The sequence below is a fragment of the Coloeus monedula genome (assembly GCF_965178545.1).
Source record: "Coloeus monedula genome assembly, chromosome: 3".
NCBI classification, from domain to species: Eukaryota; Metazoa; Chordata; class Aves; order Passeriformes; family Corvidae; genus Coloeus; species Coloeus monedula.
The window spans coordinates 118,307,018-118,377,733 of record NC_138783.1 but is presented as its reverse complement, the minus strand read 5'-3'; the positions used below and the strand labels follow the sequence as shown (position 1 = coordinate 118,377,733).

The following is a 70,716-nucleotide window of genomic DNA, read 5'->3' as shown; positions in this document are numbered from 1 at the left end:
CACAGAACCCCAGGATCCCTGAGGCTGGAAAAGCCCTCCCAGCCCAGCCAGGCCCAGCTGTGCCCCATGCCCACCTTGTCCCCAGCCCAGAGCACTGAGTGCCACCTCCAGCCCTTCCTGGGACACCTCCAGGCATGGGCACTCCAAACCTCCCTGGGCAGCCCCTGCCAAGGCCTGAGCTCCCTTTCCATGGGGAAATTCCTGCTGCTGTCCACCCTGAGCCTGCCCTGGCCCAGCCTGAGGCCGTTCCCTCTCCTCCTGTCCCTGTTCCCTGCGAGCAGAGCCTGACCCCCACCTGGCTCCACCTTGCCACACAATCCCTTTCCCATTTTTCCCAAGTAGCCCAGGAATCTGCACAGGGAATGACTCCCTTCCAACCTGCAGCGGGGTTGCAGAAGCCTCATTTCCCTCTCTCCTATCAACACCCTCAGATAAGAGCTTTTAATGACTCAACCCCGTGGTGTTTTTCCTTCAGCCCATGCTCCCTCCACATGTGGCAGTGGCCACATTCTCCCAACAGCTTTTCCATAATTTGTTTTCCCACAACCATCCAGAGTTAGCAAACATTATTTACAGCACACAATTCCAATTGCCTCCAAAGAAAGTCCTTATCTCCCGCAGTAAACGTCCTTATATCCTTAAATAGACACTTGTTCACTTCCTTACTGATTTCTCTTTGGGTGTCATTCCAAGGCTTTTCCAAGGCCTAAAAACTCCCCAGTTTCTTCAGGAGCCCAGAAATGCAGCCAGAGGTTTAAGTGGAGTTGGGAATAATGAGGCCCAGCATTGCTGGGAGTGTTTGCTTCTATTGCCCTCCATATTTGAATAAACACCTCTGAAAAGCTGCTTCTCTGGCCTTGCACAACTCCCATTCCTTTATTTTCACAACACTTCCCTCAGGGCTGGGCAGACAATATTGTTCCCTTGTTAGGAAATTGGAGCGATGAAAGTGTCTGGGCAGAGCGGTGCCCAACTGGAGAGAGGCAGGAATTGCTCTCTGTGGCACTTTATTGGCAGCAGCTCCTCCTGTGTCCCACAGGAGCCCCTGGGCCTTCAAATCCTTTGGGAAATGCCAAGGGCTGGTGCTGGACATGGATTGGGACAACCCCTGGGATCAATCCAGGTTGGGATGAGGAGATGGAGCAGCCCTGGGAGAGCTGGAGCTGCCCCATCCCAGAGCCCCCCCCCGTGCCCTGGGCTGAGCCCCAGCGTGGGCAGCAGGGAAGGGATTGGGATGGTGCCCCTGTGCCCCTGTGCCCAGGTGAGAGCCCACCTGCAGAGCTGCCCCAGCCCTGGGACCAGCACAGGGAGGACGTGGAGCTGCTGGAGAGAGGCCAGAGGAGGCAGCAGGATGAGCAGAGGGATGGAGCAGCTCTGCTGGGAGGAAAGGCTGCGAGAGCTGGGATTGTTCAGCCTGGAGAGGAGAAGCTTTGGGCTGAGCTCAGGGTGGCCTTGCAGGGCCTGAAGGAGCTGCAGGAAAGCTGGAGAGAGACAATTCCCAAGGCATGGAGGGCCAGGAGCCAGGGAATGGCTTCCCAGTGCCAGAGGGCAGGGCTGGATGGGATCTTGGGCAGGAATTGTTCCCTGGCAGGGTGGGCAGGCCCTGGCACAGGGTGCCCAGAGCAGCTGGGGCTGCCCCTGGATCCCTGGCAGTGCCCAAGGCCAGGTCAGAGCAATCTGGGATAGTGAGTGGCATCCCCACCTATGGCAGAGGGTTGGAATTAGATGCCCTTTCCAGACCCTTCCATCCCAAGCCATTCCATGACTCCATTCTACAATTCCCCCATTCTGACATTTCCCCACCACTGCAATTCCCTGGCATTTGCTCATGCCCAGCAGGGAATCTGTGCACAGCTCACCTGGATGCCAACACAGCTTTTTCTCACCTGAGCCAGCAAGTCTGGAGCACAAAGGGAGCAGAACAAGATCCCTTTGCCATCCAACTGCCCCTGGAACGAGGCCTGAACTGCACCAAATTTTGTGGCCAAATGCAGCAAAAATCAAGATTTGCACTTGAAGCACAGCTGGTCCTGGCCCGTGAAGTTCCCATGGAGTCACATTGTCACAGATTGGGCAAAACCAGATTTAATTCCAAGTTTCAACCTCCTGAGGGATTTCATAAAGGCCTCCCACCCTGATCCTTGGTTTTCCAGCTGCAGCATGACTGTGCACAAGTGTGTGGGATGAGAGGGCCACCATTCAGGTTGCAGACTAAAGGCATTTCTCTACCTCATTCCTCTCCCCCAGAAAAAGCTGCTATTTTTCTAGATTTCAATTTCTGGACACAAATGATATTAAAAAGTCATCCTGGCTGATGAGATTTAAGAGCAGGATTAGAGCAAGATTGAAAAACTCCATTCTGTTGGAGAAAATCACTCGCTCCTCACCAGATTTGTGCTTTGCTGCTGCTCAGGAGATGATAATACCCACGTTAATACCCATGTTAATACCCACATTAATATCCACGTTAATACCCATGGCCCTGCAGCCCCTGATACCACACAGGAGCCACAGGCACACCCTGGAGGAGATTCCAGCTCCATCCATTTGAGACACCTCAGCCCAGGCACACACACCAGGACCAGGAATTGCCAGGATATTTGTTCCCAGCCAAAGGGTTTTTTTTAAAAATGGAATTTCAAATTTACTGAGTCAGACAAACCCCAGAATTCCATGGAATGTCATTTTGGTGCCTTCCAGCCATAAAACTCCAGGAAATACTTCCCAAAGAAGTCCAGAACCAGCCTGGGGAATTTTCTGCCACAGGAACTCCTTGGGACAAAGAGCACAACCATATTTTGTAAAAACCAGGAGCATTTTCTGGACATTCCCGGAGATAAGGAAGAGGGAAACACAAACATTTTTTCCAGTCCTGTTGGGGCCTTCTATAAGAAGAGGCAGCTCCAGAAATCAAGCACCGAGCTCTTGGTGAATTCTAAATGCCCATCTCCGATTACCCACTTAAAAATTTCCACTGAGCCTTGCAGAGTGAGCCCAGGGCAGGATTCAGCTTCTGGAGAAGTTGGAGGTCAAGCGTGAACCAGAGAGAAAATGTTTCTGGAGTTCAGGGACTGCAAATCTCAGAAGCAGAGGAGAAGAGATCATGGAAATGCTAAATCTTGTGGGATCGTCTTTCTTAGGAACTTGGTGCCCTCTTGGGCTCCAATGGCACATGAAAAACTGCTTTAAAAGAAGATTTCTGGTGCAACCCAAAGCCCAGAGAACCAAGGCTGGTGTAGGAGCTGTTATCAGCAGTAGCATTGATAATGAGCTGATAGCAAAGAGCTCTGAGCTGATAACAGTGATGGAGGGACGAGGCTGAGGCAGCTCTGCTGCCAGGCAAGGCTGGTTCCTTCTCTGCACACACAGAAGAGAGAGGTTAAAAATGCAAAATTCCACAGAATCCCAGGATCCCTGAGGCTGGAAAAGCCCTCCCAGCCCAGCCAGTCCGACCTGTGCCCAATGCCCACCTTGTCCCCAGCCCAGAGCACTGAGTGCCACCTCCAGCCCTTCCTGGGACACCTCCAGGCATGGACACTCCAAACCTCCCTGGGCAGCCCCTGCCAAGGCCTGAGCTCCCTTTCCATGGGGAAATTGCTCTTGGTGTCCTTGGAAAAGCCCTGGGGGTGCTGGTGCCAGCGGCTGGACACGAGCCCAGGGGTGCCCAGGTGGGCAAGGAGGCCACTGGCACCTGGGCTGGATGAGGAATTGTGTGTCCAGCAGGAGCAGGGCAGGGATTGTCCCTCTGTGCTGGGCACTGAGAGGCCCCTCGAGGGCTGTGCCCAGTTCTGGCTCCTGCAGGAGAGCCCTGGAGGGGCTGGAGCGTGTCCAGGGCAGGGAAGGGAGCTGGGAAGGGGCTGGAGCCCCAGGAGCGGCTGAGGGAGCTGGGAAAGGGGCTCAGGCTGGAGCAGAGGAGGCTCAGGGGGGACCTTGTGGCTCTGCACAGTTTTCCACCATTCCCAGCCCCATCTGCACCTTCCCCCTGCCACCAGGGGAACTTTGGGATCCAGCAAATTCCCACCGTGAGGCAGCACAACCCCAATTTCAACCCCAGGAGCTCCAGATCCCCATCCCTGCCTGGAGCACTTTTCCTGCCTCATATCCCTGTGGAATTTGGCCCAGGCCACAGGGAAAAACCCAAATTCCTGAGCTAAAACCCTGCCAGTCCTTTCCAGTTCTTATCAGGCCACCTGCCTGCAAGTTCCCAGTTGCTGAGCACCAGCAAGGTGGTGGTAATAATAATAATAATAATAATAGTAATAATAATAATAATAACAACAACAACAACAACAAAACAACTCTGTAATAACTCAGTAATGACTGAGACTCAATAATAACTCAACAGTGACTCAACAATGACTCAATAATGCCTCAATAATAATAATAAAATATGATGAAAATGAAAATGATAATAATGATAATAATAATGAGAATAATAATGATAAATACTGTTCCCAGATAACCAGATAATCAAATTGTGCAGGCTGGAATGTGCAAATCCACCTCCATATCCCTCTGAAAAGGGAACTTGGTGAGGCCTGAGCTGAGGGGCAGCCAAGGACGGCAAGTTCCAAATGTCTTCCACCACCTTAAAATGGGAATAAAAGGCCCTCGGAAAAGGAGAGCCCCTGGCTGCTGGAGCACCCGGTGAGGAGAGCTCAGAAAAGGTCTTAAAACCCAAATTATGGAAGCTCAGGAAGCTCCCAGTCCTCCTCCATTCATTCCTCCGCCCTGCCCGAGCCAGAGGCAGAGAGTTCCCGGCTCATTTCCTGGGATCAGGGGGTTGAAAGCCATCCAAGCTCCACTTGCCCACTGTACCCTGGCAGTTCCCACACGGAGTCTCCTCCTCAGCAAGGAAACCTCCCCAGCTCCGTGCCAGGGAGCGAAGTTTCTGGGAAAGCTGCCACCACTTCTTCCAATCAATTGTTTTAAGATGCCACCACTTCTCCAGGGCTGGAAGTGCCACTCTTGGGGACATCTGAAAATAATTCCTTCCTTTTTAGGTCAAACGTTGCCCTCCAGCACTGCAGAGCCCACATGACAGGAGGAATTGAAGGGAGAAGAGGCCTGCTCTGGAGCTGAGATGCCCAGCACAGAGCTCCTGGTGTGGTCCCGGCTGGAATGTCATTGAATATCCCAGGCACTGAGGTTTGGAGTCGGGAGGATGAGCTGAATCCAACCCCTCCTCGGGGGTAAGGGAGGGGAGCAGCAGTTTAGGTTTCAACCTCAAGTGATACCTCATTCATTTAGGGAAAAAACCCAAGAGGGGATGTGAGGCTTGAGACTCCTCAGGAAAAGAAAAAAAGGGAAAAATCCGGCAGTACGAGGCCTAATCCATGTGCTGGGACAGCTCCTTATCGGCCCATAAAGGAGCAATGAACACAATAATTCAATTTTTCCCTCACTAAAGGCTCAGCTGGAAGGGAAACCTGAGCTTGTTACAGTTTTCCGACCAAACAACGGGAAAAATCCCGCCAAGATGGAAGATTGGGAATGCCTGGGATCAGAGGAGGAGCAGGCAGCACCTAGAGCAGCAGCACTTCCCTTTGGAACACCCAGCTGGGCAAGGAGGAAACAATCACACCTTGTCTGCTCCACCTCTGCCTGCCCAGCCTTAATTAGAGCCCAGTGTGAGAAAATTGGGATGGATTGTCTCAGACAGCATTCCCAGGAATTGGATTAAACTCACACTGGCACCTACAGAGGGCCAAGCAGGAAGAGCAGGAGCCAAAATCCCCACCTTGCCCTGCTGGGATCCCCAAATAATCCCCCAGGAGCAGGGCTCCCCTCGGCCTCAGAGCTCCCCAAATCCTTCACCCTGGAATCAGGGAAAACACAGAAAACATGCAGAAGTGGGAAAACACCTGAGGAATTGCCTCCTTCTGGAGACACCTCAGCCCAGGCACACTCACCAGGACCAGGAATTGCCAGAATATTTGTTCCCAGCCAAACGGGTTTTTTTTAAATGGAATTTCAAATTTACTGAGTCAGGCATACCCCAGAATTCCATGGAATGTCATTTTGGTGCCTTCCAGCCATAAAAACCCGGCCCACAGGTGCTCCCACCCACATCCATGAGCACAAGTAGGACTTTAGTTAAGGCACTGTTGTAGGCAGGCCTAAAATGATAAAATCCTGGAATGGTTTGGGTTGGGAGGGACCTTAAAGCCCATCCAGTGCCACCCCTGCCATGGCAGGGACACCTCCCACTGTCCCAGGCTGCTCCAAGCCCCAATGTCCAGCCTGGCCTTGGGCACTGCCAGGGATCCAGGGGCAGCCCCAGCTGCTCTGGGCACCCTGTGCCAGGGCCTGCCCACCCTCCCAGGGAACAATTCCTGCCCAATCTCCCATCCAGCCCTGCCCTCTGGCACTGGGAAGCCATTCCCTGGCTCCTGGCCCTCCATGCCTTGTCCCCAGTCCCTCTGCAGCTCTCCTGGAGCCCCTTTAGGCCCTGCAAGGGGCTCTGAGCTCTCCCTGGATCCTTCTCCTCTCCAGGTGAGCACCCCCAGCTCTCCCAGCCTGGCTCCAGAGCAGAGGGGCTCCAGCCCTGGAGCAGCTCCGTGGCCTCCCCTGGCCTCTCTCCAGCAGCTCCACATCCTTCCTGTGGGGAAAATGAGGCCATTTTGAGTTGATGCTAGAATTTGGGATTCCAAATTTATGCTGCCGCATTCTGGATTTAAGGCTGCAAAGGGTGAGCAGGAAGGTGCCAGAACTACCAGAATTTTCCAGTAAGGCATCCAGTCCTTCCCAGGACTCCCAATTGCTGAGCACCAACGAGGCCACAACTCAGGGAACTGTTCCCAGATAACCATCCATGGGATTGTGCTGTGCAAGGGCCAGGCTGGGACATGCAAATCCACCTCCAAAGGAATCTGTGCCCTCTGGAATGGGGCTGAGGGGCAGCCAGGGAGGGCAAAGCCCAAATGTCTTCTGCAACCTCAGAGTGAACATAAAAGGCACTTGGATAAGTTCTCATTTCCAGGGCCAGGTTGGATGGGGTTTGGAGCCACCTGAGACAGTGGAAGGTGTCCCTGCCCATGGCAAGGGTGGCACTGGACGATCCTTAAAATCCCTTCCAACCCAAACCATTCTGGAGTTCTGGGATTCACTCTGAGGAGACTTTTCCTGGCTGCTGAGCTGCCTTCCCTACACTGATCCTACCCTGTGAGGGTAGATAGGAACCTGAGGAAGGTTCTCCATCCAGGTGAAGTGTCCCAGCCCTGCTCCATCTCCTGGAACACTTCAGGAGCCCCTTCCACCCCCTCATTCCGGCCAGGAAGCAGCTGACAGTGATGGCTTGTCCTGCCTCGCTTGCAAGCCAAGGAGAACAGGGAGCAGGGAACAATGGAGGAGAAATGGCACACGTGGAACAAGGCTGCTGTAAAGGCTTCAGTAATCAGCTCTGACAAAGACACCCCGAAATGTCCAATTGTTCCAGGGGGAGGGAGGGAGCTGCACAGGGGCTCTGTGTCCAGACCCACAGATCAGGGAAATTAGGGAACACAAACGGCACCTGGGGCCACCCCGAGTCATCACCGACAGGAGTTCATTAATGAAAGGCCTGAGGAAAGAACAGATGGCTCCATGGGAAACTCCAGGAGATTCTTTAGGCTGGCCTAGCAGGCAGTGGCACGTTTGGAAAACTGCTCCTGATGAAGGGAATGATAAATGACTGGGAACAAGAGACAAGAGGGAGATCAGAAGAGCCAAACTGGAGCTTGAAAAATAAATAGCCTCAAGTATTCAAACAAACCAGCTCGAGGTCCGTGCAGGATTTGTCTCCATCTGTGCCTCGGTTCAGGTCAGGGTTTGGAGCAAAGCTCTTCATCTTCACTGGATGTGCTCTGCTCCTGGCTCGGAGCAACGATGGAAACGATGGAAACGATGGAAATCCTGCCCAGCTCCAATCCCTGGGTGTCCCTGGCTGCAGGGAGGGCTCAGGGCAGGGCCCGGGCTCTGCTCCGGGGCCCAGCAGCGGCACCAGAGCACCGGGCAGGGCCTGAGCCCGGCAATTGCCCTGCACAGGAGGCAGAACTGCTGCCCTGGGCAGGGCCCGGGCTGGAACAGAGCCCAGAGAGGGGCTGGAGCCTCCTCCTGGGGATATTCCAGAATATCCACACTCCTGGGCCCTGGGCTCTGGGATGATCCCAGGTGACCACAGCTGGCCCTTCCAGCCTCACCCATCCCGGGGTTCTGTGCCAGCAACTGTGGCTCAGGCTCCAGCCCAGCACTGAGTTTAAACCATGTCGCAGGTTTACCTTGCTGAGTCTGGCTGAAATTAAGTCAGGTTCTCACAGAAATAAATGAATTCATTAAACTCAGGCCCTGTTTCCACCCTGGGAGGCTGCACAGTTCTGGGTTTTTCTCAGGGAGCTGAACCAAAGTCAAACATCACCAGAGCTCATGGTTAAACCAGTTTAAAAAAAAGAACAAGATGTTGCCAGAACTTCACTCAAATGGAGTTTTTGTCCTACAAAAATCCTTCCCTGTGAGGGTGGTGAGGGGTTGGGATGGAATTCCCAGAGTAGCTGGGGCTGCCCCTGGATCCCTGGCAGTGCCCAAGGCCAGGCTGGACATTGGGGCTTGGAGCAGCCTGGGACAGTGGGAGGTGTCCCTGCCATGGCAGGGGTGGCTCTGGATGATCCCTACAATCCCTCCCAACCCAACCCATCCAGAATTCCATGGTTCTCTAATTCAGCTGCAAATGGATTTTTTCCCAGCTCGGTTGGTTCTCAGAGGATCCATCAGGCACAGCTGCAGCTGCAGCGCCGTGGATTCCACGGCATTCCAGGGGAAAGGAGAGGTCAGGGGGATGTGTGGCCTTTCCAGCAAAATCCTCTGCTTATCTGCAGGCTCAGACTTCAGCTGGAATCACAGAATCCCAGACTGGTTTGGGTCAGGAGGGACCTTAAAGCCCATCCAGTGCCACCCCTGCCATGGCAGGGACACCTCCCACTGTGCCAGGCTGCTCCAAGCCCCAATGTCCAGCCTGGCCTTGGGCACTGCCAGGGATCCAGGGGCAGCCCCAGCATTTTGGGGCATCATGAAATCATAAAACATGGATAAGAAATAGAAAATTACCTGAGATCACTTTTTGACTGAAGTTCCAACCACGAACCTTCATTTCAGAGCTGACCAAAACTCTGAACTTCTTTTCTCATCAAAGTTCTGACAGTTTGAAATTTGGGATCGATCCAAGTATTAAAGCAGAGGGAGCAGCTGGAGCTGGGCCAGGGCAGGGTTAGGTTGGATTTTAGGGAAAGGTTCTTCCCCCAGAGGCTGCTGGGCACTGCCCAGGCTCCCCAGGGAATGGGCACGGCCCCGAGGCTGCCAGAGCTCCAGGAGCGTTTGGACAGCGCTGCCAGGGATGCCCAGGCTGGGATTGCTGGGGGGGCTGGGCAGGGCCAGGGGTGGGACTGGGTGATCCCGGTGGGTCCCTTCCAGCTCTGGATATTCCAGGATTCTCTGAATCTCTAGAAACATTTCAGCAATTTCCCAAGAAATGCCCAATCTGGAAGAAAACACAAATTAAAACTGGTTTTATTTGCTGAAGTTAAACCTGGTTCCCCAGAGTCCAATATAGACCTTTTAAACTTCATTTTAAACTAAATCCTCTCTTATGGAAGTTCTTTTACTTCGTGTTTTCCTGTTATTTCATGACTAATCTATGGAATTATGCACTGACTAATCCCAGCATGTCATAATATGACACAGCATCATTTAAATCTCCTTCTCTTTTACCCAAAAATGTTATTTTTAACAGCATTAAGGGCAGTTGCTGCCTGGCACTGATCAAAACATCTTTTTTTCCCCTCATAGGATGGTTTGGTGCTTTGACACAGCAAAGAAAGGAAGATGAAATATTTCAGTCAGCTCTCAGCTGAAGTTACTCTAAATTATATTGAGAATCAAATAAAAAAGTCAAATGGAAGTGATGGGATGTTTGAACTGGGTGTCACTCTGTGTGTACAACACCACATGCAATTCCCAGAAACAGCTGAAAACTCCAAAAGGTACAAAATAAAACGGAATAAAAATAATTTTTAAATAAAACCCCCCCACTACAATGATATAAAATGAGGTTATTTCCCCAACAATCCCTAGAACCAGCTGAAAACTCTGAAAAATACAAAATAAAACAGAATAAAAAGAATATTTTAATTTAAAAAAAACCCACTACAATGATATAAAATGAGGTTATTTCCCCAACAATCCCTAGAAATAGGTGAAAACTCTGAAAAATACAAAATAAAACAGAATAAAAAGAATTTTTTAATTAAAAAACCCCCCACTACAATGATATAAAATGAGGTTATTTCCCCAACAATCCCTAGAAATAGGTGAAAACTGAAAAATACAAAATAGAAGAAAATAATAATAATTTTTAAATAAAAAAACCCCACTACAATGATATAAAATGAGGTCATTTCCCCAACAGTTCCCAGAAACAGCTGAAAACTTGGAAAGATACAAAAGAAAACAGAATAAAAAGCATTTTTAAATTAAAACCCCGCTACAATTAAAAATATAAATATACAAATAAAAGGAGGTTATTTCCCCAACAATTCCCAGAAATAGCTGAAAACGCTGCAAGATACAAAATAAAAACTGAATAATTTTTTTTTTTTTTAATAAAAAAGCCCCAGTACAATCCTGGAAAACGAGGTTCCCCAAACAAAAGGTGCAGCAGGAGCAAAAGAGCCGCGATCCGTTTGATCCTGCGGCGATTTTTGATCCCAAATGGGTGGGAAAAGCCTCTCCCTCTGAAGCTCCAGCGGCCACTGCTGGGAGAGCAGCAATAAAAAAGGAATTGGCTCGGGAATTGTGTCCCTCAAAGGGAAGGAAGTGATCAAAACCAGCCGGGATTCCAAGTTCTCCTCATTTGCGCAGCACTTCTGTGGAACGATCGCTCCTGGTCTCCGGGGTTTCCCCAATAACCTTCAGGTGACCCGGGATACTCCGGGATCATTTGAAATTCCAGGAGAACCCGATTCCATGTGCAGTCTCTCCGGGACTGCTCATTTATAGGGAAAGGTTTTCATGGAATCCCAGAATATCCTGAGTGGGAAGGGACCCCCAGGGATCACCCAGTCCCACCCCTGGCCCTGCCCAGACCCCCCAGCAATCCCAGCCTGGGCATCCCTGGCAGCGCTGTCCAAACGCTCCTGGAGCTCTTTTAATTTTAATTAGGCTTTAAAGAATTAAAGAATAAAATAAAGGTGCAGCTTTCCAGGCACTCAAAGGTCCTTTGGAATGTGAGGCCGCCATCACATTCCCAGGACACACCAGGCCTGACCAGGATTTTCCAAGCTGATGTCCTCAGCAATTAAAAGAGAAGAAAAGAGGGAAAATTAAAAAGAAATAAATCTGGGACAGTGGAAGGTGTCCCTGCCCATGGCAGGGGGTGGGAATGGGATGAGCTTTAAGGTCCTGTCCAACCCAAACCATTCCATGGTTCCCACTTTTCCCACCTGGAAGAGGAAGGGCTTTGGAAGGATAAATGGAAGGAATTCTAATGAGGAGAAGAGAAAAGAGCTCCATCCCCAGGAGCAGCTCCATGCTCCAGATTGGATTTGGAGAACCCGTTCCAGTCAGATTCCAGAGTGGGATGGGATCAGGGACAGTGCCAGCAGAGCCCCACAGCTTCTCAGGAGGGAAACAAATGCTGGAAGCTGCAGATGCCTGATTCGTGTCTTAATATTGCCCTGATTTCACTGGGAAACATTCCAACAAAACCAGTGGTTATGGGGAACTGAGAGGCACCTGATCTGCTCCATAATCTCTGCAGGGAATATCCCAGAATCCCAGAATTACTGAGGTGGGCAGAGCCCTCCAGGATCACCCAGTGCCACCCCAGCAGCACCAGCAGCACCCCAAAGCCTGTCCCCAAGGGCCACATCCAGACTCCTCCTGAGCACTCCCAGAGACAGTGACTCCAGCACTCCCTGGGCACCTCATCCCAAGGCCTCACCACTCTGGCAGGGAAAAATTGTTTCCAATCTCCAACCTGAGCCTGCCCTGGTGCCATTGGAGGCCATTTCCTCTCCTCCTTTCCCTTGGCACACGGCAGCAGAGCCCGACCCCCCTCACTGCCCCTCCTGGCAGGGACTTGTGCAGAGCCACAAGGTCCCCCCTGAGCCTCCTTTGCTCCAGCCTGAGCCCCTTTCCCAGCTCCCTCAGCCGCTCCTGGGGCTCCAGCCCCTTCCCAGCTCCCTTCCCTGCCCTGGACACGCTCCAGCCCCTCCAGGGCTCTCCTGCAGGAGCCAGAACTGGACCCTCCTGTCAGGGATTTGAGGTTTTATTTCCATGTCATTGAGTTTTCCTTGGATCTGTGGCAGAGCCTGGGTTCACTTTGCTTGCCCTGCTGATTTCACTCCAACTCAGTGACTCGCTTGACTCCATCCAGCTCCAGAAATCAGAGCTTTCTGCAGAGTTCTCCTGAAAGATTCCTAACAAACGTTCCTTGGAAGATAATGAAAAAGCAACTCTTGGCAGAGAGAAGATTTTCCAGGTGGCCAATTAACTTTAATGAGTTTTCTGCTCTTTTTTGTGTCCCTTATTTGAAAACATCTCGTGGGGGTTGGTTGGAGCCTTCTGGAGTTTCGGGAAGGCTGCTGGCTTCTCCTGGCTGGAGTGGTTTAGGGAGTCCTGGGGAGAGATGGAGACTTTCTCTGACTTCAGATAAACAGGTGCCATTTGTTTGTGACATCTCACAAAGCGCTGCCTGGGAGTGCAGACAGGGCTGAGATGGAAATGCCCGGATCCTCTTTTGTCCCTTGGCCATTTCTTTGTAGCTTTTTCTCCAGTGCTTTTTTTTTGTTTTGGTACAAAGAAGTTCAATTTTAGTTTTTCATTTGAGCCTCATTGTCAGAAACCAAACCAATCCTGGCCCTATGCCAGGAAACTGCACTTTGGAGGTATTTGCACTTAATTTGCTTTCAAACTGCATCAGGTGTCTCCTGTAATTAAATTAATTTCCACCTATTCTTCTTCACTCCTCTCATCTCTCCTTCGGTGCATTCCTGAAGCAATTGCAGCTCTTTGGAATTCTTCTCATTGAGTGTTTCTGTCACTGGCAGTGGCCAGGGAGCTGCTTGAGGAATGTTCTGTCCCTGGATTTCTGAGTATGAGCCCAGGGGTGCCCAGGTGGGCAAGAACATCGTGGCCTGGATCAGGAATTGTGTGTCCAGCAGGAGCAGGGCAGGGATTGTCCCTCTGTGCTGGGCACTGAGAGGCCCCTCGAGGGCTGTGCCCAGTTCTGGCTCCTGCAGGAGAGCCCTGGAGGGGCTGGAGCGTGTCCAGGGCAGGGAAGGGAGCTGGGAAGGGGCTGGAGCCCCAGGAGCGGCTGAGGGAGCTGGGAAAGGGGCTCAGGCTGGAGCAAAGGAGGCTCAGGGGGGACCTTGTGGCTCTGCACAAGTCCCTGACAGGAGGGGGCAGCCGGGGGGGTCGGGCTCTGCTGCCAGGGAACAGGGACAGGAGGAGAGGGAACGGCCTCAGGCTGGGCCAGGGGAGGCTCAGGGTGGACAGCAGCAGGAATTTCCCCATGGAAAGGGAGCTCAGGCCTTGGCAGGGGCTGCCCAGGGAGGTTTGGAGTGCCCATGCCTGGAGGTGTCCCAGGAAGGGCTGGAGGTGGCACTCAGTGCTCTGGGCTGGGGACAAGGTGGGCATGGGGCACAGCTGGGCCTGGCTGGGCTGGGAGGGCTTTTCCAGCCTCAGGGATCCTGGGATTCTGTGAAAACAAAGCATTGCACGTGTTTGGAGGAACGAGGCACCTTGGTGAACCCCCAGACTTGATTTCATCCTCCCAAAAATCCCTCAGCAAATACTTTTGGTCAAGCCCTGTGCCACGGGACTCCAGCTGGTCCGTGTGGTTTGGCCGCACTTCCCATTGAAAGAACCCATAACATTTCTGTGGATTCTCACATGAGGAACACCACTATTGTCCTTTCCTAAATGCCAGCGTTCAGAGACTGTGCAATTCCCACCAGAATAACCCTGGGAGGGGGCTCGTGCTCCTCACAGTGCAATTAAGGAGGTCTTTGAGACCACAGCTGTTTTTAGAGCTCCCCAAGGTCGGCAGGAATGTCCCGGGCAGTGGGGATTGGGATGCTGGGATTTACAACCCCTCTCCCAGTCACTCGGATTACTCAGAGTCAGTGGAGGCTGGGGAGCAGAAAATCCTACACGGGGAGAAATGTTGGATTCCTCAGCAGTGATTCACCCTCCCAGCACAGAGAAATCAGCACCTAAAGGGATCCAGGAGAGCTGCAGAGGGACTGGGGACAAGGCATGGAGGGCCAGGAGGCAGGGAATGGCTTCCCAGTGCCAGAGGGCAGGGCTGGATGGGAGATTGGGCAGGAATTGTTCCCTGGCAGGGTGGGCAGGCCCTGGCCCAGGGTGCCCAGAGCAGCTGGGGCTGCCCCTGGATCCCTGGCAGTGCCCAGGGCCAGGCTGGACATTGGGGCTTGGAGCAGCCTGGCACAGTGGGAGGTGTCCCTGCCATGGCAGGGGTGGCACTGGATGGGCTTTAAGGTTCCTCCTGACCCAAACCATTCTGGAATTCCATGGTTCTATAATTCCAGGTGCTGGATCCCAGCACACAGAGCTCAGGGCAGAGCTCTGGATTAGTCCCAGCACCTGGAATTTTCTGGCATCACAAACCAGGGTTACACAGTCCAGAGAAGTGAGAACCTTCACGCAGCCCTCAGAGGGGACAGACAGGGAGCAACCACAGCCAGGGAGGTGTCACCTGGAGCAGGTCTGGGAACACCACAGCTCTGAGAGCAAACAAATCCATGTTGTGACCAGAGACTACGAAACTGATGCAGAAAATGCTCTTAATAAATCTGTTTTAACCCATTCTAATCAGAGTTTTGTTGTATATCCAGTGGTGCCAGTGACAGGACAGGAGGAGCAGCGGCCATGAACTAAACCACAACAAATTCCACCCCAGCAGGAGGAAGAAGGTCTTTCCATGGAGCCCTGGAACAGCTGCCCAGGGAGGTGATGGATTCTCCCTCTCTGGAGACATCCCAACCCCACCTGGATGTGTTCCTGTGTCACCTGCTCCAGGTGACCCTGCCTAGGCAGGGGTTGGACTGGGTGATCTCCAGAAGGTCCCTCCAAGCCTGGTAATTCTGGGATTCTGGGATCTCAACCCTTGGAGCACCACACTGGGTGCCAAAAAGGACCTCGTGGTTTAACCTGGCAGCCAAAGCCCACCCAGACATGTGGGCACCCTCAGTGCCAGGGGATGGGGAGGGACCCAGAAAAAAGGGAAAACTTGTGGGCTGAGATGAAGACAGGTTAATAGGACACAAAAATAAGGGAAAGGCGCGGAATCATGGAATGGTTCGGGCTGGAAGGGACCTTAAACTCATCTTGTTCCAACCCCAGACACCTTCCACTGTCCCAGGGTGCTCCAAGCCCTGTCCAAGCTGGCCTGGGACACTGCCAGGGATGAGGAGCTGAGTGTGACCCAACACACCCAACTCCCACCTCCAGCTCTGCTCGTGTCCTGCATAACAAACAAAGCCTTGGGCTCCGGAGTTTCTTGGAAAACTCCTTTTCCAGTCCAAGATTCTGCAGCTTTGCCTTCCTGATGATCGTCCTGCTTCCCCTGGCAGCAATCCCAAACCCTTCCAATGCAGCTGAGGGGAATCTGAGCAGCACCAGGTGCACCTGGTCACTTTTGGTTTCGTTTCTCTTCCCCTTTGGGCTGGGTGCAGCTCCTCTGGAATTGTTTTCCTCACTAGAAGGGAGGGAATTATTTATAGGGGATTCCAGGGGTTATCAAAGCAAACTCTCTACTCTTTCCAGTGGCTGGGACAACTGGGAATATCCTACCCTACCCTTGGAGGATCCTTCATGCCCGTGCCAGGAGCACTCCTAAGGTCCCCTCACCCTTAGTGTCTAAGGTCTGAGAGTATTTCATTCCCAACATTCCCTGAGTAGAAGAGTGGGAATGCTGCCTGGGCATCGTTAGGATAATGAGCATCCTGCTCCTGGCTCCCTCCTGTCTCTGCCAGCTCCCTGTGTCCACAGATGGATGTCACAGACTGGGACATTGTCATCCTGCTTGCCACCCAAAACCAGGGGACAGCCAGGACACCGAGTGTGCCACCAGCCTCCTCTGCAGCTCCCAAGGGGAATTGGGGAGGGAAAATCCAATGGAAAATCCAATCCTCCCTACCTGTGACCTTCACATCAGCCCTCAGCACAAAACTGAGCTGAGCTCAGCTCGTGCCCACAGGCAGCAGCTCTGGAGAGCCCTGCAGGTGTTGGACATTCCCCAAGGAATGTTGGATGTGTCTCCACCAGACCCTGCAGAGAAGCTCCCTGTGGGTCTTCACCAGCAGAATTCCCAGCTCTGAAACCCTGCTGAGGTGGCTGAGGGATTCCCCTTGGGAGAAGCATTGTACTGTCAGGATACACGGAATTATGGAATGGTTTGGGTTGGGAGGGAATTTAAATCATCCCATCCCATCCCTGACACCTTCCACTCTCCCAGGCTGCTCCAAGCCCCAGTGTCCAACCTGGCCTTGGACACTGCCAGGGAGCAGCCACAGCTTCCCTGAGCATCCACAACTCCTCTGTTCCCACAGAACTCAGCCAGGGGCCTCTCACAGATGCAGTGGGATCTCACCACCCCACAGAACTCCCCTCAGGATTTTCCTCAGCCAGATTCCCTCCGTGCCAGCAGCACCCTCCACACACGCCTGACTCGGCAGCCCAAGCAGAACCCGACCCCAACAGGGATTCAAGCCCTCCCAGGTTCCCAGCATCCATCCCCTTGCAGTAAAACATCCTAGGAAAGTAACCTGGGATACTTCAGGAGTGGGATCTGTCAGTGCCAAGCTCCCCCTCTTCCATGAGTGGTGCCCCTTTATCCAGCATCTCCTTCGCTGGAGTTTGTGTTTTTCCAAGGGCTCTTCAGTGGGATGTTGCGGGAAAATGCTGCCAGCACCCAAGCTGGAGAGAAGGGAATCATAAAATCTCAAAGGCCAATTGAAACCCCTCATATTTCAAACAGTCCTGATGATTTTTAAGCCTGGACTTCCAGGCCATGAGTTGAAAATATCTCGGGGTGGGGGGGGTTGTGTCTTAAAATTGCAGCTTTCCAGAACCTGACAGGAGCCTGAAAGGTGGAGAGGGACCTTTAACAACAGCATGGAGTGCCAGGAAAAGGGGAAGGGATTCAAACTGATAGGGAGGAGATTTAAATGGGATTTTGGGCAGGAATTGTTCCCTGGGAGGGTGGGCAGGCCCTGGCACAGGGTGCCCAGAGCAGCTGGGGCTGCCCCTGGATCCCTGGCAGTGCCCAAGGCCAGGCTGGACATTGGGGCTTGGAGCAGCCTGGGACAGTGGGAGGTGTTCTTGCCATGGCAGGGGAATGGGATCCCTAAAATCCCTCCCAATCCAAACCATTCTGTGATTCCATGATCAACATTTCTGCTGGAGATCCTGGCAGTGCTGGACAGATCCTGGGAGACTCTTTGGGCAGAAATAACGTGGCCACATCCTAAGAGAAATTCCTGACTCCAGCAGCCCTGGTTTATATCCCAGAGTCTTCCTTCCTTGGCAACAACTCAGCCAACAGAGCTGATCCCACCAAGGGACAGGGATGAGTTTCAGGGACCAAAGCCTGGATCCAGCTGCAGGAGCCCATGAGCCAGGCTGACTTTTGCCATTCCAGTCCCTCCCTGGATCAATTCCAAAGCAACACATCCCTGGGTGCTGGAGCTCGGCTCCATCTGCAGCTCAGACAGAAGATCCTGAAACTCTGTAGGCTCATGATGCCAACAAAGGGGATTTTGGTGCACTCTGGATTCAGGGAGCAAATCCCTGTGTGCTCAAACTTCCTGGGATCAGGGCAGTGGCCACACTGAGCACTCTCCAGGTGGAAGTCTTTGATGGTGCAGTGCCCTCAGTCTGCTGGAGAAACCTCCAGAGTGCAACATTCCCACATGGAAGAGAAAAGATCAGGAAAAGGAAGGGATTGAGGACATTCCCAAGACATTTTTTGGCTCAACAAACCAGAGCTGCCAGTTGTTATTTGAATCCTTCCCAAGGCTGTGTATCCCCAAAATCCACAAACAAGGAACGCAGAGGATTTAGGAGCAGAAAATTCCTTGTTTTCTACCCTCAGAAACATCACCAGAGGAAGGGCTGAGGAGCTTCACTATTGGATTCTTTGGGAACAAAATTCTAAAGTCCTGGCATTCCAGCTGCTCAGGCCTTTGGGAATGCCCATGGAACAGGACTTTTAAGGCCATGGTTTGGCTGCACAGCTCCTCTGGCTCTCCAGTGTCCTGAAATTTTACTCTTGGAGATCCAGAGCCTCTCAGAGCCCATGGGACAAATGGGCTTTGGACAATCAAAAAGGCTGGAACACATCCCAAGGCTTCCCTTCCTCCACAGGGATTTATGATCCCTCAGGGCACAAATATCCCCTTTTTCCCTTTTTTTCCCTGGCACAACTGTTTGCTCAGCCCCAGGACTGCTCCAGTTTGATCCCCTCTCCTCTATTCCAGTGTTGGCTGTTATTAGCTTCCCAAAATATCCAACTCCCAGCCTGGGAGCTAACTGGGCTCAACAAATTCCAACCCCCACTCCATCTCCTATTAAAACAACAAAAAATATTTTAAAAAGTTCATATTGGAAACCATCAGTTATGAGGAAAACAGTACCTGCAGCTGTGGAGAGGTTTAGAAATAAATCCAGGTGCTGAGACAGCTCCAGTGCTGGGATAGCCACGCTCCAGTCAGCTCCTGCCATCCCTCAAACTTGGGATAAAGAAAAAACTGATCCCTCAGAAAAGACGGACATGAATGGTCCTAATTCACACCAAATCATGGCACATATTCCATAATAAGCTGATGGGCTCATCTCCAAAGAGCATCCAGGATTTTCCTGCTGAATGCAGGAGAGCCCTGGAGGGGCTGGAGCGTGTCCAGGACAGGGAAGGGAGCTGGGAAGGGGCTGGAGCCCCAGGAGTGGCTGAGGGAGCTGGGAAAGGGGCTCAGGCTGGAGCAAAGGAGGCTCAGGGGGGCCCTTGTGGCTCTGCACAAGTCCCTGACAGGAGGGGGCAGCCGGGGGGGTCGGGCTCTGCTGCCAGGGAACAGGGACAGGAGGAGAGGGAACGGCCTCAGGCTGGGCCAGGACAGGCTCAGGGTGGACAGCAGCAGGAATTTCCCCATGGAAAGGGAGCTCAGGCCTTGGCAGGGGCTGCCCAGGGAGGTTTGGAGTGCCCATGCCTGGAGGTGTCCCAGGAAGGGCTGGAGGTGGCACTCAGTGCTCTGGGCTGGGGACAAGGTGGGCATGGGGCACAGCTGGGCCTGGCTGGGCTGGGAGGGCTTTTCCAGCCTCAGGGACCCTGGGATCAACCTTGAAATTGGGACAAATTAAATGCAAAATTTAAAACTACACCAAGAAAACTGAAAAGAGACAAATAACAACATTTATACATTTACAGCTTCTGCTGAGCTTCACGAGTTGAGATCTTAGATATTCTCCTTCCTACTCAATCCAAATCCAGGCCCAAATTCCAGGCTGGAGGTGAAATCCCTTTAAACCCCTTCTGTCCATGTTCTATTTAAGAAAACCTTTGGAGAAACCCTTGAGTGAGACACATTCTTGCAGTTGGCACTTTCTACACCAAAAAAGTGAATTTTCAGCAAGGGCAGCTCCGGGAGCCAAACCCAGGGCACAGATTCCCAAATCCACAGCTCCTCCTGGCTGAGCTCATCCCTGAGTGGAAGGAAGGTCTGTCCCACAAGGAAAAATCATGGATAAGGGAAGCTCTGCCTGGAGCAGGCAGCAACTGCAACAACAAAAGCACCTCTAATACAGATTCAGCTTCAGGGAGCGTGCAGTGCATTCCCCCTATAATGCCAATGATTTTTCCAGGAAAAAAGAGACTTAAAAGAGAAAAGAAAATCAAATTTAAATTGAAAATAAAACCCACCATGAAAATACCCCCAAACAAACAAAACCCCACAAATCCAGACATTTGTAACTCTTAAAGAAAGATGTAGAGAAAGAAAATTCTGGGATGATTTAAATATTCAGAAAAACTGGTTTCTTTTCCTCCCCAAAATTCCACATCCAAGGAAAAAAGAGCACAAAGCTCCCTCAGGAATGATCCAGATACTGGATTTACATCAGAGAGCAGGAGGTCTTTATATATAACAATAATGTCACTGGTCTTCCTCCTGCTTTGAGCAAAAGAAAGACAAAAAAGCCACATGAACACTTTGGTCCTGATGTCTTTCCCAGTTTGGGATGTCCACTCGATGGCAAAACAAAGCATCTTTGATTCTCCTGCTCCTACAGAAGCTTGGGGAGTCTCTCATTCCCACCTGGAATTTTCTGGCCTCACCTAAAGAGGATTTTTCACCTGTGCTTTGAAGATTATTTACCTTGAGGACCATGAGGTGGCTCCTGGCAGTGAAAGTTGTTTTTCGTACTTAAGAAAATTTAAAAGGTCAGTTTTTATTTTTAACCACACTTTTATTGCCTTTTTTCCCCCCCCAAAAAACAAAGCCCCACCAAATCCCATCCTAGATTTCTATATTTACACTGCAGACTTCTTAATCTCTTATGTAAATATCCATATTCCGGAGTAATCTCTGGAAAAAATGCTATTTATAGCATCCTGCTGCTGGAGAGATCTTCATTATCAATGTAATGCTCCGAGAGAAAAGCAAATCAATTTGCAGAGTTGTCAAATAGCAAGATAAGCACCCGGATTAAAACGATTCCCATCATTTTAAACAAAAAGAAACCTCAATTGTTACAATAATGAAGATTCTGGCATAGACCACACACATCCCACAGCCAGATTTTTGGATGGACAGGAGTTACCACAATTCTTTGCTGCAGCAGTGATTAAAAAATGGGTTAAAAAAGGTTTCAAACATTTGGGATTTTCAGTTTTTCCTGGCAGTGAGTTTCTCTTCAGGGCTCACTGGGATGATGCCACTGCATTCTTCTGCCTTGGCCACGGGGTGTTTGATGAAAGCCCTTCTGATGACATCAATGTCCCGGCCCAAATGATCCATCATGGGGGACACGATGGAAGGTGGGGCCTCCAAGTCTATCAGGAAATACCTGCAAGGAGAAACACACAAAATAAAGCAAAATTCCTGGGCTGGAACAGCTGCAACCCAAGGAACTCTTCTGGGGGGGTTTCTGAAATGAGAATTCTTGAGTTTTTTCTGCTCCTGTGGGATTTTTTAAATGAGAGTTGCTAAGTTTCTTTCTTGCATTTTGGTACCTGGATTATTTGAAATAAAAAGCTCCATATGGGCTTGATTTCAATTATGAAAAGGTCAATTCTGTTGGAATCATGGAATATCCTGAGCTGGAAGGGACCTACAGGGATCATCCAGAGCAGCTCCAAGCCCTGCACAGACACCCCAAACATCCCACCTGTCCCTGGGAATGCTGTCCCGACACTCCTGGAGCTCTGTCCAGCACTGCAGACCCAAGAAGATTCAAGACTTTGCTTCTTCCTCATCCATTCATCCTCATCTTGCCTTGAACCATTTTTAAAACAAGGTAGGGTGGCAGGAGCAGCCCCTTCCTCAAATTCCTGACATGTTTTTGGGGAACAGATGCCAGTGGGAAGCATCTCCAAGCCCATTCACACACACAGAGATTCCTTCCTGCAAAGCTCTGCCTCGGAGCTGAATGGAAATGGAAAAAATGAAAAAAAAAAGCAAAGAGATGGATTTATCCCAAATCACATCTTTGATGTGAACGTGGCTTAAATCTCCAATCTGTTGGGGCCTGATGAGCACCCAGTAGTGCTGACCTTGGTGGGACTGAATCAGGGAATATTCTGATGGGAAGGGACCCCCAAGGATCACCCAGTCCCACCCCTGTCCCTGCCCAGCCCCCCCAGCAATCCCAGCCTGGGCATCCCTGGCAGCGCTGTCCAAACGCTCCTGGAGCTCTGGCAGCCTCGGGGCCGTGCCCATTCCCTGGGGAGCCTGGGCAGTGCCCAGCAGCCTCTGGGGGAAGAACCTTTCCCTAAAATCCAACCTAACCCTGCCCTGGCCCAGCTCCAGCCGCTCCCTGGCTGCTGTCCCTGTCCCAGGTCTCAGATCCCCAGGGAACCCCTCGGTGTCCCCACAGCTCTCCTGACATCCCTAAGGAAACAGCCACCACCCCGCCGCAGGAAGCAGAATGTGGCTCCCCACTGATATCTCAATAACCAAAGTTATTTCTGCAATAAATCCCTTTGCCGAAGACCTGCACCTTCTTCAGGAGCTCAGCTGGAGTTTTCCAGGAGATTTTTCCAGCTCCAGCACACCTGAAAGAGCAAAGGGTGGGATATTGGGCAGGAATTGTTCCCTGGGAGGGTGGGCAGGCCCTGGCACAGGGTGCCCAGAGCAGCTGGGGCTGCCCCTGGATCCCTGGCAGTGCCCAAGGCCAGGCTGGACATTGGGGCTGGGAGCAGCCTGGCACAGTGGGAGGTGTCCCTGCCATGGCAGGATGGGCTTTGAGGTCCCTCCCAACCCAAACCGTTCCAGAATTCCACAATTCTCTAAGCCCACCTCCCCATGGAGTACCACACTACCCCAAAGTGATTTCCCTTAAATATCCAAGCAGGACCCAACATCCCGGTTTCACTTCCAAACTGCCCCCAACAGAGAGAACTTTGCTCTGTGGGAAGTTTGGATCCTTCCTAAGCCAACTACAGCAGGAGCATCCCACATTCCCAAAAGTGATCCTGGAGGGAAAGTCCCCAAGCCCAGAAGGGAACTGGGAATCTGAACAGGAAATCCAGGACGTGAGGCCCTGAACAAGCCCCGCTCGTGTCCTTCAGGCTGCACTGGGTTCATTTTTTGCGTCACATCCCAAATATTGCACCCCAAGAGCCCTGGGGGGCCAGGAATGACTCAGGCAGCGCTGCTGGATTGCAGAATCCAGCCCTGGAAATCATGGGAACACCACTTTTCCTCAGCCACCAGCCCGATGTCACACCAGCATCCACGTAGCAGCCACAACTCATCCCCAAATCCTTTCCAGAAAGTCCAGAATTCTTTATGGGAGAGGCAGGATGGTAAAACCCCCTCCCTGCAGCCCATCCTGGGGCAGAGCCCTCCAGGAGAGGTGCCCAGCTGGAATGGGCTGTGCCTGGGTGTCCCTGAACCCAAGGGAGCAGTGCCAGCCCATGCCAGCTCTGCATTCCGGGGGCTGTGCCACAGGAGTCGCTTGTCCCGGGGATTTGGAGGAGCTCTGGTGGGCTCGTTCCTCCTTGCAAATCCCCACAGGAACAACATTTGGCTTTTGGGAAGCTCAGCTGCCCACTGCTCTGTGAGCTCCAGGGTGCAGAGATGCCAGCTGGTTCTCAGCTCAGGGAGAGGAGCCATCCTTCAGCCTGGACAATTCGTTGGAAGTGCAGCCCAGCAGGATGTGAAGGATGCACCCCCCTAAAACCCAGGAACGTGGGATGCTCTGGTAAAGCCATTACAACCTGCTGCGAGTTTAGCAGATGACACTTGAACTCTTCTCCTTGGGAAGCAGCCTTCCCAATCCTCTCACCTACCGGGAAGGAGCACGGGGGGGAGCAATTCCAGCGGGTGGTTCCTGCCCCCTTCCCTTTGCACCGATCCCATCGCCATCCCCGCTCTTCCCTCCACAATTTAATTCCATTTCTGCCTCTCATCTGCTGCTTTTCATTGTGCTCCTCAGACGGCGAGAGGGTTGGTTTTTGTTTCCTTTTTTCCCTTCCCTCCAAAGGCTGCTTTGCAACTTTGTGCTTTCTCTGCCATTAGCAAAGGGTGGAAATTTCCACTGACGCACTGTTGATAAGCCAAGGAGAAGGGGGGGGAAGGGAGGATGAGCTGTTCCAGCAGATCTTTCTGACTCCTCGCAGGAAAGGTATTTTATCAGAGCACACGGAACTGCAGGCACTGGGAACAATGTGGGGTTTCAAAAACAACCGCCTCTCTCCAACGTGAGCAACAACAACAACAACAACAACAACAACAACAAAAAAAAAAAAAAAAAAAAAAAAAGAAAAGAGAGAGAAGGGAAAAAGAACCGGCATAAAGAAAAAAAAATTGGATTTCTTCAGGAAAGAAAGAAGGGCTGGGAAAACAATGAGCAACACAATGGACAATGGAATCCCTGAGGAGATCTGAACCCCTTCCCCTCAAATCTCCCCGTTTAAATCAGCTGCCAGGAGGCCACGGGGGTTTTTAAACCCTCAAACCTTCATTGCAGGCAGTGATCTATGACCCCACAACGCTGCTGTTTGTGGAGTAAACAACCCCAAATCCCAGTGGGACAAAGGCAGGGAAAAATACAGGAATGCAGCAGGGAAACCACCTTGTTCTTGCAAAAAGAAATGCAAAAAGCATTTGTGCTCTCTAGGAGTCATCAGGGGAGAAATGCAGGAAAATTCCACTGATTCACGATGAGCCCACGGTTATTTTTGTCCTCCTGCTTGACTGCAAACACAAAGATGATTTAAATGCAGGGAAGCAGGCTGGAACACATTAAAACAATGCATTAACTCCAAAAAAAAAATTTAAAATGTGAGATGGTCTCAAATAAAAGAGGATGTGCCTTTGTGTATGAGGGAAATCAAAAGAAAAGAGGGGAATGAAAAGAGCCAGGTTTCATTTCTCAATTTTACCACGTTCCAGGCAGAAATTGTTTGAACCCTGAGTCCTAAGGATGCTCCAATTTGTTGCTTTCAGATGGCCAGGGTAGGACTTCAAGGAACCTGGATGAAAATTCCCTTTGAAATCCTCCTGGAATTCAACTCTGAGCCAAGGGGAACAGTGAAGATATGGTGGGCTTGGAAGAGGCTGTGTGGTCCCATGGTTTTGGCCCAAAAATGTCTCCCTGTGTGAAGGTGGAAGATCCAAGGGAAAGAAAACGTTCTGAGGAACAGGCAGAGGTGAAAGGAGCAGAAATCACCTGGAGGAAACCACAGCAGGTGCTGGAGCAGCTCCACATTGTCGTCAAGAAGGTAATTCCATAAAAAGAATTTTTGTTTTGCTACCTGAATGTTCATTTTATCTTTAGGACCACGGAAATGGGGGAATTTGCTCTGCTTTTCAACCCAACCTTCCTCAGCAGGGTAGAGTTCATGCTCATGATCATGAAGGATCAGGACAAGTGTTGCCTTTAGCTTTTAAAAATATGGCAGTGGAAGTTCTGCGAGAATCTGGGAAAGACCAGATGAAACCCAAAAGCCGGATTTTAGTGACCAACCTGTGCCACAGCAATGATGGGAATGATCCACAGAGGGCTTGGAGGGGAGATACACCCACAGTGCCAGGAATGGCATTTCCCAAATTCCATCCACAGGCACCTGTTGTTCAGCTAATTAAATCATGGAAAGATGTTTTCATGGAATCATTGAGGCTGGAAAATACCTTCAAGGCCATTGAGTCCAGTGCCCGATGCCCACCTTGTCCCCAGCCCAGAGCACTGAGTGCCACCTCCAGCCCTTCCTGGGACACCTCCAGGCATGGGCACTCCAAACCTCCCTGGGCAGCCCCTGCCAAGGCCTGAGCTCCCTTTCCATGGGGAAATTCCTGCTGCTGTCCACCCTGAGCCTGCCCTGGCCCAGCCTGAGGCCGTTCCCTCTCCTCCTGTCCCTGTTCCCTGGCAGCAGAGCCCGACCCCCCCGGCTGCCCCCTCCTGTCAGGGACTTGTGCAGAGCCACAAGGTCCCCCCTGAGCCTCCTTTGCTCCAGCCTGAGCCCCTTTCCCAGCTCCCTCAGCCGCTCCTGGGGCTCCAGCCCCTTCCCAGCTCCCTTCCCTGCCCTGGACACGCTCCAGCCCCTCCAGGGCTCTCCTGCAGGAGCCAGAACTGGGCACAGCCCTCGAGGGGCCTCTCAGTGCCCAGCACAGAGGGACAATCCCTGCCCTGCTCCTGCTGGACACACAATTCCTGATCCAGCCCAGGGGCCAGTGGCCTCCTTGCCCACCTGGGCACCCCTGGGCTCGTGTCCAGCCGCTGGCACCAGCACCCCCAGGGCCTTTCCCACTGGGCCCCTTCCCAGCCACTCTGCCCCCAGTCTGTAGCACTGCATGGTGCTAAAAACCAATTAAATTAAAAATTTAAATTAAATTAAAAATAATTAAGAAAAAGAAAAGGTTAAAATTAAAATCAATTCCCCCCCAAATGGTGGCTGATTCCCACCCCACCAAGCCCAGTGGCCACCACACTCAGTCAAGGAGCCTGTACCAGGATTTGGTGGATTCTGGTGCCTCCACATCACCAGCTGTGCTCAGGGCCTCTAAAATGCACCGAAATTCCAAAGTGCTCTTCCACAGCTAAGGTGAAAAGGAAAAAACATCCAAACATTTCAGGGCTTTGATCCTTGAGGCACATCCACACTTTCATGGGGAAAAGAATTTGAAGGAAAACTAATGGCTCAACTCATCAATGAAGAAAGCCCCATCTAGTGGAAGAAGACAATCAATTGAGCAGAAAACACTTCAAATGTGCATAAATCCACAAATACTCCAGCTGCTTTTGTTCCCATCCAAGCACACTGCAGAGCCAGGACACCTTTTTGCCCAAACAGCTCAAGATGTTCTAAAATCCAAGCAGCAACACGAACCTGGGTTGGGCATTCGGTTTAAATTTATTTGGGGGGGATTAAGAAAGGAAAAAATTGCAGCTCCTTTCATCTGTTTTTTGTTTTCCGCTCTTTTGTGCTCAAGAGCCATGAAAAGCATCAAGAGGCTCGACTTGAGTGAGGCCAAACACATCTGGAGAATAAAGTCCTTTAACTCTGCATAATTTGTGTTCAATAAAGGGCGGGGAGAGGGTTGTTCAAACCTGTAAACGCTCCAGAGAACAATTCTGACAGGTAACCATTATTTCAGTGTAGAAATCAAGGCAGTCAAATTGATCAGAGGGCACTTCAACCTCTCCTGGCCACGTGGAAAATTTCATCCTGCCACGAGCAGAAGGAATTGAAAAGGAATTGTGCAAGTTCCTAAGCTCAGCTGCTTTGTGGCAAGAGGCAAAGCTTGGACATGTAACAGAATTTACATGGAAGTGTTTCCACAAGAGTCAAATGCCTTAAACAGAGAGGTTGGGGATTCCTCATCCTGGAAATGTCCAGGTTGGATGGGGATTGGAGAAACCTGGGATGGTGGAAGGTATCCCTGAAGGGTTGGAATTAAATGATCTTCAAGATCCCTTCCAACCCAACCCATTCCATGCTTCCATGCTCAATTATGGAATTATTCCTCTTAATAACCATCCATTCCTGCTGCTTTAGGGCCTGGAAACAAAAGCCTTTCCCAGGCAGGTGCTTTGGCAAAACCACCTGGAATTTCTGCCTCCTGACACCCTTGGATGCTGTTGTGTATCCCTTGTTCCTCAGGAACCCTGGAATTCACCTCCTACAGAAAACCCCCCGGGCATGTGTGAACATAAACTTCCAAATGCAATTCTTGGCTGGTAATTCCTGATAAACTCCCCAAAATGGAATCCCTGGCTGGTAATTCCTGATGAACTCCCCAAAATGGAATCCCTGGCTGGTAATTCCTGATGAACTCCCCAAAATGCAATTCCTGGCTGGTAATTCCTAAAGAACTCCCCAAAATGCAATTCCTGGCTGGTAATTCCTAAAGAACTCCCCAAAATGCAATTCCTGGATGGTAATTCCTAAAGAACTCCCCAAAATGCAATTCCTGGATGGTAATTCCTGATCAACTCCCCAGAATGGAATTCCTGCATGATAATCCCTGATGAACTCCTCAAAATGCAATTCCTGGCTGGTAATTCCTGATCAACTCCCAAAATGCAATTCCTGGCTGGTAATTCCTGATCAACTCCCAAAATGCAATTCCTGGATTATAATTCTTGATAAACTCCCCAGAATGGAATTCCTGGATGATAATTCCTCATAAATTCCCAAAATGCAATTCCTGCATGATAATCCCTGATGAACTCCTCAAAATGCAATTCCTGGCTGGTAATTCCTGATCAACTCCCAAAATGCAGTTCAGCAAGAACAAAAGCAAGCCCCGAGTTTGCTATTTCAGAGAACACGGGGGCTGAGGAGACAACTGGGAGTGAAGAGCAAAACAAGAAGATGAAGAGGCAAAGCAAGCAAATCACAAAAGAAAATTGCCATCTTTTCAAAATCCAATTTGAAAGGGGGAAAAAAAACCACAACAAGGCAATGAAAAACTGGCAAATAGAACATGGAAATTGTTATGGATAATCAGAGTTTCACTGGAGAACTCATAAATCATGGAATGGTTTGGGTTGGAAGGGAACTTGAAGCTCATCTCATCCCACCCCTGCCATGGCAGGGACACCTTCCACTGTCCCAGGCTGCTCCAAGCCCCAATGTCCAGCCTGGCCTTGGGCACTGCCATAGAAATAAATATGCAAATCAATAAAACGAAGTGAATGAAATGATAAAAATGTGGGGAGGAAGGTGTAAACCATTCCTGTATTACAGGTAGATTTAACAGAGAGATTCCCACCCATCCCAAAACCAAGGAGAAGGAAAGGCCCTGGTGCTCCATCAATTCCCAAACCCTGAGCAGGCTGAGCTCCATCACCTTTGCTCCAGAGACCAAAAATAAGAATGGAAACAACATTGAGGGGTTGCTAAAAACCACTAAAAAATCTCCAATTCCAACCCTCAGCATTCCAAGTCCCACCTGGGTGCTTCCCTCTCCTCCAAGCCCCCATCCCAGCTCCTGCAGTTTCACAGATTCCTGATCTGCAAATCCTTGGAGCCATGACCTTCCCAAAGGAATGTGTGAATCCTATTTTATTTTTTTTTCCCAGGTCTGTTTTGGAGCTGCCTTTGGATCATCTCCCGTGCAGTGAAAATCTCCCCCCCACCAAGCCTGGTCCCCAAAGCATCCCCTCAGCACTGCCCCGAGCCAGGGAGAGCCACAAGGGTGGGACTGAGGCAGGGCCAAAGCAAACAGGCAACCACAAAGTGCAACCCCCAGTGTGCTACTATCACTTTACAACCAGTTGGAATCTGCTCCAGCTCAGCCCTGACCAAATCTGCTCTGCTGTCCTCAGCCAGCCCCAGCCTGGAGAGGGATTGGAGAGGATTCAGTGGTTCTGGAGCATCCCAAGCAGCAAACAAAGCCAGAGTTGAACATTCCTTCGATTCAAAGGCTGGCACACACCTTATTTAAATCAGTTTGGTTTTGTTTGTGCCAGGCAGAAACACCCCTGGGACCAAAACAACACAAAGCACCTTAAAAGCAATTTAAATGCAGCTCATTGATAACAAGTAGTGGCGAGTAAAACAAATATTTGGCACAAATCTGTCACCCAGCAGGAGAGAAAGGTTGGGAATCTTTATTTAAATACATTCTTCCCCTGGTTTTTCACAGCCAGGGCCATGGGCAAGTCAGGCTCAAAGTCTCACCTAAATTTCCATATCTGGAGCCTGGTCCTTGTCACATTTTATTCACCCACAAGGTGAATGGTCACAATTTTGCTGCTCAGATCGTGCTCTGAAATACTTGAAAACCAAAAGATTCACATTCTACTATGAATGAAATAAATGTGAATGAGTGGCTAATTCAGTTTAAAGATCAGTAAATCAGGAATTGAAAAATTTGATTCTATAGCTGTATCCACACAATTGCCAGAACTCTGTTTTCATAACGACCTAAAGGCAAAACCTGTCAATAGTAGGTCTCTAAAAAACTAAAACAAAAGGAGGAGGATGCCTGAAGAGATGCTTTTAAGAGAAAAACCTAAATTTTAACACCCCCTCCCCCCCAGTGACCAGAATTTCCTGAGAAGGAATAATCCCATTGTTTGTAGGATCTGAGGTCTTCAGGAGAGTAAAGCTGCTCCTGCCAGTGACAGCTGAGGGCTGCAATCCCCCATGGCAGCCTTGGAAAAATCTGTTTTTACACATCAATTGCCAGAAAATTCCCTTTCTCTGTGAAGTCTCTTGGATATTGTTAAGTTTGTAAGGTGCCTGTAATACACTTTATCCTCTGTATCCACTGTAGCCCAGAAGATGCTGGAGCACTGCAGAACTCAGGGAAAAAAGCCCTTTTTTAAGGACAGGCCATCCCTCCTGCTGATTTATGAATTTGTGGTTTGCAGTTTAGCTCTTTCCTTATCTCTAAAATCACCACCAAAACCTGCACAAGCTTTGCCCTGAAAATTATGGAATGGTTTGGGTCGGGAGGGAAGTTAAAGGAACTTTCCACCAGCACAGATTAGTCCCAGCCCCATTCCATTAATTTTTATATAATTGTATTAGGTGAATTTTCATATAATTCACCAGCCAGGAGGTCCAAGGAAATAATGGATTGAGTGTCCATCCCAAATGTCCAACTATCTACATGCTATAGGAAAATAAACTACTTAAAGCTCTAAGAGTCAGAAAAACTAAAAAAAAAAAAAAAAATTAAAAAATATTAAAACCCCAAACAAGGCACAAATTAAAAGCTTTGGAAGATGCAAGACTCTCCCCTCCAACACACATTTGAATTCTCACAGAAGCCTCTTAAATTAATTCAGAACAAGCCCAGACTAAGGAAAAGTGAAATATTCTGGATTATTCAATGTCCCACTCCCAAAGGAACATAGGAGAAGTAGAAATTGGCTGGGGGGGAGAAAAGATTCCAGGATTTCATGGTAAGTCCAGGAGCTTTGGGAGGTACCTGGAAAAACTGTTTATTTTCTTTTTAACTTTGTCCTATTGAAAAAAACAAGATTCTTTTTTACAGCTGCTCTCAAGTAGAACTGGCTGATTTGATAAGGTGCATCAAGAGCTGACTTTTCATTTCCTATTGATGGATGATGTTTGATATCCTGAATGTTTTATTCTCCACTACAAAATACTGGATGGTCCACCAGGAATCCACCCCGCCTGCCCACGGAGCTGCAAATTCCCCAGGAAAATCTGCAGGAATACAATCCTCTGGAATTCCCAGGCACTGACACTGCCAGCTGCTTCCCCCTGTAGGATCCCGTGGCTCTGGAATCTGAGATCCCAACTACAGGCACACAAACCATTTCCTGTAGTACCTCTCTGAATCCCTTCTCCCTTTGAACAAACCAGGAAATCTGGGGGAGGTTCCTCTCACATCCAAGGACAGGGATCCACGTGCAGGGCAAGGAGAGGGACTGAGGAGTATTTGAGGACACCTGACCTGGGAGGGGGAGGAGGAGCAGAGGAGGAGGCTTTGATCTGATGGTTTCCTGCTTGAAGGATGCAATTACTGGTTACTGAAACCTTGTTCTCCTCAGCATACAAAATACGCCTGCTCTGAGGGCCCTGCACACAGGAGGGGTTTGCTCACAGATTCCCGGGAGGATCTGGGGGATTGGTGGAGGGGAGCTGGAGCTGCCCCATCCCAGAGCCCCCCCCCCATGCCCTGGGCTGAGCCCCAGTGTGGGCAGCAGGGAAGGGATTGGGATGGTGCCCCTGTGCCCCTGTGCCCAGGTGAGAGCCCACCTGCAGAGCTGCCCCAGCCCTGGGACCAGCACAGGGAGGCCGTGGAGCTGCTGGAGAGAGGCCAGAGGAGGCAGCAGGATGAGCAGAGGGATGGAGCAGCTCTGCTGGGAGGAAAGGCTGCCAGAGCTGGGATTGTTCAGCCTGGAGAGGAGAAGCTTTGGGCTGAGCTCAGGGTGGCCTTGCAGGGCCTGAAGGAGCTGCAGGAAACCTGGAGAGAGACAATTCCCAAGGGCTGGAGTTGCAGGACCCAGGGAATGGCTTCCCAGTGCCAGAGGGCAGGGCTGGATGGGAGATTGGGCAGGAATTGTTCCCTGGCAGGGTGGGCAGGCCCTGGCACAGGGTGCCCAGAGCAGCTGGGGCTGCCCCTGGATCCCTGGCAGTGCCCAAGGCCAGGCTGGACATTGGGGCTTGGAGCAGCCTGGCACAGTGGGAGGTGTCCCTGCCATGGCAGGGGTGGCACTGGATGGGCTTTGAGGTCCCTCTAAACCCAAGCCAGGCCATGACTCCACTTCAGGCACTGCCATTCTGCCCCTGCCTGTTTTGCTCTCCTGCTCCGTGGGTTTTTTTTTCAAAACACGCCTTGACCCTGCCGGTTTTGCAATGTGGGATGAAATCCTGTTGCATGCCCCTGGGAGCTGAGAAATTCTTGTCTCAAGACAGAATTAGTGATTACCTCATCCTGCTGTTGGAGCAGAAGCATTTTATAAACATTAAAGCCTTTTCCAAGGGCAGAACCAGGAGCTGGTGTTACTCTCCTTGTACCAGTGGGGAGCTAAGGCAGAGGGATGAAGTTCCACCGATTTTGGGTGCTGAAGTGGAGAGTTTGCATGACAGATTCTGGCTTGGGTGGCAGCACTTCTGCAGGCCAGACTGTGGGTTCCTCAACAGGCAAAGAGAAGACAGGAAACAGGATTTCCAGAACTATGGAGCAGAGATGAAGAGAAGCCATTTCTCCAGGGGGTCTGTGCCTGGACCTCCCCACCTCCACAAACAGGAATTCCTCCCCAGTATCCCATCTAACCCTGCCCTCTGGCAGTGGGAACCCATTCCCCCCATCTGTCACTGCATATTCTTAGAGAAAGTCCCCCTTTCTTCCTTTTTATAGGGTTCCTTAAGGTTTTGAAAGGGCTCTGAGTTCTCCCTGAAGTTTCTCTTCCCAGGCTGATGGAACAGGAGCATGGTGGACATTCCCCTCATCCTTTCTCCCAGTCTCCTTCCCCTGGCAGCTCTCACCATCCCCACCTTGCAGGAGCACCACAAGGACCTCAGAAGAGGGAGTGAAACCAGGAGTCACCTCTAGGAAGGTGATCCAAGAAGGACTTTGCAGCTCTGGAGTCCCCTCAGCTTCTTCTTCAAGGAAGAGCAGGCTTGGCCAAGCTCCTGTTCCACTCAGAGGCATCGCTGCAGGATCAGGAGGAGCTCGTTAATTGTTATTTGGATGAGGCGGCCCCAGCAGTGGGGGTTGCTTAGCAACATCTCCCAGGCCTTGGGAGAGGCTGCAGCCATTTCAGAGGTGGCCTCAAGGAGCAAAACCACCCTGGGCAGGGGATGGAACCCACAGCACCTCCCTCTGCCCTGTGGGGCGGCCCAGTGGTAATTCCCATTTATTGTGTTTCCATAAAACATGGGATTACCTGAAACAGCCTTAAGTGAGGGGCTGGGAGAGCTGGGGGTGCTCACCTGGAGAGGAGAAGGATCCAGGGAGAGCTCAGAGCCCCTTGCAGGGCCTAAAGGGGCTCCAGGAGAGCTGCAGAGGGACTGGGGACAAGGCATGGAGGGCCAGGAGGCAGGGAATGGCTTCCCAGTGCCAGAGGGCAGGGCTGGATGGGAGATTGGGCAGGAATTGTTCCCTGGCAGGGTGGGCAGGCCCTGGCCCAGGGTGCCCAGAGCAGCTGGGGCTGCCCCTGGATCCCTGGCAGTGCCCAAGGCCAGGTTGGAACAAGTTGAGCCTTAAAATCCCTCCCAACCCAAACCATTCCATGATTCTGGACCTTATCAAACCCAAAAACTGTACTAGAAACACAACCAAGTCTTACAGGGCACCTACAACTGGTAATTAACATTGGAGTAAAAGAACCCATCCTGCTGAACAGCAACCAGCAAATTCAAGTTCAGCTCTTATCAGTAAACAGCCTAAAAATAGTTATTTTAAAAAACACTAATATTGTTTATGTTGGGGAAAGTCCTGCAGACTTGGGGCTACAAAAACACCACTGAAAACCAACACAAACCTGACACCACCCAGAACAAAACACACAAAACACTCCAAAGCAGGACACACACCCCCCAACGACCCCACACCGCCTTGCTGAGACCTCCCAGGTCCCACCTGCACCCCCAAAAAGCCCGAGGAAGACCAAATGGTTGTTCCTGATGTCCATTTTCCGGGAGCAGCACTGAAAGGATTTAAGGAAAAGGCATCACCACGTACCCGCCTCTCTTGTGGCGCTCCTTGTGCTTGGAGATTTTGTAGGGCAGAGACCTTTCCCCCAGGTTCTCCAGGTTCCTCACGATGGCTCCTCTCTCCATCAGAGCCTCAACGGTGCGTTTGAGCACGGCAGCTGTCTCAGGCTTGAAAAGAAAGAAAGAAAAGTGTGAAATTCATAGAAATCTGGTTATTTTATAGAGTAGAAGGGACACCTGTACTTGCACAGCTCAGCACTTGGAGAGGTGGTGCTGCAACCCAGGAAGAAAAAGTGGAAGCATTAAGGGAGAGAATTTTTAGGAGCAGGCAATCGCTCAGCAAAATTTCCTGCCATTTCCAAGTCGGGCCCCAGCAAAAAGGAAATGGTTCCTGGATTGAACTCACCTGGAATCACTTGGTTTGAGCCTTGCACAAGTAAATAATCCTAGCAAAGGAAAATGATGGATTGGCAACAGTTTTGGGGTCCTTGGTCTTTTAAATATTAATTGTTCATTAATATTTAAAGTGAACAGTCTGGGGAAAACATAAATCCTTGATATGGAGACAACAATTAGCACACATTCATTTATCTTGTTATTTACACTGCACGTGTGGAACACTTGGAGAAATCATGGAATATCCTGAGCTGGAAGGGACCCACAGGATCACTGACCCAGCCCCTGGCCCTGCCCAGCCCCCCCAGCAATCCCAGCCTGGGCATCCCTGGCAGCGCTGTCCAAACGCTCCTGGAGCTCTGGCAGCCTCGGGGCCGTGCCCATTCCCTGGGGAGCCTGGGCAGTGCCCAGCAGCCTCTGGGGGAAGAACCTTTCCCTAAAATCCAACCTAACCCTGCCCTGGCCCAGCTCCAGCCGCTCCCTGGCTGCTGTCCCTGGCCCAGGTCTCAGATCCCCAGGGAACCCCTCGGTGTCCCCACAGCTCTCCTGACATCCCTAAGGAAACAGCCACCACCCCGCCGCAGGAAGCAGAACGTGGCTCCCCACTGATATCTCAATAACCAAAGTTATTTCTGCAATAAATCCCTTTGCTGAAGACCTGCACCTTCTTCAGGAGCTTAGCTAGAAGCTCAGCACAGACACCCCACCAATCCCATTGTGTCCCTGGCAGCAGTGTCCAAAGGCTCCTGGAGCTCTGGCAGCCTCCAGGCCATGCCCATTCCACAACCTCATTTCAGGGAGTTGTGGAGAGCAGTGAGGTCCCCCCTGACAAACCCTCCTTAACCTCCATATAGATTTAAATTAAATTAAATTAAATATTGTTGGGTAAACTCCCTGCCCTCCATGCCTCTCCCCCCAAATGATACAGAAGCTTTTTGTCTCTTTTCCACTCAGCACATTCCCCGAGTGGCTGCAAGGCCAACGTGAGGTGCAGTTTCTAAACACAACGAAGCCAAAGATTCGAGCCCCGTGTATTTAAAAACAAAACCAGAGAGAAAGAACAAGAAAAGAAAGCCACAGATTTCTACATTCAGGATTGTAAAATTTGCAGCCTTCTCCACTTGTGGCCATACTCTGAAAACATCAACTAATTGTTGGGTTGGAAAGCTTGTCACTGTAACCCCTCTCATCCTCCCTCTCCCAAAAATGCCATGGTTTATCCTGGCTTACCTAAAGCCATCACCCAAACTAAAAATAGGCTGAACTCTGCTAACCAAGAGATCCACAGACACAGGTTCCTTGGTTTGCCTCAGAGCCAGCCCACTTGGGGACAGAGGAAATGGGCCTGCCTGGCTCCCAACTTGGGAGCCACAACATTTTTTCCTCAACAGCCAGCACTAATTCCAGTCCCACAGCCCAGCTCTAATTCCAGTCCCACAGACGTGGGGAGGGAAAAGGAGACAATGGGAGCTGCTGCTCCAGAGGGGAGAGGGAAGAGCTCGCAAGAGCGCAAAGGGCCTGGTTTGTAATTCCAGCTCTGGATACCCCTCCTGCCCCCACTGGCAAACCAGAGCCATTCCCAGCTGCTTTCACCCTCAGTGAACTTTGGCAGCGGCCTTGGGCCACTTCAGTCGGTCACAAGTTGTTACCTTGTTCTAGAAAGGTCCAGAATCCTGAGATGGGTCAGGCTGGAAGGGCCCACAGTGGCCACCTGCTCCCACCTCTGGGCCACCCCAGAGCCCAGGGCCCAGGAGTGTGGATATTCTGGAATATCCCCAGGAGGAGGCTCCAGCCCCTCTCTGGGCTCTGTTCCAGCCCGGGCCCTGCCCAGGGCAGCAGTTCTGCCTCCTGTGCAGGGCAATTGCCGGGCTCAGGCCCTGCCCGTGGCTCTGGGGCCGCTGCTGGGCCCCGGAGCAGAGCCCGGGCCCTGCCCTGAGCCCTCCCTGCAGCCAGGGACACCCAGGGCTGAGGGACCTGGAAGAAGGAACCAAAGGACTTCTGTCTTCAGATGCAAATTCCCCACTCCTTTATCCCCTATTCTAAATTGAGAGCTACCCAGAAGAAACCTGTTAACTCCACAATTCCCACCAAGTCCAACGCAGCCCCCAGTGTCACAGCAGCCACAGCTGAGGGCCACACCCTGAACACTTTGTCCCCACCTCAGGTTGGCCCCACCTTGAACCCTGTGTCCCATTCTGGGCCCCCATGGCAGGAGAGCCCTGGAGGGGCTGGAGCGTGTCCAGGGCAGGGAAGGGAGCTGGGAAGGGGCTGGAGCCCCAGGAGCGGCTGAGGGAGCTGGGAAAGGGGCTCAGGCTGGAGCAAAGGAGGCTCAGGGGGGACCTTGTGGCTCTGCACAAGTCCCTGACAGGAGGGGGCAGCCGGGGGGGTCGGGCTCTGCTGCCAGGGAACAGGGACAGGAGGAGAGGGAACGGCCTCAGGCTGGGCCAGGGGAGGTTTAGATTGGATATTTGGAAAAATTTCCTCATGGAAAAGGTGGTCAGGCCTTGGAAAGAGCTGCCCAGGGAGGTTTGGAGTGCCCATGCCTGGAGGTGTCCCAGAAATGTGGGGTTGTGGCCCCTGAGGACGTGGATTAAAGGTGAGCACACCCTGCTGCTGGTCCATGGTTGGACTGGATCATCTTAAAGGTCTTCTCTACCCTCAGCAATTCTGTGATTTTGGCCTCTCCCTCTCTCCTCACCGGTCTGTCAGCTCAGCACAACCCCACCCAAGAGCAGGAAACTCTTCCATGCCCAACTGGGGTGCCCCATTCGTTCCCACCAGGATTAAAGCCACCAATGTCCCATAAGAACCATCAAAGCAGCACCAACCACCCTGTCCCAAGGGAATGTTGTGTATCAGAGGGAATAAAAATGCTCCCATGGGTTTTATCAGTCCCACAGGACTCACCTGGCAACCAGGAAGTGCATAAAGACACGGGAACTGGAAAAAAAGGGAATTCTCTGGTGGAAAAGTGCCCTCAGGCATGAGCCTCAGCCATGAAGCTCAAAGAACAGCTTGGAGACAAACCAAATGTGGAAATAAAGCCTTTGGAATGCTGATGCCTCCTAAAAAACGAGGAGCCACCCACCTGGAACCAGAGCCACGTGAAAGGACTCGGCTCCACTGCTACTTTTTCCATCTCATTTCCCCAAGAAAAGTCCAAGGAATAGAAAATCCAGCACTGGCTACAAAAAGAGCTTTGTCAACCACCAAAAACTCCTCCAAGAAGAGTCCTTGGAGAGAGAAAAGGAAGCAAACACCAAATCCTCAATAGTTTTAGGGCTAGGACAGTTCTCAAGTTCTTCTGGCCACTTGCTCAGTCCAACAGGAAACATTTAAAGTCAGTGGGCACATCCCAAATTATAAACAGCAATAACTCCATCCCAATTACTTGATTATCCCTTCAATGTAGCAACAGCAGGATAAAATTAGGTCTTTTTTTGGTTGCTCAGCAGTTACAAAAGGTTGGTCTGGGATTATTTACTGAGGTGGAAATCAAAGAAGGCAAAATCCATGTTTAGAAGGAAGCTGCAATTCCAAGCAGCAAAACTAAGGGGGAAAACCAACTCCTTGTTGTCATTTACTGCTTAATAAAACACTAGAAATTATTAGTGAAAATGATTAAAACCTCTGTGATTACTGTACAACAACCCACAGCAGCAGCCCCAGGGTGGGTACAACCACTCAGGGCAGTCAGGAAAGATCAAAATCCAGAGAAATGCAGTATTCCAAGGAAAAAGAAGATGTAGGAGCTGTGCTGAAGCCCTGGGAAAAATGGGCTGGGCTGGAAATTGAGCAGTGGGAATGGGAGGACTCTCAACACCTGCCTGGAAGTTCAGGGGTGGGGAGGGATCCCAGACTGGTTTGGGATGGAGGGACCTTAAAGCCCATCCAGTGCCACCCCTGCCATGGCAGGGACACCTCCCACTGTCCCAGGCTGTTCCCAGCCCCAATGTCCAGCCTGGCCTTGGGCACTGCCAGGGATCCAGGGGCAGCCCCAGCTGCTCTGGGCACCCTGTGCCAGGGCCTGCCCACCCTGCCAGGGAACAATTCCTGCCCAATCTCCCATCCAGCCCTGCCCTCTGGCACTGGGAAGCCATTCCCTGGCTCCTGGCCCTCCATGCCTTGTCCCCAGTCCCTCTGCAGCTCTCCTGGAGCCCCTTTAGGCCCTGCAAGGGGCTCTGAGCTCTCCCTGGATCCTCTTCTTCTGCAGGTGAACACCCCCAGCTCTGCCAGCCTGGCTCCACTGGACTCATTCCAACACTCCAACACCTTTCTTGTGTTGGAGTCCCAGATCTGGATCATTTTAGGGACAGCTGGATGCAGGGACAGAGGTTTCTGTAACCACAACAGAACAATTTTCCCAAGACAGAACAAGGGACAAATGGGAAACCCCCAGGTGCTCCTGACCATGAGAACCTTTCCACGTTCCCACCCAACACTGAGTGAGCACGAAGGCAGGAGAGACTATTCCAGAAATGGATTTGGCAAATAGAAGTTGCAGCAGGCACATCACCAAAAATAACTCAGGGGGAAGTGATCAAAATTACCTCTGAATTAAAATTAACACCCCATCCTTCAAACAGATCTTTAAGTAGTATTTAAATGGGGTGTAAGCCAAAGACCCAGATATGAATACCAAGGCCAGGGACCAGGATGCAGAGGAAGCAGCAACTTTTAAACTCAAAGTGATGCTCGAACTCTTCTGTTCCAAAATCCACCTTTCTTCTTCAAAGAAACGAAATTCTACGATGGATCTTTTTTATTTTTAACTCAGTATTTAAGATCAAAGGAAATTCTAGAAGAAATTAAACTACAATCCAAGGAATTCAAGTACTCTGTTAATACCAAGTCACAGCTAAATTAAAGCATCAGTCCCAACACTGAATTTAATCCATTTTAGAGAGCTGAGCGTCTTGAGAGTTTCTAAAAAGAAGCCTAAAAGGTGTCTTTTAAATCTGAAATAAACAGCAGCCAAATCCCCCATGATTTAGGGTCATTTCAAGGGTTTATTACTAGAAACAGCTGAAGTAACAACTGGCCACAACTTCACAGAAGGGTTTGGGTTGGCAGGGATTTTAAGGCTCATCCAGTGCCACCCCCTGCCATGGGCAAGGACCCCCTTCCACTGTCCCAGGTTGCTCCAAGCCCTGTCCAAGCGACACTTCCAGGGATGGGGAGCCCTCAACATTCCAGGAAGAATCAATTAAACCTCAAAATTAATTAAACACCTTCCTCAAAACTTCAGAAACTCTCACTCTTCTTCCAACCACAATAAATTCTAATAAGGGTTCAGTGTAACACTGCAAAATTCTACTGATCAGAAACTTGCTGAGAAAGAGCTCCCCAGGAACTCCAAGTTGTGTTCCTGCCATGACTTTTTGATGTGAATACATTTCATCAAGTCTACTTTGTATGTTCTTTAAGGTTAAATAATTAGGAGTGGAAAGGAAAAATTAATTACACCCAAACAAAGAAGACATGGAGGGAACATCCCCCCTTCTTCCTCCTCCTTCCTCAGCTTTATAGACAGAGCAGGACACCACAGGGGCTGGGATGTCCCCTGCTCAGTTGGGGTCCCTGTCCCAGCTCTGGAAAGAGCTGGAGAGGCAACTCAGGCGATTTCCCAGAATTAGAGAATTTCCAGGATCCCTGAGGCTGGAAAATCCCTCCCAGCCCAGCCAGGCCCAGCTGTGCCCCATGCCCACCTTGTCCCCAGCCCAGAGCACTGAGTGCCACCTCCAGCCCTTCCTGGGACACCTCCAGGCATGGGCACTCCAAACCTCCCTGGGCAGCCCCTGCCAAGGCCTGAGCTCCCTTTCCATGGGGAAATTCCTGCTGCTGTCCACCCTGAGCCTGCCCTGGCCCAGCCTGAGGCCGTTCCCTCTCCTCCTGTCCCTGTTCCCTGGCAGCAGAGCCCGACCCCCCCGGCTGCCCCCTCCTGTCAGGGACTTGTGCAGAGCCACAAGGTCCCCCCTGAGCCTCCTTTGCTCCAGCCTGAGCCCCTTTCCCAGCTCCCTCAGCCGCTCCTGGGGCTCCAGCCCCTTCCCAGCTCCCTTCCCTGCCCTGGACACGCTCCAGCCCCTCCAGGACTCTCCTGCAGGAGCCAGAACTGGGCACAGCCCTCGAGGGGCCTCTCAGTGCCCAGCACAGAGGGACAATCCCTGCCCTGCTCCTGCTGGACACACAATTCCTGATCCAGCCCAGGGGCCTCTTGTCCCACCCAGACTGGTCTAAGCCATCTCCACCTTCCATGAGAGGAATTTTCATGGATCAGATCTGGCTCTGGACATGCAGCTCTCACACCCATCCTGCACATCCTCACTGCTGCCCAAGGACAACGAGTCAGGACAAAGACAAAGCTGAACATGGTGAGTAAAAAACAAAAACTTTCCACAGCACATTTTGAGCACCACAACCAGAGTTTTTACATCCTCCCACTTTTGCAGAACACAACCATCCTTGGCTCTGGAGCAGAAGAAGGTTTAAGGTGGAAGTCACAATGTTTTCACCAAGTGAAGAGGGAACCTTGGCAATTCCTTGCTCAAATTCTGCCACATAAATCCTGGGACACACAAAGCTACCTCCCAAACAGGCTTCAGGTAAATACTAAAAATCACCGCTGACAAAGGGTTATAAACATCATAAAGCTGAATGATCCTCTATCACTCCACCACCACCTCAAAAATAAAGCCCACAACACCCAAAAAGCAAATCCCTGAGTACAACCTGATTCAAGTGAACAGAGAAGGCCCAGAGGTGAAACCTTCTGCCTCATTCCCTTTCCCAACAGCAGAACATCCACAGGGAAACCGGGACAGCCACATCCCAGGAGGGGAATTCCCTGCAGGAAAAAGGCCTCATTGCCACCACCTCCCTCCGTGGGATTTTCCACACAAATCAGAGTTGCTGCAGCATTGAGTGAACCTGCCCAGAACCCACCTGGACCAGGCCCCCACACCCAGAGAAACCTTCAATCCCAAAAAGCAGGAAATTGGGGAGTGAGACTTGGCCAACACAAACAGAACCAGCTGGGGACAAAGAGGCTGCTTGAACCTCTTTGAGAATCGCTGACCTGGAAAGCTGCTCACTGAATAAACACCTAATAAACTAATTAGGGAACTGGTTAATTAATAGTTAACTCATGAAAACGCTCCCTCCTGGAAATCACAAATCCAAACTGAGTTTGCAGGCAGGAAAATGCTTATTTCTCATCCCAAATCCAAAGCTTCCTCTCCAAAAATGTTTCTTATCCACCCCTTGAAACAAACAACAGCAAGACTTCCATACTTTTTATACAACACAGCAGCAAAAGAAGAGAATAAAGGAATAATTTTGGTTAATTAATTTTCTCTGCAGCTGAAGATCTGGGTTTAGCAGCCTTGCCACCGTTATTGCCAACATCCCATCTCCAAAAGAACAGGAATCCCCAATTTAACACCAGGCCTGCCCCTCTCCTTGCTGAACCACCAACACTGGACAAGGAAATCGTCATTCCCACCATGATTCCCAAGTTCCTCATGTCCTTTTGGGGAACAGGGATGGGGAGAAGGAAGGGGGAGATCCAGGCTTGGGCTCTGCTCACAGAACTGTGCTGATGTGTTAACCCCAAAATCAGTAAGAAGGTGCTTGTCATACTCAAGGGCTGCTGAAGCAGCAGCTGAACGGGCTATTTAAACAGAAAAACAAAAAAAGATGGAATTGTGCACAATTTCCAAGCAGATTCCTCAGCTAAAGGGGGCTTCACTCCTGTTTTGTGCCCTGAGCCCAGCCCCACCTCCCAACACCAGTGGCCAAACTCGCAGCATTTGGGATCCTGAAGTTCTCCTTGCACTTTTAAAGAACCCAAAAGGCTTTGCCTTTGGAATAACCAGGAAAAACAGGAATTATCTTTACCTACAGGGACGCAGGGCTTACAGAAAGTAAAATACCCCAAATCAGCTCCACAAATCTCTGTTCTGGTGGCTTGGTTGGTTTGGTTTGCTTTTTTTTCTTTTTTTCTTCTCTATTTTTATTGAAACTTTGTACAGAAGTTTTGAAACATTTCCATACAATACTTTGAGACAGGACAAAAATGCCATGGTAAAGGAATGTAAACTGCAAGAAACACAGTCTGAAGTATCCAAATACTCTCTAATAAGAGTTTCAGTTTGAAGACTAATGCAGGAGGCAAAATAATATGCATACAGTATACAAAGAACAGTATACACAGGGCCAGCAATGCTAACTATGAAAATTTTGCATCAGATTTACTTCAAAGATTGATAGCAATATGATAATTCTATACACTAGACCAAAATTAATTTATCATACATCGTTTCTATGACAAAAAGCTTGTCATTAAGGACAGTAGCAACTTACAATATAATTAAGCTGTATTAATCTCATTAACACTTCTAAATCTATATTCCTACTACAGTAAAGGGTTTGGTTTTTTTTCAGTATATTGTCTTATAAGATCTTAAAAGACCTTTAAATAACACTTTACCAAAAGAGACCTGGATCCATTATAGTGATCTTATCTACATGCCCATTTGGCTTATTTCCAAAAAAACAACCAAGGGACAAGGAAAAAGGCAGGTTTCAAATGCTATATGATATCATTTGGTTTTGGTCTGAAATGTATTTTCGAGAGTTTAAAAAAAAACCAACAGAAAAAAGGCAGTTCATTAACTGGTATTTTATATAAAATCTGCAGAAAAATACAACAGCAACAAAACCCAAAAATACTTCACAGATATCTAAAAAAACATTTTCTCAGAGATACAAGGTAAAGCAGCATCACTTTGACACTGTGCTTTAGAAAACAAGATGATGAATGAAGAGACTGCTCGAGTGAGATTAGAAAATTTTGCTTTCTTCTTGAAGAAGACTACTAACATTTTGCACAGCAACTATTTTTATAACCACCTCATTTTAAAAACGTGTATTCCTAGACACAGAATTGTCATTTCACCGCCGGTTTTGCTCAAAGTGTCTGACTTTACACAGTGGAACTGAGAATGCCAAGTGTCACCAGATGTCACTATACCATGAGTTCAAGATTGGAACAGAAGTGAAGCAAATGCCTTGAAACCAACACCAGGAAAGAAATCAAAGAGAAAGTGTTTTGTAAACAAAACAAAACCACTTTGCAAAACAAAACAAAACAAAAATCAAAAACCCAAAAAAACCAAGAGTTCAGAGATCTCACAGTGAAATCAGAAATTCTAATTATATATGTTTTACATTCTAGGACTACTCTTTACCTTAGGCCAATTAAAGCACATTAAACCATTTAATTATATACAAACATTTTCTTTAAAAAAAACAACAAAAAAAAATTAAAACATTGCACAGAAGTCTGCTTTTAACATCACATAACAAGGTTAGTTTTATTTTCAAAACAATTACATTTAAGGGCACAGAACATACAGAATACCAACTTAACAGATGAGTAATTTTGCTTCTCTGTACATGCTAAATCCAAAGATTTCCTCGAGAAAGCTGGAGCTTGGCAACTCCGGCTTCTTCCATGTCTCCTGTTCTCTGAAAGGGAACAATTCCCAACACCTCCTCTATCTCAGGATTTAAAAAAATAGATATATAAAAAAAATAAAGCTGTTTTAAAGTTGTAAGCATCTTCTAAGTGCTGGCAGAGTTCCCTGGGTGGCTCTGCCCCCTCCACTGCAACCTCGTGGAAATAAATCCTTTTCTCTCCTCGGTTACAGGGCTCATGACTCTCATCAGAAGTCTCATCCTGGCCCTTCTGGGATCAGGGAACACACAAGTGGAGAAGTAAAAAATACACAATATAAGGAATATACTGAAGGCCATTTTAATTTCTTACAATCTCGCACTGTTTCCTTTCCCTAAAAGCTAAACAGGAAAAATTATTTTTAAAAAACCAAAAACAACAAAAAAACCTCTAAACTTTGGCAGAGAATAGCATCAAATCACCATTAAAAAAAACTTAAATAAAAACAGTCTCCCAAAATGTATTAAACTCTCAAGAAGCCTCTTCTTTTTTATTTTTTTTTTTAATTTTTTTCCTTTTTTTTTCCTTTTTTTAAATAAAAGGCTTCTACTATTTCCAGGAGCAAAATTCAAATATCTTACCAGAAAAATAAGTTAAGGGAAATAACAAGAAGAAAAACAGCTGTCATTCCAAACTCAGTTTTCCAGGACTTGTCATCCTAAGATCAAGGCAATAATAAATAAACCCATTGCTGCAAGACAGAAGCACAACCAGCCCCACCCAGGGGGAGGAAGCCAGGCAACAAAATTCATGGAGCTGATTGTCCATCGTGGGAAACACTTTGTGGTTCTGCTGGACCAAAAAAATGGGCGTTTAACCCCAAATTCATCAACTTTCCTCCTCAGCAAAGGCTTGTTTACGCTATAAAAAATCCCTTCTCCTACACAAGGTCCTTGTCACCAGCAGGCAGCTTGCTTGGAACCTCAGAAACATCTCTATTTAGTAATGAAGGCCTTTTATTAAGTGGTTTTATGCAGCAAAGAACATCAGCAACTTCCAGGACCTCTATGACACAACGAGGCTGAAGAGGAGCACACAAAACACCTCGGAAACACCTGATGAGAAAAAGCACTGGAAAAAGAATTTGCTTCAAAGCTTCGCAATAGCAGGTCCAAAGATGGGGTGGGGAGGCAGATTAGTAATTGATGATGACCCTGCCTGTCAGTTATCAGTGTGATTAACGTGGCAGCTCGTTAGTGTAGCAAAAGGGAGAATAAATGAACTGGGAGATGGAGCATGTCGGGCTCCACAGTGCATTCGTGAAGGACTCGACTCCCTTCCACAGCCAAGGACGATTTCCCCATGGATCTGACTGAGCAGGACACTGGAATTCTGCCTGTTAACTCCTCCAAGTGTCCTCTCTGAGGAGCAAATGACTCGGGGAAGGGCAGAGGGATGAAAGGAGCAGGGAGAAGCTGCTGGAAGCACTGGAAGCGCCTCCTCCAGCCGTGCCTTCAGCTGCCCGCCCACGTAAGGCACCCTGGGGAACAGCACAGGGGGGCGATGGAGCCAAGCCAAAGGGTCCCTGAGCTGACCTGGCTTCCCAGGTGGTGGCAAAGCGCTGGACGTTGAGGGCAAGGAGGAGCAGCCTGGAAAATCCCAGCGCCAGCCGCTGCTCTGAAGTCGTGCCGAGTTCCCAAGGGACACGAGTCTCCTTCCCTGATGGGCCAAATCAGGCATTTGAGCCACATCCCAGCCTTCTCAAGAGGATATTGTTGGACTGAGAATTCTCTTTACCCTCTACAAGTCGTTATTTTTCATCCCACTCCAATCAAATGTTGCCCTAAATTATTTTATCCTGTGTGGAAACAATTCCCTACATTGGACATCAAACCATCCCTCACAGCTCAGCCTGCTAATGAAGCAACTTGAGATGCCATTATTTCCCACACCAGGATTTCACCCTTGAATAGGATTTAAAATATTTTCCCAAACCAAGCTGTGGCCACACAAACCAGAAGAAAATGTGTCTCGTCCCATTGGTAGCAACATCAATACCAGGTATGGTGACTCCTCTCTACAAATATTGCAACAACACTCCAAGTTTTCCACTTTGGAGTAGTTTTACTTCCCAGCAGCAACAACTAAACAAGTGGAGAAAGTGGGGCAGCTCAGCCTCTGGTGAAAGTTTGGAATGAATGAGATTCAACTGATGTAAAAACACCACCAAAACAAACAAAAACACCCCAAAAATAGAAGTGAATCCTTTTATCTGAAAACATGTACTGTAAATTAGCTACTAAAAGCCATGTGGATGGCACCACTGGAAAAACAAACTTCCTCCAGCAGTCAAAGGCAGGATTGATCCGAATTTCATCTCTATAAAACCATTTCCCCCACAGGAATTGGTTCTTGTCTATGCACCAAGGAAACGTTGCTGGACCCCTGAACTGGTTTTGGTGAACTCTCACAATGGTCCCTCTGCTCCATTTTGGCCCAGCCAGTTCGTGCTCCCCGGAGAGCTCAGGAGCAAAGAGAACTGGAGGAATTGTTTCCATGGAAAGCCTGGATATGACCACTCTGTCCTGGAGAGGGAAGAAGTTTAACACTGGAAGTGCAGCCACGCTGGGCTCTGCTCCCAAAACCAGGACCCAGCTTGGCTTGGGGAAGGGCGAGAGCACCAACCTGCTGCACACACGTCCTCCACACCTTGGAACTGCTCATCCCTCTATCCTTTGGGAGAAAAGATCCTCTGGATCTGGAGACCTACAAATAGCTGTGACTGCCTGGGAGGAATGAATGTTTTTGGACAAATCCCGAGGACAGGACAGACCTCAATTGGCGACACAGATTGTGGCTGCACGCGCTCCCCGTCTCCTGACACCGAATGCCTCCGGATTGTTCTGAGGAGGGAGGGAATTTCTTCCCAGAAAGGTCACTCATGGGAAGGGGCTGCCCAGGGAGGGGGTGGAGTGCCCACCCCTGGAGGTGCCCAAGGACTGCGGCACTCTGGGCTGGGTGACAAGGTGGGGATTGGGCAAAGCTGGAACTCAATGACCTGGGAGGGCTTTTCCAGGCTCAGGGATTCTGGGATTCCTCAAAAAACCAAAAAGGTTTGACAGGGTGAAAGGGGAAGTGGGAGAAGACGTGAGGCAAAAGGACTGTGGAAAACAAGGAGCACTTTCACCTCTCTCCCCCATTTCCCCTTCCTTGCCTGCCCAGTTGTTCTGCCCCTGCAGCATCGGGGCTGCAGGGATTCCTCGCAGGCACAGCAGAGGAAAACCCTTCTGCAGGGTGGAGAACAGCTTTTCAAGACATGCAAAGCCTCATGTTTCTCTTTTTCCCACGTGGTAGAACCTACAAACAGATTTTTCCCTAAAAAGAAGCTCATCCTAACAATGTCCTAAAGGTTTGGAGGCTGGGGAGGCTGAATGAATCTTTTTGGCCATTTACTGAAACTCAAGAAGCTCCACCCAAACTTGAGGAAAAAATTCTTTCCATGGAGGTGGCAGAGCCCTGAAACAGCTGCCCAGGGACATTGCAAACCCACCCTAAAAACTCTGGGATTCTTCACTATACTACAAACCCCACAGAAAGAATATTTCTTTTTCTTCCTCCTCCACTGACAGTTTATCATCTCCAGGCTTATTTTTGATTTCATTTTTTTTTGTTTTGTTTTTTTTTTTTTTTTAAATACAGAAACTTTTCAGTACTGGAATTTACAGTGGATAAAAATCAAAAGACAAAAATTTCCTTACAAAGAATAATAAAAAGAAAGAAGGCAGAAAGCTGCTAAGAGCTATCATGTTTTAAGTGCTATAAAATGAGACAAAACAGCTTCCTGTTGTTGCCAGAAGTGAAATGAGAAACTGGGGAAAAAAAAAAAAAGGAAAAAAAAGCAGTGAGTGTAATTAAAAAGTGCTAAGTTGGCCAAGGTAATGTAGTTATTTTATAAATATGCATCACAGCTCTGCATTTAAAAATCTTTTGACACAGCTTTAATCACTCAGATTTTACACATTGGTAACTGATTACCTGTTATCTGCACTTAGTGCTGACTGAGCTGTAACTGCCTGACTTCAAACACAGCCACCTGCCTGCCTTTGGTATATTTATACACAGAAAAACAAAAGGTTAGTGCTGCAAATGGAAAAAAAAAACACCAAAAAAAAAAAAAAAAACAACACAAAAGGGAAAAACAGAAAAAGCCACCACAGGACAGGTTCTGCTTTCAGCAGAGGGAGGACAACACATTTCAAATGGTCTCGAAATAGGCTAAAGCTGAGTTGTTCTGACAATTATAGCGTAAACAATGCCTGGGTTGTGGTTATGTCGTTTGAAAAGAAAAGAAAAACCAAAAATCTCCAGAGACCTGTATCAACTTCTGTATGTTTAAGCCATACCCTTAAAAGTTCACTATTCACTCACAAAGAGAAGTAGACAAACATGAAGATTCCAAGAGAACAGACACAGACCAGTCCAGTATTTAGTAATAGTTTAACTTTTGGAGTCTCTTCCAGCATTTGTAAACAAACAGTCTCTTCCTCGACCTCCCGAACCACTCTCTTGTTTATGTTTTTACTTTTAAAGCCACAGAACCAATCTATGAATTTCAAACGTCTCTCCCTGTCGTCAGTCTCCTCCTCATGCTTTTTCTCCCCCATCAGGGCCGCCTGTCCGTTGGAATAACAATCCACGGGCGTCTCCACCTCGGAGTGGCTCACCGAGATCACCGGGTTGCTGTCATCCCTGCACGTGACCAGGAGGTTGATGTCCTCCGGCTTCACGTTTTTAATGTTCTCCTCCGACTTCCCGTTGGGAATGATGTGGTTGGCGTTCTCGTTGCACTTGAGGACGCTCTTCTCCCGCGCCTGGTACAGCTCCCCCTTGCCATCGCTCTCCGGCACTTTCCGCTTCATCAGGGCCCAGAACGTGGTGGTCCGGACCTGCTCCTTGGTGGGTGGTGGCGTGAGCAGGCTCACCACGACCGTCACGAACCCGGTGATCCAGAACAGGCCCGTGGCCACGTACATGTAATGGATGTCCTTGATGAAGCCGGGCCTGGTGTCCGGCTGGTTGCACTCGGGAGCGCGGTAGAAGAAGGCCAGGATCAGCCGGATGGCCCCCAGGACAAACCCGGCCATGCCGCCGTAGAAAGCGCCCTGCTCGTTGCAACGCTTCCAGAAGATGGCCATGAGGAACAGAGCGGCCACCGGCGGGGTCAGGTAGTCTGCGACCTCCTGGATGTACAGGTACATCTGCCCGCCCTGCATCTCCACGATGATGGGCACCCAGGCGATGCTGATCACCACCATGAAGGCCACGAAGACCCTGCCCACGACCATGAGCTCCCGGGAGGTCGCGCTCTTCCGGATGAGTTTGTAGACGTCGAGCGTGAAGATGGTGCTGGCGCTGTTGAAGATGGAGTCCAGGTCGCTCATCAGGGCGGCGATCATCACGGCCATCATGAGCCCGCGCAGCCCCACGGGCACCAGATTCATCACCAGGCGCGGGTAGGCGATGTTGGAGCAGCCGGCCCTGCTCCCGCACACCTGGAAGCAGTGCTCCGGGTTGATGCAGGCGATGTCATCCACGAACAGGATGCGGGAGATCATCCCCGGCACCACGATGATGAACATGGGCAGCAGCTTCAAGAAGCCGGCCATGAGGGTGGAGCCTTTGGCATTAGCGATGTTTTTGGCGGCCAGAACTCTCTGCACAATGACTTGGTCAGCGCACCAGTACCACACTGAGGCCGGGGTCTGTCCCAGCAGAAATCCAGGCCAGGGAATGTCTTCGTCCGTCGGCTCACGCAGCATTTTAAGAGAGTCGGGCTTTGGGTTGACGTTGCAGGAGTTGGTGTTGGAGATGTTGTAGGTTAGGAGGATGGAGGTGATATTTGGTGTCGCCAACATGTACCTCCTTTTCACTTCTTCAAACCCACCGACCTCTGTGAGGCTTATGATCATGAGTGTGAGGGCCCCGATGATCATAAGCAGGGCTTGGAGGGTGTCCGTGTAGATGACGGCCACCAGCCCTCCGGTCACAGTCAGCAGCGCCGTCATTCCGATCAGCAGGATCACCGACAGGTAGAGGTTCCACCCTAGGGACTCTTGGATAAAAAGCGCCCCTGAATACAAGTCAACCGAGAGTTTGGTGAAGATATAAAGAAGTAGAGACAACGCTGCAAAATAGATTTGAATCCTATGCCCTCCGAACCGCTTGGACAAGTATTCGGGCATGGTGTACACTCCCGACCGGATGTAGACTGGCACGAAGACCCATCCCAAAAGCTGCAAAAGCATTAAGGCGTTGAACTCCCACGCGCCTACGGCGAATCCGCTCGCCGCTCCAGATCCTGCGAGCCCAATGAAATGTTCACTTCCAATATTGCTCACAAACAACGAGGCCCCGATAGCTACCCAGCTCATAGAACGCCCTGCCAAAAAGTAGCCACTCACGGTGCTCCGATTGTTTTTCCACATGGCAAAGAAACCTATGCACATTACAAGCACGAAGTACAGGGCCACAATGGCAATGTCTGCTGGCTCCAAAGCAGCCCTCATTTTGTAACCAAAAAGCCTTCGCTGACGTCCACTTCTCGCCCCCCAGCCAACGTCTCTTAAGCACCACGTGAACCAGTTTTAACCAAAATCAACACAGCGGGTCAAATTCTTTGTCCCTTGGTTTGCTGTCCTGATGCTGGTGGCAGTGGTACATTTACTTTTCTCCGCTTCTCAAATTTGGGAACTTAGCACGCACTTTTAATCCACATTCCACAAGAGCATCAGCCTTAACTCAGTTGATGTAGGAGAAATTCTTAGTTGCAGCTAAGTTTAGTGAGGCCTACTGTACCAACCCTGCAAGGCAGCAAAGACAAAAGACAAAGATTGAATTAGAGAGGAATTTCATGAAGTAATGAGAAAAAATTTGAAGTGTAGTAAAACAAATCACTGAACACCACAGATTTTTCCCCCTTTATATTTCCTGCAATCCATAACAGACATCATTAAATATTTGTAGGGCTAAGTGGTAAAAGCCTTTTAGGAGTCAACCTCAGTGGTTACAGGTACCTTCAGAGACGCAGCAATTTGGGAGGATTGAGCGACCCAAATTCCCCAGAACACGGCAAGCAACAAAAATACATTTTCTTTTCCTTTACTCTGGTGTCTCACAAGTCTCCTTCTCAAGCCACTAACGAGATCTTCCTCTTTCAAGCAATGTTAGGAAAATAAAATTGAAGTAACTCAAATAACAACCACTACAGAGCCTGAACTTGGCTCAGCATTTCCTGCACTGCACCCCCAAATCCTGGGAGATCCTGGCACTACAGGATTGCACTTGAGACACCAGCTGGCTGCTAGAAAAATCAAAGTGAGGTCACAGCGCTGTCAAAAACCAACATCCATTTCAAATCAGCTGGAGAATCAAGGTTACTCTGCAGGTTTTGAGGTGAGTTTGCTTCTGTCTGGGGTACAGATAATCACAGGGTTATTTTTTACTTGGAAAGCTCTCCATACACATCCATATGATCCAAGGGGAGAAAACATCTCATTCCAGCAAGTGGCAGAAGCAAAACTCCACCTGACATCCCATTTTAGGGCCAGTGCCTCTGGATACCCACACCTGGGGTTTTGGGGGAGCACCAGAGACACAGGAGGGAACACTGGGTGGATTCTGGCAGCAGTCACAGCTGGGAGGATGCCAGGAAGCGCTGTTCCCAGCATCCATTCCCATCCCAGCATGGAGAGGTGGAAGGTATGGAGGCAAAGCTTTCCCTGCTGCTCTCTTCCCAAATTCCCAATCCCACCTGACACTCTCCCAAGGCATGTCAGGAAATAAAACTCATTTTGGCAAGCAGGACTGAAGCACTGGAAGTAGAGGGAAGGGGACAATAAAGACTTGGTGGCAGGGAGGTGAGAGAGGAAGGGGCGCTGAGGAGCTGCATGGGGCTCCCTCACGGATTTGGGATGTGCTCCTGTCTCTGTTTATGCCTTGGGAGGTACCACAGAATCATGGAATGGTTTGGGATGGAGGGACCTCAAAGCCCATCCAGTGCCACCCCTGACATGGCAGGGACACCTCCCACTGTCCCAGGCTGCTCCAAGCCCCAATGTCCAGCCTGGCCTTGGGCACTGCCAGGGATCCAGGGGCAGCCCCAGCTCCTCTGGGCACCCTGTGCCAGGGCCTCTCCACTCTCTACCAACCCAAAACCTTCTAATGGGTTTAGAGAGTGCTGGACACAGGATTCTTCTATTTCCTACACCCAGTGGCCATGGGAAGGGAAGACCAAAGCAAAGAACAGATTTATTCTGAAGAGCAGCACACAGACCTTCAGCAATAATGAGATTATTACAGAAGGTGAGGAATGAGGTCTGACTCCACTCCCCTTTCCCACCCACTGGTAAAGGCATAAAAAACCCAACACTTTGTCTTTTTGCTGACCATAAAGTCTCACAAGTCCTACAAGCATCAGCTCCAGGCATCCCCTTCCAGTTCATTCTCTGGCATGAGGCTGAAGCTCCCATTCCATTAATTAATGATTAATACAGCCTGATAACATACTCTAATATTTGGTTGGTTTCTTGTTTAGCATCCCTGCCATATACTGGGTTTGTTTAAAGGGTCAATAAAACCATTTCAAGTTCCAAGAGAGTTAAGGTTGAAAATGCACATGTTGTGTTGAAGGCAGCAACGATGCTGAGGTAAAAACGTGCAACTCCTCATAGATTTTAAAAATAGCTTCTAGAAAACCACAACTTCAGCCTTAAGGAGAAATCCACCATCGTGTCATTTGTATGATCCAGCTGTTTTTCAGGAGAGAAATAATTTAAAAAAAAAGTAATAAGGGTTCCCCCCCAGCACCACGAACCCACTTGAGAATAGAGATATTCCTTCTGCTGGAATTACAGCCAATAATGAGAGACTAAGGAGCCATGGCACAAAACGGACTGATTACAGCACTGGGCTAAATTTATCATTCCTCAGAAGCCTCAAACCACAGATGTATTTTCAATTCTTCCACAGAAGAATTCATATTTCTCCCCACCCGCAAATACAGGAGTAGTTAAATGGTCTAATAGCTTAATCCAACCCAAAATTATAAACGCTTCACATCAGATGACGCAATCAGAGCCAAGTTTAATGGACTATTCTTAGTTTTAAGCACTTTGGAGCAACACTTTAATAGTGTTGTGTCTTTTGCTATATTCAGCTAAATTTTCAACTATATTATGTTTATACCAAAACTATAAATATTTGAAGGCAAAGGGAAGAAGAGATTTTACTGAGATATGATAAAAAAAAACCCTACTACTCAGAAAACCAGAAGAACAGCAAGATAAAGAAATGGCAATAATTAATATTTTTAATGCTCTGTTGTCCTTCTCATTACTGAAAAATGTTTGATTTGAACTTGAGTTCATCCCCCACCATCTTCCCTGCAGGTTCACCGGTGACCTGTCAGAAGTATCCTCTAGAGCAATACGGAGAAATCACAAAAATAGCTGTTAAAACGAATTCTATTTGATACCAGAAGTATCCAGCTCAGAGTGTTTCTATAAACAGGGAAGCTGGGGCTGCCCCTGGATCCCTGGCAGTGTCCAAGGCCAGGCTGGACAGGGCTTGGAGCAGCCTGGGATGGTGGAAGGTGTCCCTGCCCTGGGGGTGGGATGGATGGGCTTTAAGGTCCCTGGGAATCCAAACCTCCTGTAATTCCAGGATCCAGACTTTCTGACAAGTGTGTCAGTCAGTATTAGATGCAGCTGCCCTCAAATAAATTGTGACATTCCTCGATTAAGTCACTTCAGCTCCAAGGGGCTCGTTCCAACCAAAATAAACAACATGTGAACTTCCTGGAGTGTTTTCCATAGGAAGATACAGCCAGACCATGCACCTGAAATAATCAAATTGCAGAGAGCTGAACCCTGCCCTTTGTCACCAACACCCGAGGTTTCTTTGCCAGGCTCAGTTTGCCTGAGCTGGAAGGTGGAAAGTTTTCAGCAGCCACCACAAATTTGCTGCACTGTCACTAAATTACAGCAGTGAAGTAGCTTCTTGTACCAGTTTCTTAGACCTAATTCCAAAATAACCCTGGAACTTTTCTTCATTAGGAAAATGAGACTCGTCCCTCTGAACTTTCAGCAAGTTCTGACCTCAAGTCTTACAAAGGACTTTGGAGATGCCCCATGTGAGTTTAATCCTGAGTTATTAGAACAGTGAACATTGTGGCACTAACAGAGGGAAAAAAAAAAGAAAAAAAAGGCAGAAAGACAGTGCTGCTGCCAAGGTCTGGGAATTTTCTTCCCTGAGGCTGTTTTCTGGCTGGATCGTATCAAAGACACAAAACAATGTGCTTCCCTCTTGTCTGGAGATAGAGGCTGCAGCTCTGGTGAAACAATGCATATGTCTCTCCAACACCCAGCCTGTTCCTTAAGGGGAAAAAAAATCCCAAGCAAGTCCCTGAAGAGAAATTTCATAATGTGAAGCAGACCCAGGGTGGGATTTTGAGGAGAAATTTGTACGATTGTTCTAAAGGAAAACTTTCTCCACAGTGCTTTTCTAATAAAATGGGTGTTTAAAACACGCCAGAGTCCAACTGCTCCAGCTCTGAAGCCACTGTTTGTTCTCAGCTCCGTTGGGTTTTCGGCAGATGGGAAGTTTCTGAGCTGACTTCCCTTTTCTCCTCACCAATCCCAATGTTTGAAGGGTTAATTTGGGGGTGCAGATGCCCACCTATCCCACAGGAGTGTCTGCTGTTAGCAAATTAAGTACTTTGTTCACAGACTATTTCTTGGAAATAACATTCTCCCTCTCCACCTTCAAGCAGGAGTATTTGAACTCAGACCTGCAGCACTTTCCCTACTGAACAGCTCTGTTGTGTGGAAGAAAACTGTCCAGACTGCCAGGACCATGGAAAATATTAACTCCCTGCCACCAAAAAAAGTAATAAATAACAGAAGTCTCGTGCCTTGAGCGGGGTCTGTACCATGTCCAACCCCCTGAGTGTGTTTCCAGACTCCTCGCCCTCCTGCCGTGGACACACCAGTGAATTCCTACCTGTCCACTGCTCCACAGTAAACACACAGCAGCCTCAGGGAAAAAAACCTCTCAGGACAAAAAAAAAAAGGAGGAAAAGCTCTGTTCCATTTATTGCAGCACTCCAGAACACAAAAAAGGAGCACTGAAGCTCTTCATGGAGTAAGTGATACATAAATTATGTAGCACATGCCCTTGAGGAAGCAGGGGCTATCCTTGGCGATCCTCAGCATCCAGGACAGCAGTTCCAGGCTTTTCCCTGAAAACCAGGAGCTGGGGCAGAGGAATGTGCCAGGAACCCCCCTGGGACAGACAGGGAAGGCAGAAGTTGACCTGAAGCATCCAATAAATAACTTGAGCTGCTGGGGATGCCAGGCCAGACCTGAACTCAAGAGGCTGCAGCAGGACACATTTCCACGGTACCTGAGCCAACCTGACTGAACCTGTTGGTCACGCTCTGCATGGACCCCACATCAACCTCCTGCTGGCCTGGAGAACACAGGAGCCAACTCCAAAAACCACCACTACCAAAAAAATCCAATCTGAGGTGCAAGGATCAAGTCACTCACTCAAAGGAGCTGTTATGAACACGTCATGAACTTTTGTTTTGGTCAGGAATCACTCCAGCTCTGGTCTTCGTTTTACTGCAGCATCACAAAAAAGCAGCTTGTTCCAGCATAAATTCTTCTTGATTCTTTTTTACACAACTGCTGAGGGAGACATGAGAGAAATAAGTGACCCCAGAGCAAGAGACAGAGAACTCACTGCACTTCCCAGTCAGAAATGGGATGTACAGTGGACAATTCCAGAGCAGAAACTGGAGTGATGCGAGGCCATTGGGAGCTCATGGGAGCGACACTGTTAGAGCAGGACATAATTTATTAGTCATTTTTGGTTTTTTTTTAACCATTTTCCCCCCTCATCTCAAGCAAATACACCCACTCCAGTGTCCCACCAAGTCACAAATGAAGGAGGGGGGAGCAGGCAGAGGAAGGAGACTCCAGCACTCCGTGGACACAAGAGAAGCTGCAGCCTTGGAAGCAAGAAAAGATGGATGTTTTCTGAATCTGCATCACCCTCCCCGAGCCACTTCATGCCACTGCCTGTGACATTCACACTTGGCTGGTTCCCTTTGCCAAGAGCCAGTCCCCAGCACTCCAGCAGCAATAAGGGACTGATTTGCTTCCACTGTTCTTCCCGAAACTCCAAACACCTGCAGGGAAAGTGGGGTGAGCTGGGGACAGAGGGAAGGAGATAGAAAGTCCCTTTTTATCTGTTAAAATACAAAGACACCAGAAAGAAATTCTGTCTTCTCCAGGCCTACCTAGACATGATGTAGCATTTTATCCAGGTCTTGAGATTAACCCACCAATTAACAATTTAAAGAAAATAAGGAGTTAATAATTTCCTTTTCCCCTTGTCAGCCTGAAAAATTGGCTTATGTTTCCATGGATGACAAATGTTATCTGGAGGAATTTCTCCATGGAAAGGAACTGGAAGGGGCTGCCCAGGGAGGTTTGGAGTCCCCAAGAAAGGCCTGGAGGTGGCACTCAGTGCTCTGGGCAAGGGACAAGGTGGGCATCGGGCACGGCTGGGCCTTGATGGGCTGGGAGGGCTTTTCCAGCCTCAGGGGTTCTGGGAATCTGTGAAGGGAGCACAAACTGCCAAGGAACTGGGCCACTGCTCCCTGGGAAATCAGCAGAACCTTTCCTGCCTCACCAGCAGCTCCATCAGGGCCCTCCTGAGCTCAGTTTGTCACCACAAACCCCAGCCCTGAGCAAGGAAACCACAGAGAGGTGATGTTCACCCCTCCACAGGGTACAGGTCTTTTCCACAGGAACTGAAAGCAAAAGAGGCAGAGACAACCCAGCAGCCATGTAGTCAACTGCAAGATCAAGGGCACCAGAGGGCAAACTGGGAACACCAGACATTTCCAAGGAAGTGGAAAGGGGCTGGCAAAAACTGGAAGGTTCTGGCATCACACAGCACCAGGCAGGATTTCCCTGCCAGGTCACACTGCCCTGGAAGGTGCAGAAGGACACCGAGCCCCAAGGCTCAAATCCCTTCTTTCGGCAACCCAAAATCCATCAGCACAAACATTTCAGTGCCGTGGCAGGAATGAAGGAGATGAAGTACTTGGTGACAGAACAGCAGCAAGAGAATGGGGCAAACAAGCCTAAAGAGCCAAGAATTTGATTTCTGGAGTGGATTTGGGACCACTTCAGTTCTCTGGACAAAGTTATCACCTTTTATGAAGCAAAGATCAGAAGCGCAACAAAATTTCTGCCACTACTGAAGATGCCCCTTTAGTTCAGCTGGAGGTTCAAAGACGGGATCCAGCTGGTGGTGATCACCAGGCAGCACGAACTGGATAATCCCAGCCTAAAAAATGGGCTGGTTCGTCCCATTTGAGGAGGATTTGGGCTGGGAGAGTGCAGGAGTTACTTGGGAAATGAGAAAGAAGCAGTGGCAGTCCCCATGAAACTGGGCAAGACACCAGGTGGAAATTCTACTTCAAAGAAAGAAGAAAATAAAACCATACTCATTAAGCTTCTTTAGGACTTCCCCAAATTCCCATCACATTTATGGCTGCCCACAATCTTTGGAAGAATATAAAGCAGCACAAGGATTATTGATAGGTGACACAGAAGCTCAGGATCATACATAATCCAAGAATTTGAGGCTCTCCAAGCTTCCCAGTCAGCCGGGTGCTGTTGCAAGACTTCTGATCCTTCTTGGAGATTTCAAGACACCAAAACCAGAGTTCAATAAAATTCTGTTGGTTATAAAACAATTAATGCCAATTACACAGCTTGATGCACAATATCTGTATTAGAAGCTACCAAACACTGATTTCTTTTTCTGAAACACCAACTCCATTGAACACATTCCCTCCCTGATTCCATTCTCTGCATGGACCTGGCTTTTTATTATTCCTTAGATATGTGCAGGGCTGAACACAAGGATTGGCTTGTAAGTGCACAAACCAGGATTCAAAAATAGCAGAACAACAGTTCTTATGCAGTTCCTCAATCCTATTTCTTGGGTTAATGACACTCGCTTTACACCATCCACTTCCTTCCTGCCCTTCTCACCAGGGCTGATGAATTTTCTTTAGAATCTCATTTTTAGCACCAGTGTTTGCACCAGTGCTCCCAGAGGACAGGTCCTTCACCCCTTGTCTTACTTTCCACATATTTACTTTCTGTTTTTCCTGTTCCACTTCTTCATAATTAGTTATATTTTGCATCTCTGTTTTTATTTTTTCCTGCTTTCCTATTTTTATCAGCTCCACTGGGGCTATTCCTGCTGCTCCGCAGGGCAGGAATTTTTCTAGGGAATAACCTGGTGCCCAGAAGTTCCTGCTGCCCTCGGGTAAGGGACACAGAGGGTGGGATATGAAGCTCTACCAAGTAACTGCTTCCCCACAAACTGCTCTTCCATCATCGCAGATTTGCAGCTGGGGAGGTGTGGGTGGCTGTGGCTCCAGGAGTTACCAGCCTGCCATGGATGGAGCCTGACAGATCATAGAACCATGGAATGGTTTGGGTTGGAAAGGACCTAAAAGCCCAGCCAGTGCCAACCCCTGCCATGGGCAGGGACACCTTCCACTGTCCCAGGCTGCTCCAAGCTGGCCTTGGACACCTCCAGGGATGGGGCAGCCACAGCTTCTCTGAGCAAAGAAAAAAAAAAAGGAAGATAAATTACTCGAGCAACAGCTTAATGACTCCCAAAGCAATTTTTGTGTGGCAATTTTGGTTCTGGCACAAGGGAACTGGAGAAATCAGCTCATGAAAGAACACACAGAGGAAAACCAGAGCTTCCATCATTCCAAAGTATGGAATGTATGAAGATCGGGAGACAGAAAGCACAAACACACATGAGGTGAAGGAGCAGCTTCTCCTCAGTGTTGCAATGGAAAACTCTTACAGGAGTCAGTCACGTTCCAGGGGTTTCCAACAATGGAGAGCAGCAAAGCTGCTTCAACACAACAGATTCTCCTGCCTTCTTTCCCAAGAGTTAAGGGACAGAATCTACTCCATGCTGAAGTTTAAAAACACCTCCCTGTTCACAGACACAGGGAACACATCAGGAACAAAAGCCAACCAGCCAGAGTTTCAACTCAAAGGTTAACCCCCACTGCTGTCCCCTGAAGAGGGACTGGCCAAATCCCACTGAAATCCCACCAGGGGCCTGCAAGGAACTGAAACTAGATTTAAATTATTTTGTAAAAGAGAATAATCCTCTATGTCCCCTCAGACCCACTTATCCCACACTTGGCAAAAATTCTGGCTCTTCCAAGACTGAAAATGTCAAATATCAGGCAAGAGGGTATCATTCCCAAATGCTATGTGCGTCACACCCTTCAAAATCCAGTTCTTCCTATGGAATGCTCAAGGCACAAAACAAAAAGGTGACTCCTCCAGAGGAGAGTCAGTGCTGGATCTTGTTGTTTTCTGATCCTGCCTTTTAGTTCCAAGGCTTTGGTCTCCTTTCCAGCACCACCACCGACTCCAGGATCCCTCCCTGCCAGGCTGAAGAGCCTGTTCCAGCCTCCTAAAACCTCCAGTGGGAACAGAGGACAAAAACTTTGGTGTAATTTCAACCTGCTCAGTTGGGAAGAGGGGTGGGGAAGGTGCACAATTGCACTGGAAGAGCAGGTGGTTCACCAGAAAGGAAAGGAAATAAAATAAACCCAGGATCTTCCTGCTTCGTTCTCCCCCCTCCTTCCTGGCAACTGAGACATCAAAAGCCCAATTGCTGCAGCTGCCTACACAGCAATTAAGGGGAATAGTCAAGATGTCAAGCAACACTACTGCCCATTTACTTTGGCTTTCCCAAAATAGCCAACAATCTCCACACAGCAGGTAGGGAATTTTGGAAACACGGAAACCCACTCCAAAAGCAACAAACAGCTGCTGAAGACAAGTTGTGTTGTGAGAACATGGCTGGAGAAATGAGAGCCCACATTCACAGCAGGATTATTATTATTTGGAGGTGCCCAAGGCTGGGTTGGATAGGGTTTGGAGCAACCTGGGGTAGTGGAAGGTGTCTCTGCCATGTGGAACAAGGTGATTTTTAAGATCCTTTCCAACCTAAACCATTCTGGGATTCCAGAGATGGGTGGATGGGTCTCCTAGTCCAGGTATATGCTGAGAAAAAGGTGATTATGTTTTAGATTATGACACTGTGTATTTGAACTTTGTCAGAGGTGAAGATGAGCACACTGCTAATGAAATATGGATAAATTTCCTCATTTTTACTGAAATACTTGAAGGTATTTACAAAGTGCCCAGTCAGTTCCAGTTACGAAGTGGTGCTGTTGAGGACAGGTGTCCCTGTGCTCTGCTCTCAGTGACAAGGTGGGGATCAGTCACAGGCTGGACTCGATCCTGGAGGTCTTTTCCAAGCACAGGGACTCTGGGATTCCCACACTGTGCCCAGTGCCCTCGGAGGTCTGGCATTGCCACCCCACGGCCACTCTGCACAACAGCCCCAGAGCAGCAGGAAGCCATTTCCAGCTCTTCCTTCCTTCCTTCCCTTTCCCCCTCACTTCCTTCCCCAGGCTCCCAGGGAGTTTCAGCAGCAAGGGGAAGCCTCCCTGCAGAGCTCTGCTCTCCCAGCCAGCGAGAATTCCTGCGGATTCACTCCTGTGGATTCCCTGCTGAAAGTCCTGCCCTGCTACAATCCCCCCACTCAGAGCCAAATTTCCTGGGAGAAAATTGGGAATCCTTAGAAACTCAGCTTTTGTCATGAGCAGGGAATTCAGGCCATGGACAGCTGTGTTTGCATTTTGCACCTTCACCTCCAGCACAGCTGCAGGGCTTGGCTGAGGCCACTGAGGGCAGGCAACGCTTGGTTTGCAAACACCTGGACACTGCTGATAACAAATGTGATAACAAACCCAGCTCCCCTCAGCATTTGTTCCTTCCATGCTGCAGTGTGGAAAGCAACACCATGGGCAAAATGAATCATTTCACCTCACTGTGCTCACACCTTTCTTTGCCCAAAACATCTCCTCCATAAACTCACACACAGCAACACAAGTCCCTCACCCTCCAAACACACCACAGAGTAGTGGGGGGTTATTTATTTTGGGGGTGCTTTTAGGGCTTTTATTATTGTTTTCCCAACTGGGGGCTCTGCTGATGAAAAGCTGTTTATATACAGAGTGTATAAAATATCCCATGTTTTAGTCCCAGTCCATTACCTCTCACAAAACAGGACAGAGAAAGACTGCTCAGCTTTGATTTCAGAATAAAATCCTGACTTTTTGTGTGGACTTTTTGTGTCTGTGACGTTTTGTAGACAACCAGTGACAAAGGCTGGAAAGTGAAACCAGTGCGAAGTGAAAGTTTTCCCTCGTGCCCCTGCCATTCCCAAAGCTCTTGGGCGTTGTGTTTTTAAGGCACAAAAGGAGAGCTGAAGAGGCTCTGGAGTCTGCCAAGCCTGAGGAGAGCATCAGGCAGGATGGATGGGATGTGCTGGCCCCGGGACCCTCCCAACAGACTCCAAAGAGAAGCCACACACAGGGAAAGAACGGGAAAGGATCCCTGACTTGGACACGAGCAGGGCTAGGGAGCAACAGGGTTTAAAGTAACAAAAATGAACTGGAGGGACTTTTTCTGCCTGGATCGCTGAAAATGCCAAGGGAACTATGAAAAGAAAGTTGTGGGTGGGGAAAACCCCACAGAAGCACCAAGTTTGCCTCTGAAGAGAGGCAGCAAAGTCTTCCAGGCTGAGGTTTGCACCAAGCTGCCAGGGAGTTCCGAGAAGTTCAGGACAAGCCCTAAAGCACAGGAAAGCCAAGTGACAGGGGTTTGCTGTTTTTTGGGGGTTTTTTTGAGGACAAGGGAGCTGCCACAGGTGAGGAAGGACATCACAGACACCAAGAGAAGAGTCAGCACTTGCTCAGACAGCACCAGGACACACAGCCACCACAGAGGGACTGACGGGGCAGGACAGGGAGCACCTGCCCAGGAGCTGTCACCGGTGTGGAAAAGCAATACCATTTCTTCTTCTACAGGAAGGAGTGGTAGAGTCACTCCAGTATTTCAGAGCGACTTTATTAGCCCCATATTTTGCCTCATTCAATTCAGTATTACAGCCAGGATTATACACAGCTTACAGGGGTCATTAGAGCAACCCCCCAGGCAAGATCCAGCAGCACCACGGAGCATAAAACCACTACAGAAAACATTTCCAAGTGTTCTCATGGCACAAGAAAGGCGGGAGAAGCCAAATATTGGGACACGAAAAAGCACCCAGATCTGGTGTGCTGAAAACAGCATAAAAATAGAAGCAGACAGACAGACTCCAAATTTTAGACTTACAACAAGAGTGGGTTAAAAACACCAGCACAAACTGAAATGTTTGGACATAATCATAGAGCTAAAAAAAAAAAAAAACCCTTAAAGGTACACCCATCTGGAAAGAACATGCTGGAGAGTCCAACTTCAAAGAGGCAAAGGTTGCAGATGTTAAATCCCGAGTGCACTGATGCTCATTAGAAGCATCTACCAGCTAAAAGCTTATCCCTGCATCTCCGTGCTCACATCCTAGAAACCAGAGAGCCTTTCCAGCAGAGAGCACTCCATGGCATCCTTTCAGAGAAGTCAGTTTATTCCTGCCTCAGTATTATGGCAGATTTGCTACGCTTGCTGTCCTGCCCTGCATTCCGAGTGCCTGCCCGGCTTAAAGCATCTCCCACATCACCAGCACGGCTACAAAAAGCATCTCTGCCTCATCCACCCATAGGGAAAGGTGTGGAAAGGAACAAAAAATTCGGGAAAAAAAATTATATGTTGACAAGCAAGTGGAAAAGCAGCGGTTTTTTGCCCGGGTGAGCTGGTGCAGCAATGTCACCCGGCTTTCTCCCTGCTGCTGTGTTTCTCCACTAGAGGACCCAGGTGAGATGTCTCTACTACAGCTTCTGCAGCTAAACCACGGGGAAAAATATATTAAAAAAAAAAAAAAAAAAAAGCAGCCAGCCAGCCCCGACATGTGGATGGTCCATGTAAAATGAATGGAAATGTACTAGTGCATGCGGCACACCAGACGTGCTCCCGTAATTCCCAAAAAACCACGGCCACGCTGCTGAGCTGCTGCTGCTCGGTGGGAAATTGTGCTGGTTGGAATGAAGGGTAAATCCCAGAGTATCCACGCCGGGCTGGATCAGAGGGCTCCAGCCCAGCACAAGTGCTGCTACATTCCAACACCAGCAGTGCTGGAAAATAGCACATAAACAAAGGCTATAGAAGGTACTAGAGAAGGGCCAGTATCAGCTGTTATTTACCAAATAAACCTCCCATCCACACGAAGATGTCCCTATTTTATTATTATTTTTACGCACACACATCCCCCATTCTCCCTCCTTCCCCCACGTATTGACTCAGCTCCTGCCGAATGGGAAGAGCATCATTTAACCGAGCTCTGTTATCACCGCGCTGCCAAAAAACAACGGCAGCGGCTGCTGCCACCCCCAGCGCCCCTTCCCGGGGGCGATACGGCCCAGCCTATCGGCCCCGCTCAACTGGTGCGGGCAAAACCCCATCCTTGGCACTTCCCCGGCACACGGGGGGGTTAGGTGGCACCCCGTAGTTGGGAGCTGGCTGGAGCGAATCCTTGCTTCTCCCCTTTTCCCCAGCCCCAAGGCTTCCCGGAGCCGAGGGGACCCGAGGAGGTGCCCGGTGATGCCAGCGCAGGTGCGGGGAGGGGGATGGAGAGCGCTGGTGCTGCAGAGGGAGAGGGGGATGCGCTGGCAGGGGCATGGGAAGGGCCGGGTTCACCTGCTCCAGGCACGGAGGGAGGGGATGGGCAAGGAAAACTGCATCTCTGTCGCCCGGAAAGCGTGGGATCTGCTTACCTGCGGACCAGAGGGGAGGGGGAGAGGGGACTGCGGCTCGGGGGGAGCAACTCAGCCAGGTCTCCGAGGGCGCGGGCAGGGAAGGGACGATGGGCGAGGGGCCGGAGCGCGGAGGAAGCCCCGCGGAGCCCGGGACACGCTGCGACACTGCGGGCGCCAGGGCCGGCCGGGCCACGCGGTGCGGCGGGGACAGCGGGCAGCGAGGGGACACCGAGGGGACACCACGGGGCAAAGGGGGGGGTGTCTGCGAGTCCCACCTGCCTCCCTCCCCTCCTCCCGTCTCCTCTCCCTCACTCACCCTCTGCATGGCTTTCAGGATCAAAGCCAGTTCATAGCGGGGCATCTTAGAGCTGGCAGTGGCGGGAGGAGCGGGGCACGGGGTGGGGAGGAGGGGGCTGCGGCAAGGCCGGAGAGGAGGAGCAGGGGGGGGACAGGAGGAGGAGGAAGGCGCGTCCCGGCGCTGTGGCGGCTCCTTCCCGCGCGGCTCCCGCGGCTCAGACGCCCGTGCGGCCAGGGGCGGCGCGGCTTAAAGGGCGCAGGAGCTGCGCACGCTCGACCGGGCTGGTCCTGCCCGCGCCAAGCGCCGCCCCCGCCGGGCCGGGGCTGCCCCGCACCGCGGCCTGAGGGCCGGGACCCCCGCGCGGGCACGGCCGCGCCGAGCCGGCGCTCCCCGCCCCCCCTCCTCGCTGCCCCCGCGGCCGGCACCGCCCCCGGCCCCGCCGAGCCGCCCGATCCGCCCGAGCCGCCGCCGCCGCCGCTGCAGGGAGTGGAAATTTCCACTGCGCCGCCCCTCGCTCCCCCCGCCGCGCTCGCAGCCGGCCGGGGCCGCGCACGGAGCGCGAGGGGGGGCCGGGGCTCGCGTGTGGCCCGCGCGTGGCGGGGGCGGCTCGGGCCGCGCCGCGCGTGTGGGGCACCCCGCCCGTGTCAGCGAGCCGCCGGCCCGCCTGGCTGCCCGGGGAGCCGCGAACTCATCCCGGTCAGCCCCCTGCCGTGGGCACGGACACCTCCCACGGCGCCGGGTTGCTTCGAGCCCCGTCCAACGTGGCCCCTTCCAGAACCTTCCTCGTCCTCAGGACAGCTCAGTGCACCCCCGGGAGTTGGCCGTTCTCAGAGCTTCTCAGGGCACACCCAGGACCTTCCCCATCTTCAGAGTCCTTCAGTGCACGCCCAGAACTTCTCTGTCCTCAGAACACCCCAGTGCAGGCCCAGGACCTTCCCCACCCGCAGGGCACCCCGAGGACTTCTCCATCCTTAGAGCTCCCCGATGCACAGCCAGGACATTCCTCGTTCTCAGAGCACGTAAGTGCTCACCAAGGACCTTCCCCATCCTCAGAGCACCTCAATGCACCCCCCCGGTCTTTCCCCATCCTCAGCGCACCCCCAGAACTTCTCCATCCTCCGAACTTCCCAATGCACAGCCAGGACAGTCCCCATTCTCAGAGCACTTCAGGTCACCCCCAGGTCTTTCCCCATCCTCAGTGCACCCCCAGAACTTCTCCATCCTCAGAGCTCCCCAATGCACCCCCAGGACCTTCCCCACCCTCAGAGCACCTGCAGTCCCAGCCATGGGGTGACTGGCTCTCGGGTGGCCGTGCCCAGCTCTGGAGGCCCAAGGAGCAGCAGGATGGAGGTAAAGCTGCGTGTCTGGCCTTGGTGCCTGAGTCCTCCCTGGTGAGGGAGATTCTGGACACGCATTTCGTTTCCCAGCCTGGCACGCACCCCTGGCATGGTGCTCACGTGCAGCCACCGAGGTCAGTGACACACATACCTCCGGCTGCAGCACATCCGACACCAGCGTCCAGCTGGGCTGTGCTGGAAGCTGAACCACTGCTCCCACTAAAGAAGGCATTTGAGGGGCCTGGGGGCTTGTTTGAACACTCAGTCTCTTGTCCACAGCAGAGACTTGTCCCTCCCTTCCCTCACACCGGTGCCCAACAATGTGGCTTTGAGGAGAGACACGTTTCTGCCCAAGCTGTTGAAGCCCTGATTGCTCGGTCCCATCCTCAGGACAGAGGGATGAGAGAGCAGCCCCACCATGCCTGAGGCTCGAGGGGAAGCAGAGGAAGTGGCAGATCTCGAAATTAATCAACTTGAATGAAATATCACTGGAATCCCAGCCCAGCCAGAGAGGCCTCAGCACCTTCCCTGCGAGCTCCAGCCATGCCCTTTCCATAGCCAGGGTCGTTTGCCTTTGCTCTGCCTGCACGGGGAGGCTGCCACAGCCAGTGCCACGGATCCTGAGGGCAGGAATGGAAATGGAAAACAACTCCCAGCACTTTCCAGCAGGACTTGCGGCTCAGCCAGCCCCGGTACTGCTGTGGGCCTGCCTCGTCTCAGGCAGGTGTGAGCTCCCTGTGGTTCCCAACACATCCTGTGCCCTCCAGGCACGAGGGCTGTGGCAGTCCTGGGAGCTGTTTCGGGTACTGCTACAAGACAAATTGCCTGTGCAGAAGTGTTTACAGGTATTCCCAAGCTCCCACCCCTCCATGCTCAGGCAGTAATTGCCAGGCAGCTGACAGGGATAATTTACTGCCTGTTGGTGCTCACAGTGCAAACTCTCCCTGGGTTTGCTTCCCTTTACTTTGCTTCCCTGTTTGGTTTCTAATACAGTGTTCTCTGGCCTGAGCTTCTTCCTTGTTCTGAACGTGTGCCTGGCAAGTTCAGGAGGAAATCCAGGTGAGGTGGGAATGGCCAGGTATCCCTGCCATACCCACCTCAGGCATTCCCACCCTCCAGCTGCTCCTTGCACAGCCACAGGTGACCCGTGATGTTCTCTTTGTCACATTTGGAGCTGTCACATTGTGGCCAGGGGCAGAAAGGAGTGGGGAGAGCTCTGATTCCCAGTTCTCCCAGTGCTCTGCCTCCTTCAAACGCTCCTCTGGCAGAAGAAAAGGAAACGTTCAATCCCTGTCCCTGTTGTCTTCCCAGGGCTGCTTTCAAATGCCAGTATTGGATTCCCAGCTGCATATAAATTTACAGTCACTGTTCATTGTCACTTCTGACTCCGTTCCACATGGAATCTCCCTAAATCCACATCTATCTGCATGTGGCCAACTCCCCCGCCCGCCTTTTTGGGAATCCCCCACCCCCCAGCTGTATTTAAAGCTGTCTCAAGACCTCCCAGACATCAGCCTGAGCCCGAGTCCACTTTTGTCTGTGATGAGATTTGCTCCAGGCAGAAAGACTTGATCCTGAGACCTCATAAACCCATTCCCAGGTGGATGTTTGATATCCCTGGAATGACATCTGGGTGCCTGAGGGTCTCTCCTGCATGTCAGCAATGCAGGTAGTGACTACACCTGTCTGAGTGTCACACGTGTGTGGGCATCTCACGGAGCATCCCAGAATCCCAGAGTCATCAGGGTGGGAAGAGCCCTCCAGGATCACCCAGTGCCACCCCAGCAGCACCAGCAGCACCCCAAAGCCTGTCCCCAAGGGCCACATCCAGACTCCTCCTGAGCACTCCCAGAGACAGCGACTCCATGGGCAGCTCATTCCAAGTAATATTCTGCAATCTCCAACCTGAGCCTCCCCTGGTGCCATTGGAGGCCATTTCCTCTCCTCCTTTCCCTTGGCACACGGCAGCAGAGCCCGACCCCCCCGGCTGCCCCCTCCTGTCAGGGACTTGTGCAGAGCCACAAGGTCCCCCCTGAGCCTCCTTTGCTCCAGCCTGAGCCCCTTTCCCAGCTCCCTCAGCCGCTCCTGGGGCTCCAGCCCCTTCCCAGCTCCCTTCCCTGCCCTGGACACGCTCCAGCCCTGCCAGCCCCGCCCTCTCTACCCTGTCCATCCCTTTGTGGAAGCTCGGGAAGATCCCCAAATCATTCACCACTGATCTAAGGTGTCCACCAAGTCCAAGCTACCTTGAATCTCACAAGCTTGGTTTTTCCTCCAAAAGCATCCAAAGACTGTAGGATATTTAATATTTAATATTTAAAAGCAGAGGGTTGGAGAAGAAGGTCTGAACAGTAAGTGGTGGCTGTGCCCTCATTAAGGAAGTAAAAACTCCCCTTGCGAGATTTTATTTACTTTATTTAGGTAATAAGTGTCATGTCAAATGTCCTGACTTTTTCATGCTGGAATTTGGGCAAACCATCCTCTCTACATCCTGCTGTCTCTCCCATCCATCCCTATCCCAGAGAGCAGCACAGAGAGCATGGATGAATAACTTCACCCTTAATAAATCACCCTTTGTAACTTAGCACAAGATAAAAATATGTCCTCATGCATTCCCTATATGTATGCAAATACAGGTTTTCTTTGGAAAAGATGTTGGGAATGTTTGAGGGTTGTAACAAAGTGGGGCTCTGTCCCCAGGGAACAGGGACAGGACAAGGGGAAATGGCCTCAGGCTGTGCCAGGGGAGGGTCAGGTTGGACACCAGGAGGAATTTCTCCCTGGAAAGGGTGGTCAGGCACTGGAAGGGGGTCACAGGTTGGACTCGATGATCTGGGAGGGCTTTTCCAACCTCAATAATTCTGGGATTCTATGAAAAAATACCCTGCAATATCTCATAGACTTCTGACAAAGAAGCTGGCCCAGCATGGCAGGGTTAAGGAGGAAAATGAAAGAAAAAAATGGCACTATTAAAAGCTCAAAATCACCATTCAGAGCCTCTCTAACCACAGCAATTTTGGGTTTCAGTAATCTCTTGGTTAGGCTGGACTAAACCTCGTTTTGCACCAGGTCCTGTGTGCACCACAGAAGAGCCAATTCTCTTATTAAAAACTTTAATTTCTACCTATGACACGTCACTCAATATCAAAATGAAATCAAAATTTATCCCAGATTTAGGACTGGGATATTGGTTATCTCCAGCTCCAGATCATGAGGGATTTTTGGAGGTGTTGGTAGAAAAGAGGGATTGCCTGTGGAAAGAGGAATTGCCCTGCCAGGTGAGGTTTTGTTTGCCTGGGTATGGGCAGAAGTGTAGGACAGGTCCAGGCCTGTTCTCCCTGCTATTTCCTCACTTCTCCAAGAGGTTTGTCCCTGAACACCACACATTTCAGGTGGGTTTAGGATTTAGGACTAAGATCTAATGAGAGGATGTAAAAGAGCGCAAAAAAGGAAAGGAAGGAGAATAGATGGAAAAAGATTGGGATGAGGAAAGGGTAGATTTGAAGATAAGGACAGGGAAAGATGGGAGATGAATGAGCTGAAAGAGAACAGGAAAAATCATGGATTTATGTGTCCACAGGAGGCAGCAGGATGAGCAGAGGGATGGAGCAGCTCTGCTGGGAGGAAAGGCTGCGAGAGCTGGGATTGTTCAGCCTGGAGAGGAGAAGCTTTGGGCTGAGCTCAGGGTGGCCTTGCAGGGCCTGAAGGAGCTGCAGGAAACCTGGAGAGAGACAATTCCCAAGGCATGGAGGGCCAGGAGCCAGGGAATGGCTTCCCAGTGCCAGAGGGCAGGGCTGGATGGGAGATTGGGCAGGAATTGTTCCCTGGCAGGGTGGGCAGGCCCTGGCACAGGGTGCCCAGAGCAGCTGGGGCTGCCCCTGGATCCCTGGCAGTGCCCAAGGCCAGGCTGGACATTGGGGCTTGGAGCAGCCTGGCACAGTGGGAGGTGTCCCTGCCATGGCAGGGGGTGGGAACAGGATGGGCTTTAAGGTCCTTTCCCAAACTCAAACCATTCCATGGATCTGGGATCTTTCTTGTCGGCTCCCTTCAGGCACTTCCTTTAGGTCACCCCAAAGCTTCTCCTCTCCAGGCTGAACAATCCCAGCTCTCGCAGCCTTTCCTCCCAGCAGAGCTGCTCCATCCCTCTGCTCATCCTGGTGCCTCCTCTGGCCTCTCTCCAGCAGCTCCAGGTCCATCTGCCACAATGGGATGCTGGACACGATGGAAGGAGTTTGGATTCTTTTCGCTGTTTACTTGTTAAAAAGCTGCATAATTGCACACATCCAATCTGCTTTAAATGAGGACTAGGTTGCAAAATCAATACCACATAATGAGGAGCGTTATTTCTCCTTCCTCTCCTTCTCATCTGCATATGCAAAGTAGATAATTGCCTACTTTTCTTTTCCATGGGCTCTGTGCCACATTTATTTTTCAGGGTGGAGCCACTCTGGAGCTGTGTCAGGATGACACAGTGGAGGAGGCTGCTGTCTCCAGAAGTTTTTCCACATTTGTTTCAGCAGACAGAAGATGAGCAGGAAATTTGCACGGGATCTCATGAGGAAAAGGATGAGCTCTTGGGTTTAAACCAGATGGGATGTGCCTTAGGAAGGGATTGAATCCCTCCTTCCCGACATGGGTGAGGCTGCACAAGTCAGTTAAACCACACTTCTTGCAGGTGGCCGTGAATTTCACCCTCCCAGTTTCTGAGTGCCTGAATTGACATTTTGTGGTCTCATTTGCAGAAGTGCTGAATGATCCCAGATGGAATGAATTCAATTGGTGCTACACATGTGAAGTGCTCTGAACGAGGAAAGCAGCAACTTCTTGAAATGTTCACTTGAACTCTTCTTGGCTGTCTCAATCTGAGGAACCAGAATCTAAAGAACCTTCATCTGCAGGTAATTCCAGCCCAAGAGGAAACAAAACGTGTTTATGGCTGATTGTTCTTTTCTATGGAAAAGGGAGGAAGGGGCATCTTCCTGCTGTTTATCCTGATGTCCCAAAAGTGTCCTGCCCACCAAAAACCTAAACCTAGGATGGTCAGGAAAGTTGTTGTGACTCCCCTGCCCCTCTTACCCTTCTCCTGAGTGTTAATGGCTCTGCCAGGTGGGACCAGGAGTCTCCAAAATTCCTGACAGGAGGGGGCAGCGGCCCTGGCACAGGGTGCCCAGAGCAGCTGTGGCTGCCCCTGGATCCCTGGCAGTGCCCAAGGCCAAGTGGGATGTGGAACCTCGTGGAAGGTTCGCTGTCCATCGCAGGGGGTGGGGCTGAATGAGCTTTAACCCAAACCATTCCATGATTCCATGGTGAGGGAACAGCTCTAAATGCAGGAACAGGCAGAGGGAGAAGCTGCAGAGCCACCACCTTTGGTTCCCGTGTCCCATCTTCAGGCCACAACTTGATTAAATCCCAATCAGTGGCTCATTAACCCTCCAGGGTGAGCAAACTGGGGACAGGAATAAAAGCAGAAGCCTATCAGAGTGAAAATGAATA

General features: G+C 50.2%; 2 protein-coding genes across 2 annotated transcripts; both read right to left on the bottom strand.

The window, feature by feature from the left end:
- Window positions 1–20,509: 20,509 nt before the first annotated feature.
- Window positions 20,510–64,270, bottom strand: MRPS6 (mitochondrial ribosomal protein S6). Its single transcript, XM_082278131.1, has 3 exons — window positions 63,908–64,270; window positions 33,882–34,021; window positions 20,510–21,111 (listed from the first exon to the last, which is right to left on the bottom strand). Exons 1-3 carry the CDS (start codon window positions 63,950–63,952, stop codon window positions 20,931–20,933), a joined length of 366 nt encoding a protein of 121 aa, XP_082134257.1. The 5' UTR covers window positions 63,953–64,270; the 3' UTR covers window positions 20,510–20,930.
- On the bottom strand, window positions 48,127–55,382 carry SLC5A3 (solute carrier family 5 member 3). The gene is made up of 2 exons (XM_082279112.1): window positions 55,313–55,382; window positions 48,127–50,566 (listed from the first exon to the last, which is right to left on the bottom strand). The coding sequence occupies exon 2, from the start codon at window positions 50,270–50,272 to the stop codon at window positions 48,131–48,133; it is 2,142 nt and encodes a 713-aa protein (XP_082135238.1). The 5' UTR covers window positions 50,273–50,566; window positions 55,313–55,382; the 3' UTR covers window positions 48,127–48,130.
- Window positions 64,271–70,716: the final 6,446 nt, after the last annotated feature.

Coding starts and splice junctions, on each gene's coding strand:
- SLC5A3 (XM_082279112.1), bottom strand. CDS start 50,272: ATGAGGGCTGCTTTGGAGCCAGCAGACATTGCCATTGTGGCCCTGTAC.
- MRPS6 (XM_082278131.1), bottom strand. CDS start 63,952: ATGCCCCGCTATGAACTGGCTTTGATCCTGAAAGCCATGCAGAGG. Junction 34,022..63,907: donor TCCTGAAAGCCATGCAGAGG/GTGAGTGAGGGA, acceptor TTTCTTTTCAAG/CCTGAGACAGCTGCCGTGCT. Junction 21,112..33,881: donor GAGCGCCACAAGAGAGGCGG/GTACGTGGTGAT, acceptor TTCTCCTTGCAG/GTATTTCCTGATAGACTTGG.